The following is a 72,089-nucleotide window of genomic DNA, read 5'->3' on the forward strand; positions in this document are numbered from 1 at the left end:
CACATTTTCAGTTAAAAATGTCTTCTTCTTAACATTTAATCGGCGCTTGATAGTACACAAGTCTTTCAAAAATTTAGCATATGAGGGTACTTGTCTGATTGCATCAAGAAGAGGTATGTTGATCTTTACTTGCTTAAAAAGCTCAAGAATTTTATAATTAGGTTCGAGCTTTTGCAACGGCTTTAACCGTTGTGGAAAAGGTGGAGAAAAATGACATTCAACTTTCTCGGTAGAAGTTAGGACCTCAACTTCTTTGTCCCTTTCATCGGCTTTGGGAGCATCAAAATTAGAAGTGACCTGCGGTCTCAATGGAATGGTCTGATTAATGACTTTTTCATTACGCAAAGTCATGATGCTCTTTGCATGTTCTGTATGCGAACTAGAAGGAGCCGTATTATTACTACCGTGCACTTGTGGGTTAGGTTGGGGTTGAGCTAGAAGCTTATCTTTCTCCTGAGTACTTAGGACGGTAGTCAACATTGATAATTGGTTCTTTATATCTTCAAAATTTCGAGTATTTTGAGCATTGATATTAGCTTGATCTTGTAGAAAAGATTGTATAGATTGCAAGGTATCCTCGATATTCGGCTTTTGAGAGAGTGGTGATGCAAAAGTAGAATGTGCAGGTGGAGGAACTGAATGGTGTGACTATTGAGGATGATCGTTTCTCCACCTAAAATTTGGATGATTCTTCCAACCAGGATTATAGGTATTCGAGTATGGATCGTTATAAGGCTTTTGGTAGGAGTTTATAGCATTTGCTTGATCGTGCAAGACTTCCTTGAATGCCGGTATGGTGGGGCAATCTGTAGTGGGTATGACCAGACATACAACACTCGTTTCTAAGCTCTATAGTCTTGAGAGGCTCAACCTTCCTAAGCTCAATTTCTTCTATCTTCCTAGTGAGGGCTGCCATTTTAGCATGAAAATCATCCTCAGTTCTGAGGTTGTAAAGGCCTCCCTGTACAGAGCTAGTAGGCTTAGGCAAAGACTTATTGTTTCTATCCCCGTTATCCCAAAGTTGGGCAGTCTCAGCAAGGGAATCCAAATACTCCCATGTCCTATTAGGTTGTTTTTCTAAAAATCTACCATTGCACATGATCTCTACAAACTGTTTCAACTGTGGAGATAAACCTTCATAAAAGAAGCTAATAGTTCTCCAAGTTTCAAACCCGTGATGAGGGCATGAGAGAAGAAGGTCTTTAAATCTTTTCCAACTTTCATAAAATGTTTCATTGTCTTTTTGTTGAAAATTGCTGATATGTCTTTTCAAAAAGTTGGTCCTTTGTGCGGGAAAGAACTTCTTCAAAAATTCTCTCTGCATATCTTGCCAAGTTCTTATTGATCTAGGTCGCAAGGAGTTTAGTCATATTTTGGCCTTATCCTTTAGAGAGAAAGGGAACAACGTCAGCTTGAGGACATCCTCGGTGACGTTCGGCACTCTAAATGTAATGCTCAATTCTTCAAAATCCTTTACATGAAGATACGGACTCTTGGACTCTAACCCGTGAAACTTGAGCAGCAATTGGATTACCTCCGGTTTGATGTCAAAATGTCCTACATTATCATGAATAATTATGCATGAAGGTTGACTAGTCCTAGTCGGTTGTAGGTATTGCCTCAGAGTCATAACATGGGATTCACGTTCTCAATCGTGGTGACTCCCCGCATCTTCATTTAAATCAGCCATCTCACAAGGTGTAAAATACTGCGAAGAAATTTTAGGGATGTGCCCTAAGGGATGATCTAAAGTTGTACAACTTAATTGACTGGTGTCGTCCCTATTCCACTTTAGCATGTAAAATATTTCCCTTCCCCTCTCTTTTTTTAATACAAGTACCACCTAAAGATATCTAAAACAACATCCTAATATAGTAAAACAAAAATCTATTCACAATCAAGCATGCATCAAAACATTACACCTCAATTTCTAATGTTTTTCTTAAATTTTTAGACAGGTCCTAACTGGTTTGAAGAGGACACCTAAGCCTCCAATCCGGTCTAGTAACCTAGTCGACCAGGTAAGCTTCCAGATAAGTGGAGGGGTCACGATGCGTTTAGCAAAGATCCTACTTAAAACTCACTTTTCTCGAACAGAGACTGTCTTTCTTAAAAGGACAAAGCTTGCCTAAACATCGACTGGGCCATAGAGCGAAATTGGTGCAACTTTCGGTGATCTTCGTCCTATTGAGCTCGAATGTCCTTAGGGGCCAACGTCTAGTTGATTTTAGTTAAGCTTAGGATATTTATGCACTGGGGTGATTTTTGGGCTAAGGATGAGTGATGAAATTCCGACCTTATCTTTTTTAATGGGTTCAACCCTTAGAATATTTTATGCTGATGCCTTATACTATATGCAACAATCAAAAGATTTTTTTTTTAATATTTTATGACAGGATATTAAATTATATTGAATAGTTGATCAAGCAAATTATTTATTTTTTTTTAAATTTTGAATGATCACCCTTGATCTTTTCTTAAAGTTTTTTTTTATTATCAATTTTTAATTAGGAACAAGGGTTAATGAGATATGATAATAATAAAATTCTGATTCTAAAAAAAAATTTAAACACAGAAAATTCAAAACAGAAAGTAGCAAGGTTTCGTAGTAATCTAATGGTCAATCAGACCATTCAGATTATCGAGATCATCTTGTACCAGCCGACCAAATTTGAGTTCAATCAGACGGTGAATTTTCCTGATATCAGAGTTTGATGCAGACTGTGCAGGAAATAAAAATAGTAGTAAAGATTTAATTTTTTTTCGAAAGAAAAAGACTAACTACTAAGGTACTAATTAAATCTAAAATTATGCTAATAACTCAGCCGTTCACCGGCAACGGCACCAAAAACTTGATGCGCTCGCAAAATTGCTCTCCCAAGTGCAAGAGAATCGCACAAGCAGTAAAACTCGGAAGTCCGAGGTCGAATCCTCAGGGAACGGTATAGGTATTATTAGCGTAATTTCAGATGTAATTTTTAGTTGATTTTTATAAATCAAAAGCAGAGAATAATAGCTAATTAAATAAAGTTCAAGCATATAGAAAAGGCTAGGGACCTAGATTCTCCCTTGACAATGTTATTTTCAACAATTAAATTTTTGCGATTCTTGATTAAGGATTAATTAGATAGAATAGTTATAAACATGGAATATATAATTTGAAAACATGAATTCAACATTCAAGTATTTATCGTGCCGGTTACGTCTACGACAAATCAAAAATCGAAACAATCCATGCATCAATAAATATAAACCATACAAAATCTATCTAATAAAATAAGTATGCAAGAATCAAGAGCATATAATAGATGTAAATCAAAGAGAATAATCGTTCAGAATTTACTTGAAGAAAGCAAACTGTCAAGGATTCTTCCATCACTCTTGATCAAAGGAATTAGCCTCTCATTACAAGCATCACCTCTTCCTTTATATTTTTTTTTCTTTTCAGAAACAGGGCATCCCCTGTTTCTCTCTTCTCCTTTTTTTTTTCCTTCAACCGCAGCAGCCCGGCTCCTCTATTTCCTTTTCTTCCAGAATGAGAGCCCCCTTCCCTTCTCAGCCGACTCCTCTTATACTCAACTCTCCCCCTCTATGGATGTTGGGAATGCACTAGAGATCAATGCATTAGAGGCAAACGGCTGGATCTTGGGCGCATGAGGCTGGGAGGATGAGATCGCGAACGCTGTGGAGGAGGCGGATGGCTGGGCGGTGATGGCGGACGGCTGGACGAGGCTGAGGTGTGGAGGCTTGGCATGAATCCCGATCTTCTTCAGATGGATGCACAGAGACGCTCGAGAGCTGATCGCTAATGCTGGGAGATCATTGCGAGAGGATCGTGGATGCTGATCTCGGGTGAGGACAATGCGGATGGTGATCGGGATGCTGGGAAGGAATTGGTTGAGAGCTGCGGCAGCTGGGGCGCTAATCCACTCTGTGAACGCGGATGGAAGGCTGGGAAGGAGCTGATCGCGGATTCCAAGAGCTAGGAGGCTGATTGCTTGCTAATTCGGAAGCTGATTCGGAAGGGGTGGATGGAGTGGATGCATCGCGGGAGGAGCTGATCAGCTGGAATCGATTGAAGAAGAAGGTTGATGCGGAGATGGAATGGTTGTTGGGATGATCGCGAATCTAGAGTCTGCTGTTGTTCCATGACAGAAAGCTTAGACGCGGGATGCTGGGATCTGTGACACAAAGGGTGAGATGTGGACGCTTGAGACGCGGACGCGGAAGCTGGTTTGGAGGAATGGACGGACGCGTGGGATGCTGGGAGGCGCGGATGGATCGCGATCACGGATCTGCTGCTGTGAACCCCACGGGATATTGGATCCTCTCGAATAATGAAACTAGGCCCTTGGCGAATCCATTATGCGGTGCCTCTGGATGACTGCCAAGTGTTGCTCGAGTGCAAGTATACTTGATCAGATTAATTATGCTCCAGCATGATCAGGTTCGGGGTTATGCATCATTCCAATCTGTACCAAATACGCATCTTAACTCTGATTTAGATCAACTGCATCCAACAAAAATATAATATTAATGTAGCACTTTTATTATTATTTGTTAGCAATAATACCAATTTAAGTGATGTGTAGATCGCACTTTTGTGCTCTCATCAGCTTGTGTAGGGATTCTTTTGCCTTTTAGTGGTGTAGTAGTGTCTTGACCACTTTCATCTTGAGATCCTTTTGAAAGTGAATCCTAAGTTCTTCTTTGTTAAGCATGCTGATTTTTTTTTTTTTTAAAACCATGGCTGAACCTGATCGGATTGCCTACGTACCCCTTCATAAGGGGGATCAAGCCATACGTAGTTCTTTTTAAGTTTTAAAATGCAGCGGAAAAATCGAATCAAATAATTTAATTTATGCATGCTTACAAGATCAAATCTAGAAATCAGCACCTTAAGAACACATAGGATTATGCCGGAATTGTTTAAACAATTATGCTAAAACTTTCATGTATGATTAACTATCAGATCTGAAACTTAAAAACTCTATTTTGATTAATCTCCGAATATCCATCGAATGGATTATGGAGATAACTCCGTGAGGAGCCCCAAAACAGGGTAAAACCTCGGGAATTAGACCTAGACCCTGACTTCAAAATAAAATATTGATGTGGGATTAATCCTTTTATGATGGAAGAAACTTATAGATTTGATCCTTGACTTCGCAGCCACGTACACGAATGGCCTCTATGAGAAGTACACGCAAAGCCCTAGGTAGATCGTCTTCCGCGGGAGTGCTAGCTCGCGCAGGAATGCAGCAATGGCTAAAGCTTTCTCCTTCTAAACACTCAACCTTTGATTGTTCTTCAAGGAGATGGAGGATGGACGTGAGGAAGAGGAGAAGAAGGGATGGAGGCCCTCAGAGAATTTTTTCAGAATTTTTTGAAATCTCTAAATATGGTATATATTGAACCCAAGGCATGGGGGTCTTTTATAGCCAAAAGACCACCCCACGCCTCACACCTATTTTAGCCAACTAATTTGGCTGATAAAATTCCCAAAAAATTTTGGTGATTTGGAAGCTAAGAGGAGATAAACATATCCAAATTTCGTGCATTTTGAATCCCTAAAAGATAGGAATTCATGCGTCCAAAGTTCAGCCGCAGACCACCCTATTTTATGCACCATGCAATCCCTACAAATTAGGAAATTCATCTAAATCTTTCTAGAAAGATTTAAGGTGCCATTTTTACAGAAAATATAGCCCCACGCCTCCTCTCTTCTCATGCCAATTTTTGGCCAAAAATAAAGAAGATAGGCATAGAAAATATTGGGGATAAATTAAGGTGTCATTCTTCTCCAAGAAGATAAGGATAGGTTCCTAAAATTTAGGGATTCTTCTCCTTATCCAATTCTGATTATTTGGACTCATAATCCTCATCAAATAAGGTCTTCTAATTGATTTGGATCAAGCCCAATCCAATTGGGTCAAGTCCCATCAATTAGGTCAAGCTCAATCTACTTGGGTTGAACCCAATCCAATTAGGTCAAACCCTGATGCAGCCCAAATTGAATCCTATTCAATTTGGCTCAACCTAAGCCCAATTACCCAATCAAATTGAGTTCATTAGCAATCTAATTGCTAATTAATCCTTCAATAATTCAATAATTATTTTAATGCAACTTTTGCTTAGGATAATTTGTCAATCGAATTGACCAAATTACCCCTGAATGATTCTTAATCATCAATCAGCCATTTGATCAACCTAGAAACTTCTATGCGTGTGACCTCATAGGTTCGAACCTAAGCCGGTAGTATAGGAACGTCTTCCTATACTAATCGATGTGACCATCTAGCAATGGTACCTGACGTCCGGATAGGCCGAATATATGCGAAGCAAATATTCCGGAACCCTGGACTATGGTTACTGTATAATTCAATCCCTTTGACTCCTAATGCCAGGATGACTTAGAGTTCACTGTCAACCCTATAATTAGTACATCCATTATGTGATTAACTTTAGATATCCCGTGACTCCTCACTGGGATTACCCTGGCCAAGGTTTTGCTAAATTAATCACAAGACATTATCTTCTGTTTCCAGGAGGCGTCAATTCCATCTCGACTCACAACTGACTACGCAAGTACTTGACTGCACCCAGTGACCTTCCGTCACTGAATTAGAAATTCAGGTAGTCCGGTACCAAAGTGCAGTGAGTTACTTGCTAGTCATAGGTTGCGATCTCAGGTCAGAGGGCCAAACTTATACCCATATCCACTCGGAACATCTCTCGACAGTAGAGCATTCCGGAATTGGTCACGTTCAGTAAAATGTACTCCTACACTTCACCTGTATGGCATACCAGTGTCTCCACACTCCTTGGTTAAGAGGACAACCAACGTATATGTCACACAACGACCTAATCTCGATAATGTTGTCCTCCTAGTAACAACATATCATTTGGTCGCGAACAAGTTTAAAGACTCAAAGATAAATCCTCCTTTATCATAACATAAGTCCTAAGGACTTCATCATATAAGAGTTCATTTGAAGATGAAATGATGAATAATGCCAAATAATACTTTATTAATTTTGTCAATTTATTTAATCATCAACATGCTGACGATTGATATTTAGGATACAATTCCCAACAACTCCCACTTAGCCTAAAGCCAATCGGCACAGTATCTAATACCCATCTTCGACTTGTGTTCGTTGAACTCTTTAATACCGAGGACTTTGGTAAATAGGTCAGCCAGATTTTCTTTTGTGTCAATCTTCTGAAGATCAATATCACCTCGTTCTATAATCTCTCGAACCAGGTGATAGCGTCGCAGAATATGCTTGGTCCGCTGATGTGCTTTAGGTTCCTTTGCCTGAGCTATGGCTCCAGTGTTATCACAAAATATAGGAACTGGACCATCAATGGAAGGTGCCACTCCCAGCTCGGTGATGAACTTGCGCAACCATACGGCTTCCTTGGCTGCATCAGATGCTGCGATGTATTCTGCTTCACATGTAGAATCTGCCACTGTATGCTGCTTGGAACTCTTCCAGCATATGGCCCCACCCTTAAGAGTGAAGATATATCCCGACACGCTCTTGCTATCATCTTGATCTGACTGAAAACTTGAATCGGTATATCCCTCAAGTTTTAAGTCAGAATCACCATAGACAAGCCATTGATCTTTAGTATTTCTCAAATACTTAAGGATGGTTTTTACAACCTTCCAGTGGTTGCTACCTGGATCAGACTGGTATCTGCTCACTACTCCTAGTGAGTATGCCACGTCTGGTCTAGTACATGTCATGGCATACATTATAGATCCCACTGCCGAAGCATATGGAATTCTATCTATACTCTCTCTTTCTTGAGAGGTTGTCGGACAATCCCTTTTAGAGAGGTTAATTCCATGGCCCATTGGAAGATAGCCTTTCTTGGAACTAATCATACTGAACCTCTTCAGTATAGTATCAATGTATGTGGTTTGAGATAATCCAAGCAATCTTTTAGATCTATCTCTATAGATCTTCATCCCTAGGATGTAAGATGCTTCTCCCAAATCCTTCATGGCAAATTGAGATGATAGCCAAACCTTTATTCCTTGTAATGCAGGAATGTCATTTCCGATTAAAAGAATGTCATCCACATACAAAACAAGAAATATGATAACTGAACCATTTGTCCATTTATAAATGCAAGGTTCTCTTCATTCTTAATGAAGCCATATGATTTGATCACCTTATCAAATCGTATGTTCCAACTCCGTGAAGCTTGCTTTAATCCATAAATGGACCTTTGTAGCTTGCACACCTTAGACTCATCTGTAGATGTAAAACCTTCAGGTTGTATCATATATACCTCCTCTTCTAAATCTCCATTTAGAAATGCGGTCTTTACATCCATTTGCCAGATTTCATAGTCTAAATATGCTGCTATCGCAAGCACAATCCGAATGGACTTGAGCATTGCCACAGGAGAAAATGTCTCGTCATAGTCAATACCATAACGTTGACGATATCCCTTGGCAACCAGACGGGCTTTATAGGTCTCTACCTTTCCGTCTGCATCCCGTTTCCTTTTGAATATCCCCTTACATCCTATGGGTTTAATCCCTTCGGGTGGGTCAACTAATGTCCATACATCATTGACCTTCATGGATTCCATTTCGGATTGCATGGCTCCAAGTCATTTATCAGAGTCATACCTCTGCATTGCATCCATATATGTGATCGCATCCTCATCGTTTTCATCAAGTTCGATAGGATCCCTGTTCCGGACCAAGAAACCGTAGTATCTATCCGGCTGACATGGTACTCTACCCGATCGCCTTAATGGTGCATCTAATATGGATTCTAGATTTGATCTAATCAAATCCGACTCAACTAGTTCAGTAGATGGTGTCGAATCTTCTACATGTTGAACTTTCCTAAGCTCAACATTAAAGCTTTTAATTCCTTCACTAAGGAATTCTTTCTCTAAGAAAATAGCTCTATTGCTTACGAACAACTTTTGTTCTTTAGCAAAGTAGAAGTAATATCCTTTAGTTTCTTTAGGATAACCAACAAAGAAACATTTGTCAGACTTGGGTTCAAGTTTGTCTGTCTTCAAACGTTTGACGTATGCTGGACACCCCCAAACCCTAAGGTGAGAGAGCATCGGCTTACGTCCAGTCCACATCTCATGTGGTGTTTTATTTACAGACTTACTTGGAACCTTATTTAGAATGTAGCAGGCTGACTCAAGAGCATATCCCCAAAAGGATATGGGCAGATCAGCAAACCCCATCATGGATCGAATCATGTCTAACAGAGTTCGATTTCTTCTTTCTGATACACCGTTATACTGTGGTGTACCAGGAGGAGTCCATTGAGAGAGAATCCCATTTTCTCCTAGATATGTCAAAAACTCACTGGTGAGGTATTCACCTCCTCGATCTGATCAAAGAGTTTTAATACTCTTTCCAATTTGTTTTTCTACTTCATTACGATATAATTTGAACATTTCAAATGATTAAGATTTATGTCTCATTAAATAGACATAACCATACCTAGAAAGGTCGTCTGTAAACGTAATGAAATATGAATACCCACCTCTAGCATTTATGCTCATTGGCCCACATACATCAGAATGTACAAGGGTCAATAAGTCACTGGCTCGTTCACCTTTTTCGGTAAAAGGTGATTTGGTCATTTTACCAAGAAGGCATGATTCACAGGTTGTCAATGATTCATAATCATTAACATCAAGGATTCCCTCTTTACTTAACCTGTTCATCCTGTTCTTGTTAATATGTCCTAGCCTATGATGCCAAAGGTAGACATCCGTGACATTATCTATTCTAGAGCGCTTATTGGACTCGTACATTACATGAACAGGCTGTGACAAAATGTAAATGCCATTACTCAGAGTTCCATTCATTACAGCAGCACCATTCCAAATGATATTGCAATAATCCTGTTTTATTGATATTTCATAACCATTTTTGGCCAAAAGGCCTACAGAAATGACATTCAATAAAAAACTTGGACAATAGTGACAATCACTAAGGACATTTACATGAGAGCTAAATTCAAGTTTAAGAATTCCTAAAGCTAGAACTGGAACTGATCTTCCATCTCCAACATTCAGGAACCTTTCTCCTTCTTCAAACCTCTCACTGACTTGTAGCCCCTGCAACGAATTACAAATATTAAAAGGACTTCCGGTATCCAATACCCAGGTCGAATTATCACAAATAGAAAAATTGCAAGGTGTTATCATATAAGTACCTTGATTGGCAACTGATTGCCCACTTTTCTTAAGCCGGTTCGGATCGAGAGATGCAATGTAAAGAGGACAGTTCCTCTTCCAATGTCCTTGCTTCTTGCAGAAGAAGCACTCTGCCTTGCTCTGATCAGCCTTTTTATTCTTTTTCTGACTAGGCTGAGCATGGTGCACTTGTTTCTTTTGGATTTTATTTTTCTTTTTCTCTTTCTTAAAGGGGCGACCCTTGGATGAACCTCCCACAAAGTTCACCGTCTTCTTAAGAAGTTGGTGATCATTCTCAAACGTCTGTAGTAACCACAACAATTGGTGATAATTCACTACAGGTATCGTCATACGAAAATGAGTGAGAAAAGGACGGTATGATTCAGGCAATGAGTTTAGTATGGCATCCTTCCCCAATTGATCATGAAGGAAAAAACCAAGAGAGCTTAGACGCTCGATCAACTCAATCATGTACAGTACATGATCAGTTACCGAGGTCCCATCTTTCATTCGGACGCTGAAGATGGCACAACTAGTTTTGTGCCTCTCAACGTCGTCAGGAACACCAAATGATTCATTCAACACTTGAATAATATCTTCCGGCTGCGTATTCTCAAAACGCCTACTAAACTCATCACTCATTACTGCGTATTCTCGAACAGTGATCCGGTCATTAAGCCACTTCTGATAAGTGTCTCTGGCCGATCTTGATGCATTAGCAGCGGGCTGCTCGGGTGCTGGATCCGTTATCACATAAAGGATCCTTTCATGCTCTAACACTATTTTCAGTTTCCTATGCCAATTATTAAAATTTGGACCAGTCAACTTGTCATTGTCCAACAATTAGCGAAGTGACAAATTAGTGGCCATTTCTGCATAAAAAGAAAATTTGGCTATTAGTATATGAATTGACTAAACTCAATAGACTTGGACTTTAGTCTAAAAGTACTCTCACTATTTTATACAAATTGGTAGCCTCTACCTTCAATTCGAAAAATTACTCTTAATTCTTTAGTGAGCACTAGAACCCAATAGATCGCATATAGGCCCGAGTGTGGCTCGGCTAACCCATATGCACCTATTGGTAGGTTCTTAACCAATTGCTTCACCAAGCAACTTCTAGTGATAATTTTGCCCTAGGTTCTTCGGCAGGCGTGTGGCGCCTCCACCGAATATCCTAGTCAGGTTCAACCATTAAATGATAGGGTTAAGTTTAATCAACTAATAGATGACCAAGCCCGAGTGTGGCTCGGCTCACCTGACCGCCTATTGAAGGTACACTTAACTCATCATATATTGAATGACAATTCCAATGCTTGATAAGTACCAGGCGTGTCGCGCCTCCAATAATTATCAAAACATTGGATCCATTATCACCCAACTTAATGGGAGGCTATGACCTAGTTATCCCCATAACCATTTCATTTTAAGGACCTAATAATTTTAGAGGATTTCTTAATTAGGATAGATAAGAAGATCCGGTTAGTCTAATTTCTCCCACTGACTTCACCAAATCAGATTAGACTCAAACCAGTTAAGGAGGTACCTAAATCAGTCAAACTGATTTTTCTTATAGGCATGGGCTAACTCGAATCATTAAGTGATCCAATCAAAATGTGATTGACCATGTCGGCCAGGTAAGTGAGATCGGTGGAAGGGATATGCCATTAACTCGACAAAGACGAATCAGTGCGAGTAGCTCCCAATTAAAAACCACCGGTCAAAACTGCCAAACTTACCTTAGACACCGACTGGTTAATCAATTTCGATTTGATTACTCAAATGACTCAGGCTTCACCTCTGAGCCTAAATCAAGTTTCATCTTGGTCTAATCAAAGACATGGACTTGATCCATCTACAACTATTGTAAATTGACCTAGAATTTTCTTGACCTAATCTAGTTACTACTTAATTAGATTTGATCAATTAATTCTATTTGTCCATGTATGATTCTAACCTTAGGTCTAACCCAATCCTAGGAACTTGATTCAAGCTAACCCATATGCCCAAATAATTATGCAATGTCAATTAATTGAGTTATAATTCTATTTCATAACACTTGATTCTCAATTAAGTTTAGACTTATGAAAGTTTTGATCATTGCATATTTCTTTTTAATTACATATTAATGACAACCTTTCAGTTCTTAAAACATATTTTCAGATCTGAGTTTTTGTAATTAATCACATGTAATCAGATTTAATTCATGTTTAAGTCATTATGTTTTATGTTCATGCATCACATATACACAACAACATGAATTAATTCAAACAACATACATCTTATGTATTTATTTTTTCACTTTTATTTTTAGATCTGATTTGTTCATTAAAATCAGAGATCATATAAATCATAAACTTTATTTAGATCTAATCTAAATAATATTATAATTTCAGATTTATTCATGTTACTAATCCTAACACAAACATGCATCATATGCATCCAAAATTTCAGATCTACTTAATCATGCATAATCAGTAATTAAATCAATCATAAAAAATACATTAGATCTAATCTAAATATGTTAATAATTTTAGATTTAATTACAAGAATTAAAACATAAAAGTTTAAACATGAACCTGGCTCTGATACCACTGAAAGTGAATCCTAGGTTCTTCGTAGTTAAGCATGCTGATTTTTTTTTTTTAAAACCATGGCTGAACCTGATCGGGTTGCCTACGTACCCCTTCATAAAGGGGATCAAGCTATACGTAGTTCTTTTTAAGTTTTAAAACGCAGCGGAAAAATTGAATCAAACAATTTAATTCATGCATGCTTACAAGATCAAATCTAGAAATCAGCACCTTAAGAACACATAGGATTATGCCGGAATCGTTTAAACAATTATGCTAAAACTTTCATGCATGATTAACTATCAGATCTGAAACTTAAAAACTATATTCCGATTAATCTCCGAATATCCATCGAATGGATTCTAGAGATAACTCCGTGAGGAGCCCTAAAGGAGGGTAAAACCTCGGGGAATCAGACCTAGACCCTGACTCCAAAATAAAATATTGATGTGGGATTAATACCTTTTATGATGGAAGAAACTTATGGATCTGATCCTTGACTTTGCAGCCACACACATGAATGGCCTCTATAAGAAGTACACGCAAAGCCCTAGGTAGATCGTCTTCCGCGGGAGTGCTAGCTCGCGCAGGAACGCAGCAATGGCTGAAGCTTTCTCCTTCTAAACACTCAACCTTTAATTGTTCTTCAAGGAGATGGAGGATGGATGTGAGGAAGAAGGAGAAGAAGGGATGGAGGCCTTCAGAAAATTTTTTTAGAATTTTTTGAAACCTCTAAATATGGTATATATTGAACCCAAGGCATGGGGGTCTTTTACAGCCAAAAGACCACCCCACGCCTCACACCTATTTTAGCCAACTAATTTGGCTGATAAAATTTCCAAAAAATTCTGGTGGTTTGGTAGCTAAGAGGAGATAAACATATCCAAATTTCGTATATTTTGAATCCCTAAAAGATAGGAATTCATGCATCCAAAGTTCAGCTGCAGACCACCCTATTTCATGCACCATGCAATCCCTACAAATTAGGAAATTCATCTAAATCTTTCTAAAAAGATTTAAGGCGCCATTTTTATAGAAAATATAGCCCCACGCCTCCTCTCTTCTCACACTAATTTTTGGCCAAAAATAAAGAGGATAGGCATAGAAAATATTGGGGATAAATTAAGGTGTCATTCTTCTCCAAGAAGATAAGGATAGGTTCCTAAAATTTAGGGATTCTTCTCCTTATCCAATTCTGATTATTTGGACTCATAATCCTCATCAAATAAGGTCTTCTAATTGATTTGGATCAAGCCCAATCCAATTGGGTCAAGTTCCATCAATTAGGTCAAGCTCAATCTACTTGGGTTGAACCCAATCCAATTAGGTCAAACCCTGATGCAGCCCAAATTGAATCCTATTCAATTTGGCTCAACCTAAGCCCAATTACCCAATCAAATTGAGCTCATTAGCAATCTAATTGCTAATTAATCCTCCAATAATTCAATAATTATTTTAATGCAACTTTTGCTTAGGATAATTTGTCAATCGAATTGACCAAATTATTCCTGAATGATTCTTAATCATCAATCAGTCATTTGATCAACCTAGAAACTTCTATGCGTGTGACCTCATAGGTTCGAACCTAAGCCGGTAGTATAGGAACGTCTTCCTATACTAATCGATGTGACCATCTAGCAATGGTACCCGACGTCCGGATAGGCCGAATATATGCGAAGCAAATATTCTGGAACCCTGGACTATGGTTACTGTATAATTCAATCCCTTTGACTCCTAATGCCAGGATGACTTAGAGCTCACTGTCAACCCTATAATGAGTACATCCATTATGTGATTAACTTTAGATATCCCGTGACTCCTCACTGGGATTATCCTGGCCAAGGTTTTGCTAAATTAATCACAAGACATTATCTTCTGTTTTCAGGAGGCGTCAATTCCATCTTGACTCACAACTGACTACGCAAGTACTTGACTACACCCAGTGACCTTCCGTCACTGAATTAGAAATTCAGGTAGTCCGGTACCAAAGTACAGTGAGTTGCTTGCTAGTCACAAGTTGCGATCTCAGATCAGAGGGCCAAACTTATTCCCATATCCACTCAGAATATCTCTCGACAGTAGAGCATTCCGAAATTGGTCACGTTCAGTGAAATATACTCCTACACTTCACCTGTATGGCATACCAGTGTCTCCACACTCCTTGGTTAAGAGGACAACCAATGTATATGTCACACAACGATCTAATCTCGATAATGTTGTCGTCCTAGTAACAACATATCATTTGGTCGCGAACAAGTTTAAAGACTCAAAGATAAATCCTCCTTTATCATAACATAAGTCCTAAGGACTTCATCATATAAGAGTTCATTTGAAGATGAAATGATGAATAATGCCAAATAATACTTTATTAATTTTGTCAATTCATTTAATCATCAACATGCTGACGATTGATATTTAGGATACAATTCTCAACACCTTTCCCTTTATGAGTCCATTTTCCCTCAAATTTGACAAATCCCATCCTCTTCAGTGATTTTGTCATTGTAAACATCAGAAGATGATAATTTTTTCTTGGTTTCTCCTTCTAGATTTACATTGAAGTTACAAAGGACTTGAGTTAAGACCATACCATAAGGAAGTGAAGCTCCTTTTCTTTGACCTTGAGCTTCCATGTATCTAAGCATCAGGCAGGGTAGGTTCAGTGGGAGTCCTTGGATGGTATGGTGCATTACTAGTATATCCCTTTCTGAAACATGATCCAATTTTTCTGTCTTTGGAAAGAACATCTTGTTGATCATGTGATACAGCAGACGCATCTCTGCATTCAGTTGATTGGTACTGATCTCAGTCCAATCTCCTGTGACTTCTCTATTCAAAATGGTATTATTTCCTTCATTCCTATTTTCTAGATGATCTCTATTTTCTCCATCATTTGGAATCCGAAGGGTATCTCTAAGAATCTCTTCAGTAATTAAAATAGGTACATCTTTTACCTTGGACGAGATCTGTCCTTCTCCATATCTGGCATTGTTGTAGAATTCTCGTACCAGGTCTGGGTAGGTAGGCACATTCAGAGAGCATAGGTATTCCCAACCCATATCCTTAAGATTCTGCCCTAAGGAGAAATTTTCTTTCTCCAGAAATTCAAAATCTACTCTCCTTCCTGTCGATACATTTCTTATGGAGAGAGGTCCTTGTCTGGATACTGAGGACGGAGGTGACAGAGGAGTCGTAACGGGTTGAGGCGGTGGTGTTACTTCCTTCTGTGGATTCTTTGCCCTAGCCTTCATTCTTCTATCTGTGTGTGGAGTGGTATTCTTCCTCTTTGCTCCAGATGTTACTTGCTTGATTCTCATCATTAGAAGATCAATCAAAACCTTGGAAGGATTTTCTAGGGTTTTTGGGAGTTTCTGGTTTGAAGAAGAGTTTGAAGACAAAAAAGGCGCTCTAAGGGTTATAAAATATTTTAGGTTCAACGTTTCAGAGAGAGAGAGAGAAAAAGCCTTTTAGAATTCGTTTCGAATAGTTTTCTCTTTAGTTGACTCATCTAACTCATGAGTCATCTCCGATGAACTAAAAGTCGACTCTTTTAACTTAAGAGTCGTCTCTTATGAGTTAGGGGTCGACTTTTTAAACTTAAGAGTCGTCCCTTACTTCATGAGTCGACTCCTTATTTACATGAGTCATCTCCTCAGACTGTTCAAGAGACAAAATCTTTTTGAATAACATTTAAACTTAATTGCAAACTACGGATCAAATCAACTAAAATTCAACCAATGATAGTCAATCAAAATACACAATTTATCAGTCATAATCAGTCATCAAAATGGATCATAAATGCATAATTCACCTCTAAATTTACAAAATACTTCTTCATTACGAGGTTTAGTGAAAATGTCTGCAATTTGTTTATCAGTATTTATAAATTCCATTTTTATATCTCCATTTTGAGCATAATCTCTTATGAAATGATGTCTGATTTCTATATGTTTATATCTTGAGTGTTGTATGGGATTTTTAGTCAAATTTATGGCACTAGCGTTGTTACACCTTATAGAAATTTTATTTTATTTTATGCCATAATCCTCAAGCTATTGCTTGATCCATAGGATTTGGGCACAGCAACTTTCTGCAGCAATATATTCAGCCTCAGCTGTAGATAGTGCTACGGAGTTTGTTTCTTGCTAAACCAAGAAATTAAGTTTGTTCCAATGAATTAACAAGTTTCACTTGTACTTTTTCTGTCTAATCTACAACCAGCAAAATCAGCATCTGAATATCCAATCAAGTCAATTTTAGATACCTTAGAATACCATAAACCTAGGTGTTGTGTTCCTTTTAAGTATCTTAATATTCTTTTAATAGCAATTAAGTGTGATTCTTTAGGATTTACTTGATATCTTGCACACATACAAACACTATGCATTATATCAGTCTACTTGTTGTAAGATAAAGTAAAGATCCAATCATTCCTCTATACAGCTTTGAATCAAAGAATTTACATTGCTCATCTTTTTCTAATTTACAAGAGAAGCTCATAGGAGTACCTATTGATTTTGAATCTTCCATACCAAACTTCTTTAATATTTTCTTTGTGTATTTGCTTTGGCAGATGAAAATTTCATCTCTTGTTTGCTTGATTTGGAGTCCAAGGAAGAAGTTGAGTTCACCCATCAAACTTATCTCGAACTCACCTTGCATGAGCTTAACAAATTCTTCACATAAACTTTCATTAGTAACTCCAAATATAATATCATCAACATATATTTGAACAATCAGTATATCAGAATTTTTCTTTTTAATAAAAAGAGTTTTATCAACATTTTCTGTTAAAAAATTGCTCTTTATTAAAAAGTTGCTTAGTCTATCATACCAAACTCTAGGAGCTTGCTTCAAGCCATAAAGTGTTTTGTTCAATTTAAAAACATGATCTAGAAGTTTATGATTTTCAAATTCAGGTGGTTGTTCTACATAAACTTTTTCAGTTATGAAACCATTTAGAAATACACTTTTGACATCCATTTGAAATAATTTAAAATCCATGAAGCATGCAAATACAAGTAATAATCTGATAGCTTCAAGTCTAGCTACAGGTGCAAAAGTTTCATCAAAATCAATTCCTTCTTCTTGATTATATCCTTTTTCAACTAATCTAGCCTTATTTCTAATTACAATTCCATCCTTATTTAATTTATTTCTGAAAACCCATTTTGTTCCAATTACAGAAGTATTTTCATATCTTCTAACTAAATTTCAAACGTTATTTCTTTCAAATTGATTCAGTTCTTCTTGCATGTCCATTAACCAATTGTTATCTTTTTCAGCTTCTTCAAAAGATTTTTGTTCTATTTGAGAAACAAATGCAAGATGATTACAAACATCTCTAATGGAGGATCTAGTCCTAATTCCTTGTGAAGGATCACTAATTATTAGTTCTCTAGGATGACTATGTGCATACCTCCATTCTTTTGGTAGACTAGTTTTATCATTAAGCATTTGATCTTCTTCTTTCTGATTTTGATTATGCTATGAATTTTTAGATTCAGACACATCCTTTAGGGTCAATTCTTTGGCTTGCTTATTGAGTTCCTCTGCATCATCATCGAGATCTAAATTCTTCCTTGATGAAGGGTCATTAGATTCATCAAAAATAACATGTATTGACTCTTCAACAACTAAAGTTCTCTTGTTAAATATTCTATATACTTTGCTTGATGAAGAATATCCAAGAAAAATAACTTCATCTGATTTTGAATCAAATTTTCTCAAGTTGTCCTTACCATTATTTAGAACAAAATAGATGCAACCAAAAACATGAAAGTATGAAAGATTTGGTTTCTTATTTTTCATAAGTTCATAAGAAGTTTTTTTTAAAATTGACCTAATAGTAAGTCTATCAAGAACATGACAAGCTGTATTTATGGCTTCAGCCCAAAAATACTTAGGTAAATCACACTCACATAACATTGTCCTAGCCATTTCAGTAAGTGTTCTATTCTTTCTCTCTACAACAACATTTTATTGCGGTATTCTTGGTGCAGAAAAATTTGATCAATACCATTTTCAGTGCAGAAATTTTCAAAATCATGATTTTCAAATTCAGTTCCATGATCACTTCTAATCTTAATAGTTTTCAGTCCATATTCATTTGAAATCTTTTTATACAGTTTAGTGAAAGCTGAAAATGCTTCACTTTTGTGTGCCAAGAATAAAACCCATGTATACCTAAAAAAATCATCCACAATAACAAAGCCATAAAGTTTTTCTCCTAGGCTTGCAGTTCTAGTTTGTCCAAATAAGTCCATATGCAAAAGCTCTAAAGGCCTATTAGTGGAAACAGCATTTTTAGACTTTCTAGAATTAAATTCAATTTCTCAGAGCTTAGGGTGTATTTATCAACTATAGGTTTCAGTTTTTCAACTTTATTAGCTAACTTCTGATTTTCTTCATGCAGTTTCTTCTTATTATCCAGAAGCAGTGTATTTTCTTTTTCTAAAGATTGGTTCTTAGTCTTCAGTTCCTTATTCTTTAAGCTAAGCTTTTTATATTCAATCATAAGCTCAGAAAAAGCATCTTGAAGCTCATCGAAAATGAAATCGTAATCAGTATTCAGATATACCTCATTTTCATGTCCCATTAGACACAGGTTTGCAGCTTCCTGTTGCTGTTCTTCTTCTCCAGAGCTGGATTTATCACTGTCACTCCAAGTAGACATCATAGCTTTCTTCCTTAACCTCTTCGGAGCCTTCTTTAATAGAGGACACTCTGTTCGGAAGGGTCCAGGCTTTTTGCATTCATAACAAATATATTGCTCCTTACTTTCTTTGCTTTGCTCCCCCTTGATCACATGCTTTTTCTTAAAGTTTTCTCTATTTCTTCTAAAGAATTTTCTGAACTTTCTTGTAATCAGGGCCATTTCCAAACTATCATCAGGTTCAGAATCCTCACTTTCATCCTCATGCAGAGTAGATTTAAGAGCGATGGTTCTGCGCTTCTTAGGTTCATCCTCCTCAAGATTCTGTTTCATTGAGAGCTCATGAGTCATTAAGGAACCCAGCAGTTCTTCCAGTGGGAGAGAATTGAGATCTTTGGCTTCTTGAATAGCAGTGACCTTTGCTTCCCATGCTTTAGGAAGAGACCTAAGAATTTTCCGAACAAGATCACTATTAGAGTAATATGTACCAAGGCTTTTCAGGCCGTTTATAATATCAGTGAGTCTAGTAAACATTTCAGTTATAGATTCACTGTTTTCCATTCTAAATAGTTCATACTTATGCACTAGCATACTGATTTTAGATTCTTTGACCTGGTTAGTGCCTTCATGTGTAACTTCCAGCCTATTCCAGATTTCTTTAGCAGTCATGCAAATAGATGTACGATTAAACTCATTTGCACCTAAAGAACAGTAAAGAACATTCATGGCTTTTGCATTCGCTGAGTCATTCTTTTATCATGGTCATCCCATTCAATCTCAGGTTTGAATAAGATAATGCCATCAACAATTTTAGTTGGTGTGTGAGGCCGATTAATAATAACAGTCCATAAGTCATAGTCAAGTGCTTAAATAAAAATTCTCATGCTAGCTTTCCAATAAGTAAAATTTGTGCCATTGAAAAGAGGTGGTCTATTGGTAGATTGCCCTTCAGCAACAGAGGATCCCATAGTGGCTGCCATGACCTTTAACTCTTGATTGTTAGATCAAAATGTTTCTGGAGTACCAGGCTCTGATACCACTTGTTGCCCAGAGGTGCAGCCCCAGAGGAGGGATGAATTGGGTCTCTTAAAAAAAATTATTAACGTTGAAACGTATGGAGAGTATGAGTTACTAATATCTTATAGATTCAGTAGCGGAAATGAGATTGCACAAATATGACAGTAAATAAAAGCTAGGAATGCATCAAGGAATATGCAAAGGAAAGAAAGAGAAGAACCGCAATCACAAACACCAAGGTTTATAGTGGTTCAGTGCACTCCCAGCACCTACGTCCACTCCTCAAGCCTAGCTTAAGATTCTTACTATAATCCGACAGATTACAGCCTAATTATTTTTCGGGCTCACAATCAAAAATCCAGTTGGTTTTCCCAGGCAACCAACCGAAAACCTTTTATTTTTTGGGATCACAAACAACCTAGTTAGTTTTCAGACAAACCAACCAAAAACTTTACACCTTTTGTTTTTTCGGGCTCACAAACAACCCAGTTAGTTTTCAAATGAACCAACCAAAACTTTACACCGTTTGTTTTTCCGGGCTTACAAACAACCTAGTAGGTTTTCAGATGAACCAACCAAAACTAGCACCCTTGCTGAATACACCTGATTTAGCAACTCTCAATCAAGGCTTAGAAGAGCCTTTACAAGTTTCAAATCAATGAAACTGTTACAGCAGCAATTAATCCAACTAAAAGAATGTTGTAACTTGAAAAAAAGCTTTAGAGCATATAAAAAATAAATCAATGAAAGCAAAAAGCTGAAACCGATGAAGTAGTTTGCTGTGGAAGGATGTTCCAATGTCTGAACAGCAACTCTTCACGATGCAGTGAGAAACTTCGACTGATCTCCCCACAAGAGAAAATTTCTGATTACAGTGCTGGTGAGGAAGATGAACTGTTAAGCTTTTCTTCTCTTTTTCTCAGTGAAAACTTTTTGTTTTCAATGGAGTCTTTTCCCTTTCCTTATTATTTCCATTCTGAGGTTCCCTCGTATTTATAGACAAATTCTTCGGCGGAATTTGAATTTCTTTCTTTCCGCTCTGATGAGAATCTTTTTCTGTTACAGAAGAAGACAAAAATCGTTCACAGCTTTCCATTGTGGTCCCAACAGTACAAAGGTCAACTCATGTATCTCAGGGGTCGACTCATGTTCTTTCTGGATCGGCACTTCAATTCGTGGAGAGAGCTTTTGCTGTGTCAACTTCAAACGGTCGACTCTTAATTCTTAAGGGTCGGCTCATCTTCATCAGGAGTCGCCTCTTTAAACACAAAGGTCGGCTCACACTTTAGTTTTTCGGCCGGTGCTGAGACTGAACAGGGGTCGACTCTTCAAACGCAAGGGTCAACTCTTCAATTTCGGGGGTCGACTCATTTTGAACAAGGATCGACTCTTCAAGCTTTTCTCAGGCGATAAAAAACTTTCTATTTACTACACAAGGGTCGACTCATATTTTGCGGGGATCGACTCTTTGACTGTGTTCCTTGAATAAAACTTATCAGAATTAACTTAAACTTGTCCTTTTTGCTTAGAAGTTGACTCAAGTCTTTCAAACAAAAAACTTTAGACTTCTTCTCTGATCTCCATGGACTAGATTAAGATCAATTCCTTTTAGAACATGTCCAATGAGATATTTGCGAAGAACTTAAGATTTTGCAGTGCTTCAATTCTTCTGATTTTTCTTGACTTATAAAACTTCACAATTAAGCTAATGTCATTAGTACACAATATGATCTGAAGTATTTTGTAATCATCAAAATTCATCCTTTAGGGTTGACAGGTTCCATACTTAGCCAACAATAGGTATGGGTGCGAGTTGACCTAACTTGATTAGAACTCTTCTAATCGACTTAGGTCCAAACTGCATGAACCCAAACTTAACAATTAGAATTCTTTCTAACTGATGATCAAATCAAATTCTGTAATTCGATCAAATCTATAAGACAAGATTGACGTCTAGCAACTGAAAGTAAATTCTAAGTTCTTCGATATTAAGCATGTTGAATTTTTTTTTTTTTAAACCATGGCTGAACCTGATCGGGTTGCCTACGTACCCCTTCATAAGGGGGATCAAGCCATACATAGTTTTTTTTAAGTTTTAAAATGTAGCAGAAAAATCGAATCAAACAATTTAATTCATGCATGCTTACAAGATCAAATCTAGAAATCAGCACCTTAAGAACATATAGGATTATGCCGGAATCGTTTAAACAAATATGCTAAAATTTTTATGCATGATTAACTATCAGATCTGAAAGGTAAACACTCTATTTCGATTAATCTCCGAATATCCATCGAATGGATTCTGGAGATAACTCCATGAGGAGCCCCAAAGGAGGGTAAAATCTCGGAGAATCGGACCTAGACCCTGACTCCAAAATAAAAGATTAATATAGAATTAATACCTTTTATGATGGAAGAAACTTATGGATCTAAACTTTGACTTCGCAGCCACGCACACGAATGGCCTCTACGAGAAGTACACGCGAAGTCCTAGGTAAATCATTTTCCGCGGGAGTGCTAGCTCACGCAGGAACACTGCAGTGGCTGAAGCTTTCTCCTTCTAAACACTCAACTTTTAATTATTCTTCAAGAAGATGGAGGATGGATGTGAGGATGAAGGAGAAGAAGGGATGGAGGCCTCAGGGAATTTTTTCAGAATTTTTTGAAACCTCTAAATATTGTATATTTTGAACCCAAGGCATGGGGGTCTTTTATAGCCAAAAGACCCCCCCACGCCTCACACCTAATTTAGCTAATTAATTTGGCTGATAAAATCCCCAAAAAATTTTGGTGGGTTGGAAGCTAAGACAAGATAAATATATCCAAATTTAGTGCATTTTGGATCCCTAAAAGATAAGAATTCATGCGTCCAAAGTTCAGCCGCAGACCATCCTATTTCATGCGCCAATGCAATCCCTACAAATTAGGAAATTCATCTAAATCTTTTTAGGAAGATTTGAGGTGCCATTTTTATAGTAAATATAGCCCCATGCCTCCTCTCTTCTCACGCCAATTTTTGGCCAAAAATAAAGATGATAGGTGTGGAAAATATTGGGCATAAATCAAGGTGTCATTCTTCTCCAAGAAGATAAGGATAGGTTCCTAAAATTTAGGAATTCTTCTCCTTATCTAATTCTGATTATTTGGACTTATAATCCTCATCAAATAAGATCTTCTAATTGATTTGGATTAAGCCCAATCCAATTAGATCAAGTCCCATCAATTGGGTCAAGCTCAATCTACTTGGGTTGAACCCAATCCAATTAGGTCAAACCCTGATGCAGCCCAAATTGAATCCTATTCAATTTGGCTCAATCTAAGCCCAATTACTCAATCAAATTGAGTTCATTAGCAATCTAATTGCTAATTAATCCTTCAATAATTCAATAATTATTTTAATGCAACTTTTGCTTAGAATAATTTGTCAATCGAATTGACCAAATTATCCCTGAATGATTCTTAATCATCAATCAGCCATTTGATCAATCTAGAAACTTCTATGCGTGTGACCTCATAGGTTCGAACCTAAGCCGGTAGTATAGGAACGTCTTCCTATACTAATCGATGTGACCATCTAGCAATGGTACCCGACGTCCGGATAAGCCAAATATATACGAAGCAAATATTCTGGAACCCTGGACTATGGTTACTGTATAATTCAATCCCTTTGACTCCTAATGCCAGGATGACTTGGAGCTCACTATCAATCCTATAATTAGTACATCTATTATGTGATTAACTTTAGATATCCCGTGATTCCTCACTGGAATTATCCTGGTCAAGGTTTTGCTAAATTAATCACAAGACATTATCTCCTGTTTCTAGGAGGGTCAATTCCATCTTGACTCACAACTAACTACGCAAGTACTTGACTGCACCCAGTGACCTTCCGTCACTAAATTAGAAATTTAGGTAGTCCGGTACCAAAGTACAGTGAGTTGCTTGCTAGTCACAGGTTGCGGTCTCAGGTCAGAGGGCCAAACTTATATCCATATCCACTCGGAATATCTCTCGATAGTAGAGCATTCCGAAATTGGTCACGTTCGGTGAAATGTACTCCTACACTTCACCTGTGTGGCATACCAGTGTCTCCACACTCCTTGGTTAAGAGGACAACCAACGTATATGTTACACAACGACCTAATCTCAATAATGTTGTCGTCCTAATAACTGCATATCATTTGGTCGCGAACAAATTTAAGGACTCAAAGATAAATCCTCCTTTATCATAACATAAGTCCTAAGGACTTCATCATATAAGAGTTCATTTGAAGATAAAATGATGAATAATGCCAAATAACACTTTATTAATTTGTCAATTTATTTACAAAATTCAATCATCAATATGCTGACAATTGACATTTAGGATACAATTCCCAATAGCAACGTGTCATGTCTATCCGGAAGATATAAAATTTGGTGGAAATACCAAAATTATCCTTCAGTGGCAAGTTACCGTACAATTCAATCCTTCAATCAAACTGCATCCCGAATATGTATATGAGTATAGATATATATCAAACTCAATTATATATTCATATTTCTCTCAATCTTTTAATGATAATTTGAATAATGAAACATTAGAAACTCTTTCTAATTTTCATTCTACTTTGATCAAAGATTTTCTGAATTATCATATGATTAGAATAAATAGGATGCGGTCTTCTCTTACTAGAAGTGATTGATTTCTTGTCGACCTACTCATAACCTTCATACACAATTCACCATATCTGAAAGACCCCGTGCACAACATATTGTCATGAATAAGAGTAAACTAAAACATGGATTCATGTGCACAAGATACTATGGTGATCTCAGGTCAAAGGATTAGTTGCACAACTCCCACTAAGAGAATCAATTTTAGACATATAAGTAAGACTCCATAAGATATTCTCTTGACAAATTATTTTAGTGAACTCATTCCTCTAATGAGCACCCATATTTATATATTAGTGTCTCCACGCAAGTGATTGTGAGATCAATCACCCTCTGTATCGAGTATACATAAGATGTGCCAGTCTTGCTGGTAGCATTTATCCCCGACTCAATGTACCAATGACTGGGAATACTTAAGATTATGATTTTAGAATTTTAGGCCTCACTTGTATGATCTCATCATAGCCCTAAAACCATTGCCCTAATCTAAGGGGTTCAGCACAAATATAAGAAACAACGTATGATGAAACACAATGCCTTTAAATGTCACATACATGATTTGGAAATCAATGAAAAATCCTTCACAATAAAAATTGTGATTGGCTTTGTAGGCATTTATTCTTTCAGCAGATGGATGGAGGATATCAAAAAGAACAGAACTTGATGGTGCAGGAATCTTCCCCTTGATCCAAGTAATATCGGTGCTAGAGTCACCTTCGAGCAAACTATTTATAGTAAAAATTGTTGCTCTCAACCCTTTCTTTGAGGCACTTAAATCAGTCATAGAAATAGAAATAGCTAAAAATTGTCTAGTTCCACCAAAGATAAAGTGGCCATAATGATCTCGAATGATTTTTGAGGGAGCTATCAAAGTTGATCTTCAAAGTTCTAAGGGATAAGGGATCTAATGAACCTATAAAGGAAAGGAAGAGGAGCCAGCACAGATATCAACAAAACACAGATATCATCTCTTGTGAGGATTCATGCAGATGTATATTTAGTCCTACATCGATTATGCTGGAGAGATCTAGGGTAGTTATATAGGACTAAGAAATCCAAAAAATACCTCCTAGTTTGCCATTTTGGGTAAGGTCCTAGATTCTTATAAATGGTATCGAGCGGACCCAGCTTATAGCTCATGTGAACTAGAGGACACTGCAGTGCAGGCTCATTAAGGCTAACCACAGGCCGATCGTGGTGTTTGTAATTAGATTTGAATAGATTTGGACCTTAGCCTGACGAGAATGTCAGTGCTTAAACAGAAAGAGTATGTGAGGACCCATGCGGGCATATGTTTAGTCTCACATTGATTATTCATCGGAGAGATCTTGAATACTTATACAAGACTAAGAAATCAAAAAATATCTTCCGGTTAGCCATTTTGGGTGAGGTCCTGAGTTGTTGCATCTCTTGGACATATGGGTTTAGTTCAAGTGACAATATCCCTTATTTCAATCTTTGATTCGTAAACTCCTAGTTTCATGAGATCTAGCTCGCTCGAGAGTTAGATGAGATGGGTATAGGTAGCAGATGGATTCAAAGCTCATGAATTGGAAAAAACAAAAAATAATGATAACAACAATATCTTTGATAATAATCAACTTATATAATTAACTATAACAACAACCAAAAAAAGAGAGGCCCAAAAAGTAGTAAATTGAGAGCCTACTAGGTCTGAATATTATGATAAAAAAATTGTAACAACCCAAAATCTCATTCAAAAAAGCTAGTCGGATGGTCTTATTTGGGTTTCTAGACCCAATATAACTATTCAAGATCTATCCAGTGCATAACCGATGTGGGACTAAATATATGTTCGCACGAGTCCTCACATATTCTTCCCATTTAAGTCCTAGCATCCTCGCCAAGCTAAGGGTTCAAATCTATTCAAATCTAATCATAGGCATCATAATCAACCTATGGTTAGCTTTAAGGATCTTGTGTCACAATGTCCCTTAATTCATATGGGCTATGGACCAGATCCGCTCTGATATCATTTGTAATAACACAAGATTATTTGGGTTATTTCGCCTTACATAAGATCTACCTACTGCATAGTTAATGTAAGACTAAATATACACCTACATGTATCCTTATGAAAATAGATTTGCGGTGACCAATGAATGGAAACATAAGAATTTGAGCTACTATCACTGGAAGTGTATGCAATCTAGAAGCAAAAATGAAAGGTTGCATTTAGAAAAATAATTGGACAAATGTACATGATCAAATTTGGCCTGTTTGTATTTGTTCTTGTTGCCGGCCACTGATTATTTTTTGCAGTCTTACCCGTTCCAACAGCACTAGTGTCAAGCATGCCAAGTAACAAGGAAAGAAAACCTATACCTTTCGTGCCACACAACACGGTTTGGTAATAACAAAACATTAATCCGATTACTGAGTTTCAGAAAGCAAGGAATCGATCTTTTCTTCCGTGGTAGCGTATCTTTTAGAAAAGCAAGCCTTGGCGGGTTGTTGTGTGCGGGCTCCGCACACAACCCAGTTGTATGCATGATTATTACTTGGTATAAGTCAGGTTTTTGTGTAAGTCAGTTGTTGCTTTAGTCAAGAGTCCCGGAATTGCTTGAATAAGTCGAAGAGTATTTGTTAGGTTAGGTAATAATGCATGAGTCAAAGGTTGTTTAGGAGTTGTTTGTTAGTTGTGATCATGGGTAAGTAGGCAATGATGAAACAATAATGCAAAATATGTTTCACATGAGAAGAGTTAGTCATCTATAGAAGCCGATGCAATCAGCCAGAAGAAGACCACCACAATTCCTTCGAGGTCAAGCATGTGGTAGGGGAAGAGGTCGTGCTAAGGGTCGAGCCCATTACATGATAGTTCCATTGTGCATCATTACCTCTATTAATCGTATGGATCTCTTGCTGGGGAATACCAAGGCCGAGGAAGATCTGGTAGGGTCAGGTAAGACGGGCCATGCATGAACCCTCTGTAATTGTAAGGGCCCACAGGCTCGATTCATATGAAATGGGAGGGAGACTCTCGAACAGAGTCTTCCCTCCCTTATTTCAACTCCTGCCCGAATCCATCAAAAAAAAAAAAAGAGAGGAACAAGGGGGATTAAATTTTACCTAAATTGAACCAACCTCCATCTATAAAAGACCCCTTTCTCCTCTTCCTAGGGCATCAACCGAGTGCCGTTCAAAAGAAAAAGAAAAGAAAAAAAAAAAGGGATCCGTGAGAAACTTGGGTTGTTCGCAATCGGGCTTGCCGGAAAAGCTTGCCGGAGGCAAGATGAGCACGCTCTCCTCCTTCTCATTTGTCTTTGGGTCATTATTTCTTTGGGAATATGGCCGTAAGCCACCGAATTGAGGAGAACCGAACCTCCTCTTGGTGGCTTGGTTCCTTCTTCCGTTCGGCCGGCCGTCGCCGGCACCGCCACAAGGAGACGACCATGGGGCGTCGCCAGCCGTGGAACGCTTGCTGCCGATCACCCTCCCCCTTTCCGTCGAAAAGAAGGAAGAAGAGAAAAAGAGAAAGGGTGTTTTATTTGGATCTTCCCTTTCCCTTTCTCCTATTATATTTTTCTTTTCTCTCTAGTTGGGTCTCTCTCTCTAAATTTGGATACAGGGAGATCATTGTTTTGAGGGTTCTGAATTGTCATATATTTTGGATAAGTTTTAATGATGATTTGATTCTGTAAGGAAACAACCTGTTGGATGAGAGGATGCTGAGCGGAGTCCTGCGCATTCCGGTTTATAGATCGTCGTGAGGGCGGGTGATTAGTCTGTCTAAGTTCTCAACAAAGGGTAAGGATCCTTGTACGCCAATCCTGCATGATATAAATATCTTGCACCTATTTATGTATGATGTTCTATGATCCAGATAAGTAAGAAGCAAACTAGTTTTATATTAAATTATATTTTGATCATATACGCTTGTGGTTAGTATCATGATAGATGCATGCATGTGCATAATCTACACCTGCATGATTGGATTTATGGATGTGGTGTTATAGACTAACCTTGTTATTATTGGTTGCCCCGTCACGGATTGGAAACGTGACTGTGGTTAATCCAAAGCTAGAAATAAATAAAAAGAAATTGATGTATGGATGTAAACTAGATTGTATGAAAAGGGACTTTGGATTTATCTTGTTATTATGGCAGACCCCATCACAAGCTGGAAATGTGGTACTTTGGTAGGCTAGAAACGTGAAACTATAATGTGCAGGCCCCGCCACAGGCTGAAAATGTGATACTTTAGCAGGCTCCCTCACAGGCTAGAAATGTGAAGCTATCATGTGCAGGCCCCGCCATAGGCTGAAAATGTGATACTTTGGCAGGCTCCCTCACAGGCTAGAAATGTGGAGCTATCATGTACAGGCCCCGCCACAGGCTGAAAATGTGATACTTTGGCAGACCCCCTCACAGGCTAGAAATGTGGAACTATAATGTGCAGGCCCCGCCACAAGCTGAAAATGTGATACTTGGCAGCCCCACGACAGACTGAGAAATGTGACCGAGATTTACCCAAAGTCGTTAAGATAATTGATTTGGATCAAGTTGAAGAAAAGGCATTAAAATCATAATAAAGATTTATGAGTTATCATATACTATATCATTCTTGTGTGGCTGGACTTTTATTGATATTTGACATAATACTTATATTGATTATTTAAGCCTTTTGATAGCCGGTTTATGATTTCATGAATTGTCCATCGATTTGTCGTGGTTTTTAAATTCATATTACTATTATGTTGGTATAAATATGTAGTGGTTCTTACTGGGCTGTAAAGCTCACCCCCCTTCTTCTTTCTCTTTTCAGAGTTGCAGGATGCATAGACATGGATGGGTTGGGCGCGGAGCGCGAGTATCAGAGTTATTAGTTAGTTTGTTTGTTTATCTTTCTTTGATGTCGACAAGTATTTGAAGATCTTGTAATTGAACTAATTTGATTATCTAGACATGTTGGATTTATTTATTCAAATTAAGTGATTAACTATAGAATTGTCGGATTTTTTGTTCGTCTTAGGCCTTGCATAATCTTTAGGGCATTATTCTAGGGCTCATGCGGCCGGTCGCGTATCGGATCCGGGTACTAGGTTCGGGGCGTGACAGTAATAGCCCATTGTAGCTTCCTCATTAGGCTAAAGGTCCAAATTCAATCAAATCCAACCATAAACACCAAAATCAACTTATGGTCTGCCCTAAAAGAGCTCCTGCTGTAGTGCCCCCTTATCTACATGGGCCATGGATCGCATCCATGCTGATACCATTTATACGATCCACAATCTCACTAAAAAGGAATAGCTAGAAGATGTTATTTGGATTCTTTGGTCCTATATAAGTATCTAAGATTTCACATAAACGATGTGAAACTAAATACATGCCAATACGAACTTTCACAATAATATTTTATGACAGTCAAATTCTAAATTACTTTCCAGCAAAATAGGGAGACAAGTAGATGAATTTTAAGTCTCCAAACTAAGGACGTATGAACAATAGATGGAATACAGTTATGAAATGCATGTAGAGATAACTGACTCTTCCATTAAATATATCCATTTTCTAGATTATATTTTATTTTAATATTATTAGTCTTCTAAATTCAGTTATTTTTATCAGTTAAATATTTATTCGAGTCTTGAACGGATATATAATTCAAGCTTGACACAAGATTGAACTTATCCATAGTTGATTAAACATGATCAAGCTAATCATTTAAGCTTGCCTGTGGCTCGATTCTAATTTAAGCTCAATATGAATAAATGAGTAGATAGATTGATCGATTTTAATTATTTATTATATATAAAAATGTAATTTTATATTTTATATTTGTTTAATGATTAATACAATGTATTAAATAGCTTGAGTTCCAGTTAAAAATAAATTACTGGTTCTGGTTTACAGCCTGAGACATGCTAGAGTTATTCCTGGCTCGCTGGGAGCTCGGCCCACCTACACTTCCATTTCCTTATGCCGTTGCTTGATGGGCTGTGTGATTTACCTGCAGGCTGAAATTTTGAAATATAGACATAAAAGGTCCCTGATTTGAAGGATAATTAAGATGGAGTAATGGACTATGTATTCTTTCCTTTTGGTTCATTGCTTCTGGCTGTTACATATATTTCTTTAGATGATGATGACCATGACTTTGTATTCATTAAATCATCTAGAAGACTTGTAGTTTGAAGGATGTGTCACATCCCTATATAACTCATCTTTAGTCCTTTTTGTAAAGAAAGAACGGCATTTCTATAGTCAATAAACGAGAAACAAATACTGAAAAAGTAAACTGAACTTTAAATTGTAGTATTTTTACTAATGGCGCTAACATTTAATATTTTACCTTCGTATCTTTAGTTTTAATCAACTGAAACATCACTCGTAGCAACAGGCCTTATCCTATCCACCGAGGTAGGCTCTAGGAATCCATTTCCCTTTTGTATGCTCCTGTTATAAGCAACATCCACTATTTGATGCAAGCAATTTTTCATCCATTCTCCCAACTTCCATCTACGTCTACAGGGAGGCCAAAAAAATAAAAGAAGTAGACTATTTGGTTAGAACGGAAATGGTGTGGATAATGGTATAATATGTGGCATCACCTCAGGACACTTCAAAATCTAGTTTTCATTTCTAGCAATTACCTAAAAATAGTTTTATTCTAAACTCTTGTGCCATAATGAAAATAAGCCACAGTTTGGGCTGGATCTTGGTTTCACTGAATTACAAACTAAGAACTGAGATAGGTGACTCCTCAGCTGGCTGAGGATAGTATATATCCAGATCTTCTTGCATACTGGACTAGCTAGGATTGTGAGAACTTGCAATCAATTAACTTTTGCTTTTTCTCTCGAAATTTAACCATCGGCCTATGTTTTAGAATTTAACTTCTCAACTTCCTGGACTGGTTGTTCAAACCCTTCTTTTGCCTATTTTTTTGTTATGTTATGATTCTATCATGTACTTTTTTTTTTAATCTTGTACTTTGCGCTTTCTCATTTTCCTAATGAAATGTTAATTAGGTTTCTCTCTGCAAATGAAAGGAGGCTAAAAAAACAACTTCTACACCCGCCAAGGGATGCCATTCGCACACTCTGAAAGCTACAGGCCTATGTCAACTCACAAGTGTGAGTAGACCTCCAGTTTTGTTTTTGGTTGACTCCAGTTGATAAGATCAACTTGGGTTGGATGTCAACTCTCCAACCTATGAAAACAATTTTGGAAGCCTTAATGATAACAATTAATGTTGAAGCAAAGTGCACTTCTATGACAAGCAACTTCTATTATTCAGTAAATTACAGACAAATTGTGAACCAGTTTGTGTCCCACCGGGTCGCAGAATAGTATCCTGCAATATAAAAAGATATCCAAGGTATATAATTTTGTATATGTACCCTTTGTCGTCCTGCCACATTGTCATCAGATCGGGGTGCCAAGGCCTAAAGTTTGAAGTTCCTTCCATTCCTTCCTTTTAGGACTCGTCAGCGCCGTAAATGTCAAGGGACAAAAAAAAAAAGACTTCAAATCGGTTTGGGTCGTCATCAGCATGGTTCTTACGTAGGGCTTTTACCGGGCTTAAATAGGGTGAGTCTAATTAATATCTTGTTTTTTTTTTTGTTTTTTTTATTGCAACATGTATTTGTGAGTACCGTGCTAATTTAGTTTCCATATTAATTATTCGTTGGATAAATTTTGAATATTTACATAAAATCAAAAAATCTAAATAATATCTTTTGGCTAATTTTTTTAGGTGGGCACCTGTCTTGTTACAGTATTACTATAATAAATACCACGAGCCAATCACGATACTTGTGATTAAATTTTAATGGATTTGAACTCGACGAAAACGTCAGAGCTTAAACAAGAATAGTAAGTGAGGACCCATGCGAACGTGTGTTTAGTTTCCATATTGGTTATTCATTGGATAGATTTTAGATACTTATACAGGATCATAAAGCATAAATAATACTTTCAGCCTAGTCTTTTAATGTGAGGTCTTGGCTTGTTACAGTATTACCATGGCAAATAGAATTATTTGCTCGTAAGAAGATTTAGGTTGCCTGTTGCATTTAGCTAATAAAAAATAGGAGTTCTTATGATTGATCCCAAAATATATGAAGGCGGATCTCCTACCTTCTTCTGTAGAAAGGTATCTCCTACTTTTTCGAGAGATATGCCTAAGGGATTTTATGAGATGTTAAAGTAGAAAATAAGTTACTGGTCCACGAGAAAGAGGAGGAAAGTAGAGGTTGAAAGGAAACAGAACCATCCTAATGGCTCTCAAAACAGGGCAACTCCTCGTACGCCAATCTTCTTGGGAAGCAGCTTCACTCCTCCCTTTTTCTCGAACTAGAGAAATCCAGCATTTTAGCATCTGCTTGACTTCGTGAATTGGATCCATCACACTGGTATTAGCACAAAAGGAATCTCCTACTATTTTTTTAGTTCTATTCTTTAGTTCATAAGGTGTTGGTGGTTAGGGGAGGGGATACTTGGATTAATTACCTCTATAGTTGTTTGGATTGCTTGAGATGTTTAAGTAGTTTTTAGTGTTACGTAGGATTTTTCTTTTTCATGGTCATTTTTCTGTAAAGAAGGATGTAACTGAGGGTTTCTCTTGTTATACAATGTTTGTTGATTTCTCGAGTATGTTCAGCTTCGAGCTTTTCTTTTATGGTGGTCTTTGCTTACTGTTGTAGAATGGCCATTGGTGTCCCTTTGGGGTATATGTGAGATAAGTTTTTCTTATTTCTATGTTGTTTCTGCTGAAAGGTGACATTCCCCTAGAAGAGCACATCAGAAAGCAAAATGGAGCATTGTTTATCCAGTCGCTCATTGAAAATTTTAATCTCTCTGAAATTCGAACATAGGAGATGATGTCTGATCTGTGAAATGACCTCTAATGGTGTATAGCGAAAACTTGTCACGTAGGCATTCTTTGACTGTTTCATCTGCCTTGTATTGGGAAACTTTGCAGCCATGCAAAATAGGCAGTGAAATAAAAGAATGATAGCAAAATGATAAGTATGTATCTTTTTTTTTATTTGAATTTTATTGGAGAAAGCTGCCAGCGACTTTTGAAGAGCCTCTTCTGATAGTGTGATGCAATGATCCAAAGTTATTGGCTTCGTTTATTTTGCAGACAATCACGATCAGAGAAGACTTCTCCTGCGACTCCCCTCCAATAATATCAGCGGAAGTCTCGTAACTTGATTAGGAAAATGAGGTGATAACGAATAATGACAGAGAGATGGACAGGTCATATCAGCTGAAATAATCTAAGAATCAAAGTCAACACCTCCCTTCATGTTTGTTTATTAAATTTTCAGAAGATCATTAGGAAACAAGCAAGAAATGTATCCTTTGTTGCATCAATCATTGCTATTTGTATAATATCACGCTTCTCAACTTGTCTGTGGTGCTTGGCATGATCACCATACGTGTCTTTATCTAAATTTGGCTTTGACTTGCTCAAAGGCAACAGAAAGTAAGGCTTATGAGGTCATTGCGTTACATACTTGGATCCATATATAACATTTTCCAGCAGGAGTCTGGAAATTCAAAACATCATTTGATGATGATTTAATGGCCTTCTTTGTGACTGCAGTTGAAATGGGATTGTTGGAGTAGAACTGTGACATCTTATTGGAGATTAAATAAGACTTTATTTTGTTTTGTCTTCTTTGTGTGCATGCAGCTATAACACCGCTAAGGTCTCTGTCAATTTGCAGATCAAACTTTTATTCTCTTCAGCCTTGGACGTGCAACTGAATACCTAGAGGTGCAGCACTTCGATGGGTCATCTTGTTTCTGATGAAGCTGAAAATAAGAAAATGGACATCACCAGCTTTCCTTCGTTGCGCCACCGGACTGAGAATGAGCCATATGTTTCCAGATGACCCTTTACGCCAATACAGGGACCAACCAAGATCGAGAAAGTTCATCCTAGGCCTAGCATACTTGTTTCTAATTTTAGACTGGGAAAGAGGCTACAACTTAGCCAAGTTCTGTTGAAATCTCCACTTGTCCCAAAAGCTTAAGCAAGACCTCTGCTCTGATATCATATTGAAATCTCTATTTATCCCAAAAGCTTAAGCTAATAGGATGAGATAGATTTATATATATATATATATATATATATATATATATATATATATATATATATATTATATTTTCTTGTAAGTTCGAAGGAGACATGATTGCAGAAAATAAATAGTGTTATAATAAATAAATTTATTATACACCATATTATAAGATATAAACCTAAACTAAGTTTGAATCCTCACTGGTTACTAGCGTCCGGTTGAATCAATGACCACAAACTGACGCACCTAAGAACTTGGACTGTTGAATTGGGGCCTCCACTTCAAACCCAAGCTGGAGAGGATTCCGCCTCGGCCAAACGCAACCAAAAAGATCCTCACGAGAATGTCCTGTAAAACGTTATGTCCGTCTCAACTACTGTCCACTATCTCTCGATCTCCATTCCCCACTCCTCCATCGTATCTCTTATATTGTACTCATCGTTCCGGCTTCTGACCAGCTAGGATGGAAGCTGAGTTCAGGTATATACCTTGGGAGATCGTCCTCACGGTTCGGATTGCATCTTTCGCAAAAAAAAACCAGTGACCTTCTTTTGCATCTGTTGGATTGTATTATGTATAAATTTTAAAGCACTTCAAACTCTACATTTAATCGAGGGTTTAGAGCCATCAAATTTTTTTTAAAAAAATAAAAAATTATTTTTTTCAAAATTAGCTTTTTAAAAAAATATTTTGATGATTTTTTTTCCTGCGATCCAAACAAGTCTAAAATTTAGAGCCATAAAAAATGTTTGCCTTGAGATAAATTATTCAGAAAATTTCTCTTTTTAAAGTGACTGAAAATAGAAAAGGCCATAACTTTATGATTTATTTTTTCTCTTGCGAAAGGTACCTTCGTGAGGTCTCCATTCATAAATGATTCTTCTCGACACTTTTATTAATTTCTTTTAAGAACGATGCTAGGATTGACTTTTTCCTATCTCATTGATGTCAGACGAAAAAGTAATACAGAATCAGCTATTTCATTTAATTTATCCCATTAATTGATCTGACATATGTTATCTATTTGAAAATTTTTATTGCTACAATCTAGCAATACATAAATGACAAGTGTAGTAACCGGTAACTATTGGGTCTACGAGATCATGGAATATATTAATCATATGGACAACGAGTTCAAACGATAATTAAAATACTCTTTTCTTCTCAAACTGTAATGCTTTTGTTCTGTTAGATTCTATGTTATTTTATCACGAGAAGTTAAATATTAAGTAATGTGGCTACCATCTTAATACTTAACTGTAAAATTATAGACTCATTGAAGCTTAGGATAGAGACTGGGGTGGAGCTGAAAACAATTTGGACTGATTTGAGTCATGCTCGGTGTATACTGCAAACCAATACCAACCTACTCAACACCACTCTCTGTTTTAGAACATATGGGGCATGGCCAATGACGACATTATTTTTAAGACAAATCGCGTCTATAGAAAATCCAATGAGCGGTGTTCTTTATGGCAAATTACTTCGAAAAGATTCTTTAGACGGATGAGGAAGAGCTGTTCAAGATGTTATGTGACTTGTTATGATGTATTTATATTAGATTTATATAAGTTGTCCATTATAGAAAAAAGAAATCTTAGGGTAGAGCCAAATGGCATCCAACATCTCTTGGAGAATATAAATTTGGGCATGCCCAAGGTGCAAAAAAATAGAATATTTAAATTAATAATTTTTTATTTGGAATATAATGGAGAGAATAATCTAAATTAATTATGGATCATATTATACTTTTTCTCCTTGCAAGGGGCAAAATTCCTTTGGATACAACTCTGAAAACAAAGAATGATTGTAAAATAATTATTGAGCACAATTAGGATTTAAAAAACGTGTCTTAGAAAAAGTTTAAAAAAAATTTTAAAAAAAAGCTATGGCGGCGTCCGGTAGAAGCCGCTTAAAGCCCCCTCTCCCGTAAGAAAAGGGAGAAAACAGACCGTCTAATGGCCTCCGCTCTCTTGCTTCTACTCCCCAGACCACCGCTGTCGCCGCATCCTCTCCGGCGACTCTCCGTCCCCAATTCCCTCGCTTTACTCTCGATCCCCAAAACCTTAGTCCCCAAACCGAGATCTAGGGTTCCGAGAATGCTCTCTCCCCCCAGGGCCTTCGCGTTCCAAGAGCTAGCGGGGCTCCAGGACTCGCTCCTCGATCTCCTCCAGGCCTCGCCCCCAACGTGGAAATCAGCGATCGCCAGCAATCTCCTCATTTTTCTTGTTGGATCCCCGATTCTCGTCTCGGGGCTTTCCCCTTCAGGGATTGGAGCGGCGTTTCTCCTGGGAGTCTTAACGTGGAGGGCCTTCGGGTCGCCCGGATTCCTCCTTGTTGCCGCCTATTTCATTGTTGTAAGTGGGATTTCGCAATGTTTTGCCTTAAATGCTTGTCTCTGGATTCTTTCTTAACTATATTCTGGCATTGAAGGTTGAATTGAGATCTTTATTATTTTTCTCATAATCGAGATGGCAATTGAATTCTTGAATCTTGATCTTTCTTTAGTTAGCAGAATTTTGATATTATTTGGATAGATTGACTAATTGTGAGTCTTCAAGAAGTTCGAAGTATCAGGTATTTCAACTGAATTTCTTGAATCTTTGTCATAAAGAGTTGGAACCTTTAAATATCATCCCAGATTATCATCGCAAATTTCTCTTATCTCTCTTTGCATATGATCATGGTCAGATCACTGTTTTTTCTCACACCAAGAACATCGCCCGAGTCCACTTTTGAACTTTCCTTTCCCATTCAATTTGCATATTATTAAGTTCACTTTAAACCCATGCCGTTATTTATGATCAATTGTTTTTCATTCGTGACTTATCAGTTCATCTAACAGCATGCTGAACCTTTTCAGGAATTCTAGTGCATAAACATAGACATAAACAAGATGCCTTGTCCCATCAGTTTGGTATGTATTTTATGTACCCTAATGATGTGGTGCCACTCTGTCAAAAAGGGATATGATCATTTTGAGGGGACTGCACGTATAATCTAGAGAGAAAACTAAAGAAATTTCATCGATCGATTTAACCACAATTCACTTACAATTTATACATTTGTGGGATGACCTTGAGGCTGAATGCTTTTTTATGTAGACAGTCCAATTTGTTATGGCTTGAACTGTCTTTTCTTGAATGCATGCTTTGTAGATTACTATGTCAAGGCTTTGGAGCTCATAATGTTATTTAAATGTTAGTGCAAGATTAAAATCCCATCGAATAGCAGTCTTGAGTTTGTCCTTTTGTCTTATATTAAATTTCATAATGATGAAGCTTGGCTCACACATGGGTGCTGCATCTGTTTATGCTGCACTTTAAATGTATTAGATGTAGTAGATAGAGATGTTAGAGGCTGACTATCCACGTGGTGATTAAGTGCCATCTAGCTGCAATAAATTGGTGTCAAAAACAATCACATTGAGGTGACACCGATTTCTATTTCTCACCTTAATTTGACAAGCCCTAGATCTAACTCTGGTCAAAATAATAATAATAATAAATTGACTCTAGTGAAGTATGGCAAACTTGCTTTGAGGGAAAAGAAGTCTGTAAAAATATAGAGGTTTATTTTAATTGAAGTTCATATTTTAGAGCTTTTTGTTAGATTGCCTATTTCCTTTCTTTTATGTAGATTTTTAATTTTGATGTTGCAGTTGCGAAACTTATTTACCATATGCTCACCCTTATATATTCTCTTCACCTAAGTCTCCTTAACTTTTTTTTGTGTACTATAGCATATTGACCATATAGAGACATTGTAATTCATAAACGATATCTCCTCATCATCTTTTATGCATTTTAATATGATTACTTTTCTACACTCTCAATGTCTACTAGATTTGCAGGGAACAGTGGCAACAAAGTTGAAGATAACACAGAAAGAAGCTTTAGGAGTGGCTGAGAAAAGGAGAGGAAGAAGAGGGCCGGGCAGCGTGATCGGTTCCAGTGCTGCCGGATGTGTTTGTGCTTTCCTATCAATATGTGGTATTGGTGGAGCTTCATTTGCAGGGCTCTGGAAACTTGGTTTTGTTGCTAGTTTCTGTACTAAGTTGAGTGACACAGTTTCCAGTGAGATAGGCAAGGCATACGGGGAGACTGCGTAAGTATCTTGGTCAAACATACTGTTATACTATTATATAGAATGTTTTCAGCCACTTGTGGTTGAATAAGATGGTAAATCTTGGCCGACTTTGCTAGCATGGGTACTATGGTGTGGCAGGCGGTGGCATGCAGCTGTGCCACATGCCAAATCAGCACTGGACAGTATGTGCTGAGCGGCATTGAATGACAGGACCAGCACTTAGGTCATGTTTTTAGTTTCTTATGCTTATTTTCTTGTTCTCACACATTTATTAACTAGCTCATGTACACCACAAATGTTCATGCTACTGTCCCATTAGTTTCTCTTGTGCAAAGATTATTTTCTACTCTTATTTAACATATTTTCTTCTAAAAGTTGATGATATATTGCTGTATACATATGTATGTATAGTTATGGTGTGATGGGGCTATCTATTGTTAGTGTATGTTTTGGCTTCTGAACCCTTTAGTGTATGTTTTTGCATTACCATATGATGAGGTCAAGGAAGGTTGGGCTCCGGCCCGCGTGTCCAGCGCTACGGAGGGATTTTCCGCCCTCCGACCTCACCATCGATGAGGTCAAGGGAGGTCGGGCTCCGGCCCGCGCATCCAGAGCTACGGGGGAATTTTCCGCCCTCCGACCTCACCATCGATGAGGTTAAGGGAGGTCAGGCTCCGACCCACGCATCCAGTGCTACGGGAAGATTTTCCGCCCTCTGATCTCGTCCCCACCGTGCTGAAACAGCGAAGGCGACTGCTTCTCCTCAGAGGTATTGTCCGCTTTGGGAGGGATTTCATAGTTTCTTCCCCCCTCACAGTTTTGCCCCACAAAATCCGCCTCTGAAGAGAAAGGGGTTTCCCCCCTCCACTTAAGGAACAGACCTCTCCGCTATTTATTCGATGTGGGACTAAGTCCATGCCGCTTTATTTCCAAGCACCATTGATGAGGTCAAGGAAGGTCGGGCTCCGGCCAGCGCGTCCAGCGTTATGTTGGGATTTTCCGCCCTCCGACCTCACCATTGATGAGGTCAAGGAAGGTTGGGCTCCAGCCCGTACGTCCAGCGCTACGGGAGGATTTTCCGCCCTCCGACCTCGTCCCCACCGGGCTGAAACAGCAGAGGCGACTGGTTCTCCTCAGAGGTATTGTCTGTTTTGGGAGGGATTTCATAGTCTCTTCCCTCCTCACGGTTTTGCCCCACAAAAGGCGTCTCTGAAGAGAAAGGGGTTGCCCCCCTCCACTTAAGGAACAAACTTCTTCGCTATTTATTCGATGTGGGACTAAGTCCAGACCCCTTTATTCCCACAACACCATACATCCTCTAATAGTTTCTCCTTAGTCCAGACTTCCAATAAAGATCTAACTCTAAAGACTCATGTTTAGAGGGTGATAATCCACTTATTATGAATAAAATTAACAAGTGCCATCAGATATATTATGATACAAGAAGTGTTATATATGTTTGGAGTCTTCAATACTTGGCTTACTGAATAATACACGGTCTGTTGTGCCGGCATCGGACACCGTACCGGTTGTCTAGCGGCACGAGTCGGTACGGGCTCGCGCCGTGTCGTGTTGGGCCTGTACCGACACAGGAGAGGGCGAATGCAAACTGTGGGAGAGAAGGAAAAGAGAGAGAGAGAGAGAGAGAGAAGAGGGAGGGAGGGAGGGAGAGAAAAGGAGGCCGACAGAGGGTGGCAAAGGCTGTTGGAGGCTGGTGTCACGACCCGGTTCCGGACATGATTTACCACGCCCCTGATACGGCCCGTGCCACGGCCGTGCTACCATAAGCTATTGCCCATAATAACACGAAGCCACATAACAAGTCATGATAAGTATAGAATTTATTCGTAAAATGTTTTCCAAAGACATCTGTACATAGCTTCTAAAATCATCCAAAATATCCAAAGCACATCACCCCTAAAAATCCTAGTCTTTGGGCTCCAGCTCCTATCATCCTTACTGATCTGTGAAAGAAATCATATGGCATTTATGAGTTTTATAACTCAGTAAGTAACCAAATACCATCTTATTGGATCAAGCATAATTTTTCTCATACCAATGCATCATTTGAAGAATATAATAGTTATAGCAAAATAAAGTATTTCATAGATGATATACTCAAAACCAGTCATAAAACAATGTATACTGCAGCCTTGCAAGTTCATAAACATGATAATGTAAGTCTTATAAAAAAAATGTTGCCATCCATGCTTTATAAATCATGCTCTCAGACGGATGTGCTGCTATGACTACTATAACTTCGTGACAGGGCCGTATTCGTAGTCGACGAGTTTTATAACTCATTCATATTCGTTACCAACTTTAACCCGTTGGCAGATGGCCGTATTCGTTGGATGCTAGCTCCAGAGTGTTGAGTGGCCTCTATTTCTAGAGGCGGGCATAGCTATCTGAGAGTTCATAAATCATTATTTTTTTTCATAAATCATACCTTCATAAATAGATTGAAAAATGATAAATTGCATCGTATAGTTTAAAAAAATGCATAATCATGCCACAAATATCATTTCCATGCAATCTATCATAATCATAATTCATATCCAATCACATATTCATGAAGAAGTGCTATTTAATCAAATTCATTAATCATATGCAATCATATGCTTGGTGCTAATTTTGAGAAAATATATCATATCAAATACAATTTTGTAATTTCATACAATTAAATAGTGATTAGAAATCAATAAGATTTGTGCCCGAGTTACTTACCTTGATTCGCTTCGGTGACTCAACGGTGGTTCCGAAGAGCTCTGCCGCCACTGAAAGAAGGAAGAAGAGAGGCAGTGAGGAGGAAGAAGGTGTCTCTATGAAGGGACCCATCGAGCTTTTATAGCCCTCTCCGGGGGAAGGAGGGGAGGAAATGGCCACAACCGTGGCTGTTAGGCGGTTATAACCGCCTCAACAACTGGCGATCGCAGGGCTCCTCCTTTCCGAAGGAGACCAAGGTGGCCTCCAGATGGGCTACCTTATGCCAGGGCACGGTGGCCCTTGGGCTGGCTACGTTGGGTTGGCCCACTGGCCCAGTTGTGTGCGGTTCGGTCAATGGACCGAGCCCTCACAGTCGGCGCCCGGGCAGGAGGCGGATGCCACAGCCAGGTCCCCTGCCCAGGCGCCAGCCTTCGACGGCCTCCGCCACCCTCTGCCGGCCTCCCTCCCTCTCCCTCTTCCTCCCCCGCTCGCTCTCTCTTTTCTTCTTTTTCCTTCTCCTCCTCCGGTGACGGCATCTCAATTTCATTGCCAGAACTGTTCCGGTCCACCGCTGGTACGGCTAGAGACGCCCTGAATCGGGCGGTTCGGGATGGTTCTGCCGATCCTGAAATAATGGTTGTAAGATTGTTTTATTACATTATGTGCATATAATGAATCACATTACTCAGCTTACTAGATGATGGTTGTGAGATGATGTTATAATGTTGTGTACATCTTTTGTAAATTGTTAAACGTGGTATCCTCACTTGCCATTGATTAACTGCACCTTCAACAAACTTTTTTCTTTTTTCTGTTAATAACAGTTTATTACTATCAACAATGAGGTGGAAAAAATTGCTTCTGAACTTTTATTCGGTGCGTGTAGTTTAAGGTAATCAGCATATTTGAGGAAATAAGAGCATGCATAGTGTTGATTCACAATAGGTATCCTTCTAGTAAAGCCACGATTGCCTGCTCCTAGGAATGGTTTCTGTGCTAGTGAGACTCCGCCACTTCTCAATCAATAATTTTTCCCTTATGGATATACACTTCATGACTGTTTCACTCTGATGCTTCTGGAACAGGTATCTTGTTACAACGTTCAAGGTAGTCCCAAGAGGTACCGAAGGGGCTGTAAGTGTGGAGGGGACCATTGCTGGACTTTTAGCTTCAATTCTTCTTGCTAGCATTGGTTATTTTCTGGGAGAGGTATTTTTCCTATTAATTAGATCATTTTATCTAAATTGTTATTCTTAATGTATAGTTTTCACATTTGAAACAGAAGATGTTAAAGCTGATATTTTATGGATATTCTTACTGAAAGTATCAGTTGGTGAATTCAGTTTTCTTTTTTATTGACTACAAATAAGTTATATAAACTCACAAGTCCTGTTTATGTCAAAATAGTGTATGGTGTGGCTATCATTCCATCTGCTACTAAATTCTTTGTGAGCTGGAATCAATGTAAAAGTTATCCTTGCCTTATTATGTATGAAGAGATAATACAGTAATGAATCATTGTAAGTAATATAAAAATATCTGTAGAGTCAAAATGTGAGTGTTAGTTTTTGAATTTAGAAATTTAAAAGTTGATGAGGCACAATTGCATAAAGTTGGAAAAGCATTCATGAAAACAGAGCCAGGGCTGCACAGACGGAGTATTGATGCTCCAATATAGCTAAAAATATGCAACTGCATCAGTCACCAAAAACAAAGAGCTTTTAACTTGCACACGACATCCATCTGTTTAAAATAGGCTTATTTTGTAGGTTAGCGATGCTATCTGACCCTACTTATTATTTTGTAGGTAGCTTGGCTTGTTTTAAAAATATTTTTAATCTTTTGTTGGAATGATTTAATTTTATAAAAATTAATATGTTCGGTCCTATATTTGTTCGATTACCAATAATGTAACCAATGTACATGGTTGGCTAGATGTTGTTGTCAGAATTGTAACTTGGCATCTTTCATAACAGGAGCTTGTAAATGAATATGTTGGTTCATTGTCTTGCCAAAGACCTTTTTTATTCATATTTGTTTCCTCACTTTCCAAACCTTTCACTACCTTTTCCTACGAAGAATGCTTGTCCCTTTTTCCCAAACCTTGCAGCTGAGATGACTTATTAATCTTTCCCGTTTCAGGTGATTCTCAGCAGGCCAACAATTCCCCACCTATTCGGATTTTTATGTTGTCCCTGCTGTGCAAGTGCTGCTAATAACAGCGATCTGTATATGTTAGTTAAATTTTTATTCACATCATGACTTTGTGATGCAGATAGATGTACCACAAGCTGCTATATGTGTTCTAGCATCCCAGATTGCAAATTTTGGTGAGAGCCTAATTGGTGCTGCGCTACAAGATAAAGAAGGTTTTAGATGGGTGAGTTGCCATTCCAATGACCAGCTCAATTCTTCTAAGTTATGAGTTATATGGTGAATGTGCTCCTTACCTATTGGTTCTTTCTTCATTGACAAGAAAAAAAAGGGAGTAAAATATTTGCACAACATGATGCTTGTTAGATGTGTCGTTTAAGTAGAACAAGTGCATCTATTAATATAATGGAGAGATTAAGATTGACAATTTCCAACAGAATTTCATCTGGGTGGAGACTTAGGGATGTGATTTAGGAGACTCATGTATAGGGCACATGCAGATGATTTATAGGAAGATATTTCACATAATGACAAAGAAGCTAGTGCTTTTGTATAATGCAAAAAAGTCAGGCAATAGTGGGAACCCCGGCATGACTTGTATGCTGCAAAAGTGAGACACCGAGGTGTCTATGGTTCTTTGCTAGGAAAAATGAAATTAAAAAATTGCATGTTAGAGAAAACAACCATCTGCATCAAGTGGAGGACCAACTGTGATGTCACTCTATAGGCAAGCAACAAAAGACCAATATCTTTCAAGAAAAAGAAAAGGGCTCAGATTGTGTGGAAGCCTGGAAAGTTAAAGTCTATAAAGTATGAAAGCCTTTTGAAGTGAAAAGAATTTAAAGTGAATTGCATCAAAAATGGCTGCAGCTGCACTTTAGTAGGAACTAGTATTGATATAAAAGATGGAAGAACCATCAGAATTTCGAACATGAAATCAGAAAAGAAGATCCTCTATGGTGTCATGGACAAATACTGAGAAGGTATGTCCAAATTCATAATAGGTCACATTGTTTAAAATTAAGGATGCAGTTCTATGTTCAACAATTATTTAACTAATTCAAAATGGAGTTATATTACTACTGATATACATAAGCAGATTTTTAACCATCTACTTGACTTTATCTATCCTTCATTCAAAAAGGAAATAAAAAGGTTTTCTCCCATATTTCTTTAGGTGGACTGCCTAGCATCCAGCAGGGACCTATACAAGATCATCGATATGATTACAATTTACAGGCACTATAGTGCACAAGTTCTAGCTTCTACTTGTACCGCGGAATTTCATATGGATTTTACTGTACTATATTTATTCACTGGTCATTGATTTTATTGTAGTTATGCTGTTTATTAGGATTTTTTTGGGTTTCTGATCTGCAAGGTTAACATTAGCTGCCACTTCTTTTGTTGTACAGTTGAACAATGATGCTGTCAATGTAATCAACATCTCCATCGGCAGCATTTTGGCCGTTCTGATGCAGCACCTCATGCTACAGAGCTACCTTCAGTAAATAATAGCCATAGCATCAATACCTGTTGCATGCATATCACATGGAACTAACAAATGAAATGATCGAGTTCATCAACACAAGAAGGTAACACTAAGATTACTGAAACAAATTATGGTTTTTTATAACAACAAAAGATACTGAAATTCTGAAAAGGATTGATTTCTCGTGCAGGTAAGGCCTGAAATTTTTCAGAGGATCACTTTGTGTTCTTGAAAACTGCATGGAATGAAAAGTTAAGAGGCATTTAATTAACAATTCAACCTTCCTTCACATGTTTGCCGTGTTCTTTGAACAGAAGATGATAGCCTGATCCATGTGACTCCAAATTAGCGCAACATATTGTGTAAATGTCAGTTATTACATGATGAAATTTTCAGAATTGTTCTTTTCAGTTGCTGGTTGCCTTATGTTATCATTTCCAATGAGTGGTGCAATTTGTTGCAAAATAAGTGACTTGATCATCAAATGTTTGTTGGTGTAATGATTCATTTTAGATAATTTACTCCATTAGTAGCAAGAAACTTGAAAAAGAAAATTATTTCCCATTATTCAAAAACTCTCCATGTCTGAACATATGATCTGGACATTTTTTCTTCTTCTTCAGTTTGTGTCAAATATCCTCAACTTATTTCTCCATGGCTTTGTATGTAATTTCTTCTGAAGAAGCTTTTGTCATTAGATTACCTATTGGAAAATTTTAATTGAGCAGCTTGCAGCTTGCTTTGTTCCAAGCCCAGAGTCAGCACTTGTCTGTATTAAGTTCAGGTTGTATCGGATGTCATTTCTGGGTTGAATTCATTTAAGTGTGCCATGCAACACCATTGGAAGGTCCCCACCTTTCCCATTTTGATATGGAACCTTGTTGATTGTTAGGTATGTACAAATGTGCTGATCCACTGTCTTTTTATGGGGAATCCATGGTCCAACATTGTTCTTCGGAAACAGGAGCCTCTTATTTCTCTTAGATTTTGGAAATTTAAGCTTTTGGAAATGATGTCTGCCCACTGTCAGGTTTTGTTTGGACTTTAAAGATTGGCACCAGGCGCGTTATTACTATATATTCTTGGATATAATCCTACTCCAGAACCACTTGGTGGGATAGAAGCCTGCCTACAGGTCCGCGTCTTGCCCTAAGATTTCTCTGGCGGAAGACCAAAAGAGTGGAGTTCGGCACGAGGGGCACGTATGCATTGAGATATCTGTATGTGCCGGTAAACGTGTATGCATGTAGTTAAATGAGATAGAGAAACTGCTCTTTTTAAAGGGGTATGGAATGCCCTTTTATATGTGAAACACCTCCCGTTAGCTCATGGCATGTCTTTGTTGTGCCCTGAAACGTTCTTGCAGCAAGTGCTTTCGGTGTGAGATTCTTCAGTCTCCGGCATACGCCGCTTTCCAACCTTTTGATGTGTGGCTTACGGGTTCGAATAAGCGAATATGTAAATGGATGTGTGGGGGACGCCGCCGGTATGGAAAATTTCCGTATCCGCTGCAATTGTGTGTCTGCTTGTTGAGTTCTTGGATGTGCTGCTGCTGTCGTTACGCCTTAAGTATGATCTCTCTCTCTCTCTCTCTCTCTCTCTCTCTCTCTCTCTCTTTTTCCCCTTTTCTTTTGAGAAAATGTCTTAAATTTTTGATGGTGGTGGCCCATATGTTCTAGTTAGCGACAGCTGCTGGTCTCTGTTGTTTGATGTCATGCTATATAGCGAGTATATTTGTTTGATGCGGTGCTATTGTTGATGTCAATGGTCAAATATGATGTCATTATGCTATATTTGAATTATCTAGTAATTTTATAGCGTTATATTTATAAGCGACTTAAAACCTTTAGATTGTAGTTTCAAAAATTAAAGTTATGGCTGTTTTAATAGTAAAATTCCAGGCTGTGATGCATGTAGTCCACGAATGATGCTTCGGACTGGCTTGAACAGAAATTTTAGTACGACTATTCGGTGCACCCTCAAGCTCATTTTATCAAATGAGTGCGAGGCTGCGGCCTTAGGCTTTGTACCGTGATCTGCTATGCAGAAATTTTGAAAAAGTAGAGGAGAAGAGTCTATGAGAGAGTCACCAAAATTAATGGTGGTTCGTACCCAAAAAAAAAACAAAGTGGTACAAAAATATTAAATAAAGAAATAACTATTGTTTTTTTTTGGTACAAGAAATAACTATTGTTAGCCATTAAAAAAATAAAAAAAGAGTGGACTTTATTTAAACTTTAAAAACCATTCCCGGCCCCCAACCCGGAAATCTCTCAGTTCAATATCTCCCGAGTCCTGAGGCTACATGGATTATTTGGCCTTTCAAATAAAAACATCAGGACCCCACCAACCTATCATATCAATCACATCAGAGCCCATTCTATCTCCAAGGCAATTCCTCTTTCTCCGTCCGGCTCCCTATTCCGCAGCCAGCTTCATGAGAAGTGAGAACCCAACCAAGTACGGTAGGAGAAGAGGAGACCTCTCAAACTCTTCTCCCTTTCCCTGCTTAGTTTCGCTCGTTACCAAATCCCAGCATGACAATGTCTCCTGCCCTTCTCTCCCTCCCCCAGATCCTGGTCGCGCTTCCTGTTCTCCTTTCACTTGCTTGTTTTACTGTCTCCACCCAACCCCGGGGGACCAACAGTCATAGCCAAGCCGAAATGCTTCAATCCATGAGCATGGCCTCTCTTGAGAAGGAGACGCTCTTCCATGTGATGGAGACCATGTCCTCTGATAGGGACTGGAGGTCCTCCTACCCAGACCCATGCATTCCGGGCTCCTCATGGCCTGGTATTGAATGCAAACCAGGCAGTGACAACCACCTCCATGTCACAAGGCTGGACTTTGGAGTCGCACCCAACCCTACTTGCAAGAACACTGCCACCTTCCCATCCGAGGTCTTTGACCTCCCTCATCTCCAATCTCTTTTCTTCTTCAACTGCTTTAAGACCACCAAAACCAGCCTCTCCATGCCACCACCAGCCCGCAAGCCGGCAGCTTATGCTTCTCTCCAACAACTTAGCCTTAAATCAAATCCATCATTGATAGGTCCCGTACCACCCCATATCTCCTCCCTCTTCTCGCTCCAGGTCCTCACACTCTCTCAAAACCACCTCCATGGAAAGATCCCTGAGGGCATCTCTGGCCTGACCTCCCTCATCCACCTGGACCTCAGCTACAACTCCCTCGCAGGCAGCATACCAGCCCAGTTGGGTAGTCTAAGCAGCCTGACAGGCCTTGACCTCAGCTACAACTCCCTCACAGGATCCATCCCACCATCAATTGGGCAGCTAAGTCTTCTCCAGAAACTTGATTTGAGCTCTAATTCACTGTCTGGAAGCGTCCCGGAGAGCTTGGAGAATCTCAGCTTCCTGGCTTTCTTAGCCCTCAGCAACAACAAGCTAAGCGGGCAGCTACCAAAGGGCCTGCCAAAGCTCCAGAACCTCCAGTACTTCATAATGGATGACAACCCCATGTTCGTCCCACTGCCGTCCCAGCTTGGGAGGTTGTCGAAGCTGCAGGAGCTCCGGCTAGCCAATTCGGGCTACTCGGGTTCGATCCCCGGGAGCTTTGCCTGGTTGGCCAATCTCACCACTCTGTCTCTGGAGAACAACAGGCTCACCGGTGAGATTCCAGGAGTTTTAAGCGGCCTCAGCAGGATGTACCATCTGAATTTGAGCAGGAACATGCTAGCTGGTGTGGTTCCTTTCAGTGCTGGCTTCATTAAAAGGCTCGGGAGGAACCTGGACTTGAGTGGGAATCCAGGCTTGTGTCTCAATGGATCCGAGAGCTCTGTGAGCATCAGTGTTGGGGTTGAAGTTTGTGCAGGTAATAGAAGCGCCTCCTCCATGCAACAGCCATTGAGGAGCTCAGCTAGAGCTCCATCACCTCTGTTCTCTAACTTCCCTCTGTTACCGGGTTGTTTGGCTCTCTGGTCTGTTACTGTGTTTTAAATCTACACTTCTTGATCATCTAATCATCTATAACTTTCTAGCTCCCCTCTTTCATCGACTCTTTTGTTCGAGTTGTACGCGATACCATCGCTAAAAGGAAAAGCTAATGTTTTTTGAAACCACTTTGGGACTTCATGGAAGTCTTGGGGGAAGTTCTCACTTACTAATCCAAGCCAAAGCTGGTCATCTGCAGCCATTAGCAAGTCCGGCCCGTGTGTTTTCTAATATGGTTTCAGCTTGGAGGACTGCATGTGGCGTAGCGGTCTACAGATTTGGGCCGACTCTTCGGTAGGAACCACCATATATAGCTGGTGTTGGTTGCCTTCTGTATCTGGATTTGGCTTTTTTCCAAAGCTTGGTGCTAATGTTATGGGGAGAACACATGTACTGTTATGATTGGGGATGAGTTTTGGGTTATATTTAAGAAGTTAGTGTGGATATAGAGCTCGCATCTTTGTCTCTGTCTTACCTGTTTGAGGAGTCCTGGCGAACTTAGTATTAAAGTATTCTCAATCGGGGAAGGAGAGAAAAATCACCCCCACCTCCCCAAAACAGGGGAAACCGTGTGCGAAATAGAAGCAGAAATTCTTTATTTTATGAGATGGTACTCTAAGGCCATTTCGGGGCAGTATCACCTTGTAGACAAAGGACACCACAATAGTAGTTGGTAAATTGGAGAAAGCGGAAGATGTCGCTGAGGTAGATATATAGATTTTTGCCTCTTTGTGTTGTTGGTGCCAAAGTCCATCCTTGCATCACATCCTATGTCCTAGCGTGCACTGTTAGAATGGAGACTTGGGGGGGCAAAAGGGAATCTTTTAATTTATAACCTTTTACACTCCCAAAGGAAAATTAAACTTGATAGCCACGCAATCGGTGGTTTATCAGGTGCAGCTTTGTCGCTCACTTGCCCACAGGAAGCTCGTTTAGAGAGAGAAAATTGGTGTTGAAAGTACCAAATGAGCTTATGTTTAGTCTCATATTAACTTAAATAATATCTTTTGACTAGTTTTTTTTTTTTGAGATTTTTGATTATTCTAAATAATATTAGAGCAAACTTGACCTATAGTCTATATGGATTAAAGAACACTACAACACTAGTCCAAATTGAATTTATAGTATTTATGATTGTATTTGAATAGATTTAGACCTTTAGCTTATTGAGAACGTCAGGACTTAAATGGAAGGAGTATGTGAGGACCGTATGGATGTGTATTTAGTCCTATATTTGGCCATGCAATGAGTAGATCCTGAGTACTTATATAGGACCAAGAAATCTAAATAATAACCTTCAGTTAGCTTTTTGGATAAAGCTCTGGATCTTTACACAAACTCGTTTAATGCCTATGTAAGAATATGGCAGGTGGATTGGGATTTTTGGAAGTTATAATATAGCATAGCTCTCATGGATGCTAGCATGCAATAAGCAAAAGTCACAATAGACTTTGTGCCCTCTTATACCAAATGCTGCTAATACCGAGAGTTCTAACTAGCTTACTTGGTAAAGTCACTAGCATTGGATATCAGTAACCTTGGTTCAAGTATTATATAGATTTTAGCCGGAGTGCCTAGAGTAAATTTGAGGAAAAAGAGAGTTTCAAATATTGGGATCCCGTCAAGTTGTGGCCCATATTGACAAACGGCGGAGAATGTTGGATTCTGTTTAATTAAACGGGATCCAACATCAAACACTAGCCTTTTGTTTCTTAAAATGTCCAGAGCTTAGGGAGGTGCGTTTAATAATGTCAATGGAGCAGTCCAAGGCCTCAGGTCACAACGATGGAGCCCACTCACCACAACGTTCCAGTGGGGATTGGCCATAGCAATTTCAAGAGCAGAACTGCCCATGAGGATTAATAGGTATACCGTGTTAGCTTCATTAGTTCACTCGTTCAATCATGATGCAGTACTTATTGCTAATGACACAAAGCTGGAGAACTTATTTAGTCCGTAGAAAAAAAAAATTTATTACAATATTTTTTCTAAAATGTTGATACTTGGATAGATAATGCCTGTAAAAGTGGATTTTACTTTTTTAGTTGATTATAAAAGAGCAGCATTTTATAGAATGGTTTATATTTGGTTGAATATCTATTTTATAAAAAATTATATAAAATATTTATTATAAAAAAAATTCCTAATTTTATTTAAAAATTTAAAAGGATACTTTTTTTAAAAAATAAGCCTAATTTTCAACAGGTACAAATTAGTCTTTTTCATGTTTTATATGATTTTTTTTAAAATACAAGAATCTTATTTTTATAAAAAAATAATTTTTCTTCTCGTTTTTTTAAAAATTTTAATCAAATATTTTTTTCTTTTTTTTTTTTTTTTTTTTTTCTTTTGGACAGAGAGGCTGGAGTTGATCATAGAGCGGACCAGACACACGCTTGCATATGGTACGGAGGAAGGAACAGGGAACACGAGCGAAAGATAATTGAAGTCGACGTGTCTCTTGCGAGGTGATGGTTGGCTGGCTGAATGCTGTCAAGCTCCGTCAGTTCCAGGTGCAGGGCCGATAACACAGAACATGACTTTTCCCCAACCAGCTGATACCACCTAAGCCAGGTCAAATGAAGTCTTGTCCCTTTTCAAACTGATGGGAATAGTACCACTTGACTATCAATTTTATTTTTATCTTTCTCTAAATAAACTATCATTGTCAAAACTCAAATTATCTGCTGATTTTTATTTATAAATAAGTATATGATTTAAAATATAATTTTTTATTTGATGAAAAATGAATGAAAAAAATACCATTAATTCTTGTTGTAGCAATACTAATAACAATTTTATTTTAATACAAAAGATTTGAATACGAGATCATAATTTTTTAGATAAAATATAACAAATATAATAGTCAAGGATATGTTATAATAGCATAATTTATTTTCAAAATACTGCCATCATTCAAACTCAAAATTGAGACCTCTTCTAATGGTGCCAACCAATTGACCCAAATTTTGTTAACAACTAAGGTTTATATTGCATCAATTTTCTTTGTGGAATTGAATAAGGAGCAAAATACCCAACGTTCAATAAATAGGTTTTCAAATGTAACATCAGTAGGTTGGTTGCTTAATGAGGTTTCACACAAGCCCTGGCTTCGGACATGGCTCATATCGAATCCTTCAGATGGAACAAATATGAAAGCAATCTGAAAAGAAGATTCCGATGCCTGACAAGTAGCCTTTTTTTTTTAGAAGCCATCCAATCCACTGGGTTGTGACATTATATCAGGCCTTGATGGAAAAAAATGCCCCATCTTTTACCATGAATGCGAAACTTTATTGAAAAATAATAACTACATTAACAGGAAAGAAAAAAGAAAAAGAATAATGAGTATTATATCCCACAAGGGTTGGAAGTGGGCCGATGGGATGAGTCGTACCGTCGCAAATACATATTTTCAACAAAGTCAAGTCAACATCCTACATCAATAGGGACACTTAAACATGAATTTGACAGGTCTTGCCAAAGCGGCACACACCTCGAGGCGATAGGTAGATTTTTTTCTCCATTTGTTAAGAGGTATAAATATATAAAAATAATAATAATAATAATATATCTTAAAATTCCATCGATATACGTGTGAGGTTGGCCTAAAGCATATAATTCGAATAATAAGTTACGGAAGAGATGACCCAGTTTGCAACTCATTTATCTCATAGTAGATATGTTTTGCAGCCCATCTTGCTCCAAATATCCTGCAACAGAAGATGCATACCCACCTCCCTGGCCTGCTTCTAAATTCAAGTAATTATTATAGCTGTGTCGTCCTCAACGAGAACGAAGTCAGCTCTCAGACTACGTCGAGCATAGTTGATACCTGCCCATGCAGCCCTCAGCTCTACTTATGGGATCGATGTGTCAAAAATTAAATTCCCACCAGCTACTATGAGTTTGGAGTCCGGTGCTCTAATCATAAATCCTGTTGTACCCCTGCTTCCACCATCCAGTATACAGTCATCAAAGTTAACTTAGAGAATACTCGAGGATGGAAGCTCTCGAAAAATGAATACCATTTGAAGCGCTGCAAGAGCTAAGAATGTGTTTCACATGTCCCAAGCTATTAAAGTTCTCCTGGTAACAAATGTGTGGGTGATCTTAGCTGCCCGTGCTAAAGCCTCCTCCATTATAAATCTCGGCGATTGATCGATCTCCAATATAAATCTCACAGCTACGGATGGATGTTTCAGACACGTAGCTTAAACAACATCCAGCACAATCTATATACGATAGCGGAGAGAGGACATGTTTTGGTTTGGTTGGAGGATTAAACAAATAAAAAAAAATATAATTTTATCCTGTCGACTTTATCCAAGTTACAAGGCAGCCTTTTGACTTTAAAAGTTTCTAAATAGTTTTCTGAAATTACATTCTGAGTATGATGTAATTCTTTCATCCATCTTCCATATGATAGATGACCATCAGCAAATGGTGAAAATGACCATCCACATCTCTCATCGTTGCCCTCGCAGCAGCCGCTGGTGCTTCCACCAGTGATGTTATCCATGAAATGGTCGAGGAAGAGGCGCGAGGCTAATCATAAGGTTGCAAGCATTAGCCAACCTCCTGCCGTGACAAAGTAAAACCTGCTGTTTGGATTCTCGGTCAATGCCATGCAGCACAAATCCTGTCTTTGGAACGTAACTAGCATCCTTCTTTTTAATGTCATACAGCATGAATAGATTGCTTCAAGAACACTGCGTGCAGCAAAAATAGCAGCAAACTTGTGTCCATCAAGCCTCAGTCCCTCTCGCTTAAATTCGGCGAAAAGATCATTTGCATCCTTTGTAAGACCATCATTATTAATCAGCTGGTAAGCACCAGCCATCGAATTACACTTGGAATACATATCCAAGATTTTGTTATGAGCCCGAACTTCAACGTTATTCATTGTTCGTTCTTTATGATTATGGACAAATTTTGCTGCTTCTAAAGACCTTGCCTCCCCCCATGCTTGCATCAACAACAGATATCCATGCAGGTCGACAACCACACCATTTTTCTCCATAGCTTCTTCCACCTTCCCTTCTTGGAAGAATTCATCCAGCACCACTGGCTGGATGAGAACAATCAGTTATACTACGAAAAAAAGTAGAGTTCGCTGGGGATTTATAGGGCTCATTGCTTGATACTCTTTTGGGCTATGCTAAAAATATGTATCTTTTTGAATAACATCCATTTGTAACTATTGACAGTATTTTGGTTTTGCAGGAAAGCTTCTCAAGCACCTTCAATACACATTAGGGTTTTGATAATATTCTTCCCCCATAAAATCCACCAGGATTCGTCCCATTCACGCCTTCAAAAATCCCCTAATAATGCCCATCAAGTTTTGAGTAGCATTTACCAAGGACTACATGTACCCTTGTTCTCATTAGAATTCATACGGAAGACCTCTGCCCCCTGATTTCCCTATCAAACCCATTGGAATTCTCCCATATCCGTCACCAAGATTCCACCTTTGATACCCATCGGGGTTTGGGAATTAGGTTTCCTCCATGAACACTATCAACTCTTTGTTGATAAGAGAGGAGAAGGATGGGATTGGATTGGATAGAGGTCCCGAGCCACCTTTAATCCTAACATACAAGAGTATTTTAGTCATACAACAGATTTAAGTTATCATATGATGCAATTTTCTAATACGTAGTTAAATAAAGATGGACGGAAGGATCGCATTGCATTCAAACAAATCAAGGGGGGCACTATGCCACTTGTTATTTTTCCTGAAATAAATCTAAACAAGATAAACGTATCATTTTCATTTTATACTCATTTATAATGCCAAACTCTTGGCGTTTTGATGCAGAACAGAGGAAATTGCCAGAGGGCTAATTTTATAATTATTAAATTTTTTTACTGATTCTATCAACATCCAACTATATATTATATATTTTTATTTTTAGTAATTTATTTCCGAACCAAATGCAGTCTTGGACATCACCTAAAATCACTTCAGAATCGCCACCACGCAACCAACCTAACCAAGCATTTTTCAAGGCAAATTGCTGACCTCGATGGACCACCAACTACCAACTACCGAAAATTTTTACATTTTTATTTAAACAAATCCATGGTTTGAGAGAGAGAGAATCCCATCTCCTTCCTCTTTCCAATAAACAACAACATAACCTTCCAACAACGAGCCAACAACAACAAAAAAATAGACCCTGTGATTCTCACCTGGGCAGAGCCCCCATTTCTTGCAACCCCACGCGCAGCAAGATGCCCATCTACGAGCATTACGGCAACAAAACAGCAAAGAAAACCTTGCCCGCGTTGCAGCAGTCGGAACTCGGAAGCGTGCAAGGTGTGAGCGAGCAGCGGCAAAAAGGAGCGCTTCTGTCAGGCATTAATACAAACACGTAAAGGGCTAAAGAGAAAAGAGTGGTTGCACGGGTGACCGCGGTGCTGGCTCACGTGGGCGACGCAGCAGCAGTCACTTGCTCCTGACCTCCGGCCGGCAGAGAGAGGGGGGCCAACGGCCACCGGGGCTTGCGCCTTTTACTGCTCTCCGCTCTCTCTCTGACACCAGGGTGGAGGAGAGAACGTGCGCTCGTGCTTTCGAGAGAGGGCTGTGGAAAGAAAGCGACCGGTCTTGGCTCTGGATGCGACCGATGCCTGCTAAATTGATAGCAGTACTGTTAACCTTATGATTCTACAAGCGTCATCGTGGTCGTGGAAGCATCATTAGGTTTAACAAAGTTCATGGCCAAAAACTGATTCTTTGTTTCTAAATCGCAAGTATATAGTTTTGTCAAAAAACTTTTGTAAGATCTCCTTCCTCGCCAATGGAATTATTGTTTGTAAGGAGACACTTTAGATTTGATAGGGGCAAGATATGGCTTTGTGGCTGTGTTTGTTAAAATGTTTGCCGTGGTAGCAATGTGGTTGTGACCAATTATTACCCTGGTCAAGAAACATTTGATTGCTGTATAGCCTATGTGGAGTTGTGATCTAGCTATTTTGCATAGCCTATGTGTGATCTCTTTGATGTGATGTTTCTTGGCATGTTAAGGTGAATTAGAGTGAGCATTTAGCTGAGAAGCATGATTAACTTCTACGAAACAGAGTTAATGCTTTAGTAATCACCAAAAAAAAAAAAAAAAAGACAAGAGACCCATCTATATACTTGAGAGGCAATGGGCAACATCTTTAGTAATCTCGACGCAAGTAAACATGAGAACATTGTTTGGCTTTGGTGGCATGAGTTATATTTTCGAATATTCAAACCAGACGTACCAAGGGAAAATTGCATTCTTTTCTCTGAAATAAAATTGTCTGAGCAACTTTTTGAGTGGTATTTGGTCGAACAGTTCCTCTAATCCGCCACTTAACCAACATCCAAACACAGCTTATGGCGCGAACAGAGGTTTATCATAAAATTTGTTGGAGGACTGAGATCAATCCATCTAATCGGGCGCTTCATCTTATACTCTAGAATGTGATTGGGTCCTAGAAGGACCATCCGATGTAGGGGTGTAAATGGGTTGGGTCGGATCGGATTATGGGTGATCTCGATTCAACCTGATTTCTTATTCAGGTCATAATGTTGGATCCAGACTCAATCCAATAGAAGATTAGATCGGATCAGGTCAAATCTATTGCTAAAATTTCTGATCCAACGAGTCATTTGGATCGGGTTGGGTCTATGTATAACTTGATCCCAACTCAAAAAAATTGGGCCTGGGTCAGGTCCATGTATAACTCGGTCCTAACCCCAAAAAAAAAAGGTCTGAGTTGAGTACGAGTAGGGTTCAAATGAATCTAAAAGAGTATAACTGTGTGTGTGAAGCAGAAAGCAATCTCAATGATTTTTCTTTTGGATATTGAAGGACAAAAAACTACAAACCATGCTTAGCCTTTTTCGAGGCCTAGTTGTTATTTTGTTGCTATAAATGCTCATTATTCTTTAATAAGCTTTCAAAACCAAGCAATAAAATTGCATGAATTATTCTATATTTTGAATTGGAGTTATAAACTCAAGATGCAAAATACTGCTCGTATATAGAATATAAACATTAATCATAAGACATAACTTAGAGAACAACATGGGTTCGGAATTTTTTGAAACCCAATAGTTTGCCGGATTTAGTTTGCGTCGAGTCGGATTGTAGGATTGGCAAAATTGCCCAAAATTCAAATATGTCTGGTCGGGTTTGAATTCAGTAAATCCGACCCGATCCAAAAAATGGAATGGATCCAATTTTAGAATTCGACCAGATCTCTAGGGTTTTCCAAAATAGGTTGTGATAGGGGGGAAAATGGATCGTCCAGCCCACAACTAAAAGGCCGCCCAGTTTCGGCCCAGTAAACATTGAAGACCATCAGTTGAATCTTCACTTCGGCCCAGAGTCAGCTCGACTTCAGGACTTCGTCAAAAGCTCCACCATTTCAGATATTTACCAACTCCTCCGACCAAGCTCGGGGTACCTCTAGACATTCGCCGACCCGCCCCAATCAAGCTCGAGGCGCCTACCCCAGCAGTATACCCCGACATTTGAGCTCAGGGTGCTCCACCGAGCACGTTTTGGAACTCAGGAAGCCAAGCTACTCCCAGCAACCGCCAAGTCGACCTTGTCAAATGCATGACGCAACTACTTAACGAGCTCGGCCTCACCAACGACCGCACCCATGTGCGGGCCTACGCCCACCAACGTAGTCATACTTTACAACACTACCGTGTTATGTCTCTATAACCGGACTACAGCAGTCAGACGACACCTTGACTACTCCGGCCATACCCTGCCGTGACTGTCAACGCCTTGCCATTCTCAAAAACGGGCAGTACTGCACGCCACCAGCAAGCCTAAGCAGCGCGCCATTCGACTCAGAGCCACGCCCCCTCATGATGAGGGCTGACAGTATCTCTGCCACTTTAGCCACTCCACCAAGATTATAAATAGCTCGGACAGATAACTTCTAAGGGACTTTTGGCTGGATCAAATTTACCCCTCTAACTTGATCGTCGGAGGGCCCTCACTGGAAACACCGGTGATGCTTTGTGCAGGTCCGCAGCCGTTGCGCAGGAGGTGGCTTTCGTCTTCTTCTTCCAACCACCGGCGGCTCCTTCGACTCCACCGGCGTGGTCACTCTCAGGCCAAATTTGAACCACAACAGATTGGATCGTGTTTAAGTGGGTTGGGTTGGGTCATGAGTCAACTCGACCTATTTGCGGCTTTAATTACTGAGGATGTAGGAACAAACACCAAACATAATATAGATTTGGGAGGAGAAATAATATGAAACAAAAATTTTGGAAAGACAATAGAATAGATCTATATTGAAATTTACTAGGGACAAAATAAGGAAGCTGCGACGCACGACTTCCCGTGCCTTCCCGCAAGACACGTCACGTCCACAATCTCACAAAAGACACCCCACCAAGCTTTTAATGCAGCGTAAAAAACTCTGCCTTTCCAAGATTGCCGTCCATTCCCCAAGGATCATAAGAACAAACACCAAGGACAAAATAGATTTTTGAGGCGAATGAAATTGGAGAGAATAAAATTGGACTGGAAAAAGACAATGCACACATGGACCCCAACAACGTACATAATTTGTGGTCAGCTACTTCACAGGTTGATTGATGATTAAAACTAAGCATTTGAATACCATGTAGATCGGAGACAGGGAGCTGCCTCGTATACTCCAAGATATTCTATTTTATAATTTTATTGGATATATTCATACTCGTCAGATATGAATCGCCCATCCTAGAATAAATTAAAAAAAACAAGCATTGGATCCTTATATGACATGAATTCCTTTTTTCTTTATTATTTTTTTTGCTGAAAGTGGAGGAATCATATATAACGTATACGGATACAATCCAGAAAATCAAAAAAAGTACATCATAGAGTGCACTGGGCAACTCCACCTCTCAAACCCAGAGATGGTCTTCCGAGTGGTTGGCAACAAAAGAGGTCACCCAATCTGCAGCACCATTAGTCTCTCTAAACACGTGTTTTGCCTGGAGCACTATCCCACCACAAACTATAGTGCGAATATCTCTCAACAGCGGGTGGTAATCACTGACCCTCCGGACCCCTGCAGGATCCATCCAATGACCATCGCAGAGTCACCCTCCAGAAGGACTTCTCTCTCCTGCAGAGCATGCCAAACATAACATAATCCCGCTCAGGCTGCTCTCAGTTCCGCCTCTAGTACCGAAATATCAAATAAGTGGCAACCTCCAGCAACAATCATCCTGGAGTTTGGGCTCCTGACAATAAAGTTCGTCCCACTCCTCCTACCTCCCTCTAGGATATATTTATCGAAATTGATTCTGAGAAAACTCGGAGATGAGGACATTTAGATAAAAAATACTAAATGAGATGCTCGATGAATAGATGAAAAATCCTAGATATTTCGAGCCGTTAAGTGCCTATCCGACTGGATCGTTTTATAGGACACGAATTTCTGTTCAAAGTTAAAATGCAAAACATGATCTTAGAAAGGTCGAGAGAAGTTGCACTCTTTGATCAAGCAGCGCTAGCAAAAACCAAGCAATAATGGGACTGATTCATATCTGACATGCCATCTAATCGGTAGGCAGCAGCAAAGTTTACTTTGCCCGGCCCTCGGTTTGATTGCCATTCAATCATTGTGTTTCATTTGTCTTTTAGTATTATGCCATTATACGTATATGCCTATCATGTGCAAAAATATTTTCATATTATATATATATATATATATATATATATATATATATATATATATATATATATATATTATTTTATATACATTTACACCTTGTTTTGTATATATGCCAGCAACTAAGGGCTCATTTAGTTTGAGTATTCCGGATTATATAATTTACTGATTTTTAAAAAATATTTATTTGAAAAAAATGATTGTGGGAAAAAATAAATTTTACCATATTTGGATGGTGAAAATTTACTTTAAAAAAAATACTATTTTCGGTTGAAGGTAATTTTACACAAAAATATTATCAAATTTAAAATAATTTTTTAAATAAATAATTTAAGTAATAATATTTTTTAGGCTATTTGTTAGGCATTTATGGACTACTTACAAAAATATTGTCAAAATTGGCTATTTCAAATATTGAAATATATTTACATGGGTTATACATATAATTACATAAATACTATTTAATTTAAATATTTTAAAATAATTAAATATTAGAAAATATATTTCTTCTTATAAATAAATTTTAGCATGTTTTTGGTATATAAATGAATATTTTAATTATTAATAAATCGAATATTAGATTTATTGACAATAAAAAATATTTGTTAGTTAATAATTAGTATTTATTAACAATATATTAAAATATTTATAACACATTAATATAATATTGATATAATTAATATTAATTATATCATATAGTTAATATAATATTAATATAATATAAATGTAGGTATTTTTGTTAAAAATAATATTTTCAGATAACCTCTATTTCGTAATCCATCAAGGAATTTTTTTTAGAAAAATAGATATGGATCCCATCATTCATTTTATTATCTCTTTTATTTATTTTTCATACTAAACATCCGAGTACACTTTATTTATAGTATTTTATTTTTTATAGAATAAATAAAAAATATATATGTATGAAATTTATTTTTTTGTACCAAATTATCTCTAATCAAATAATATAAACGATAAAGATGGCCATCAAAACGAAGAACCGAGAAAAACAAGTGGAAGACAGTCAGACCAAGGGTCAAAAAGTGATTTTCTCGTAGCAGTTCTTGTGGGCCCAAATGGTGCCATCTGCATGAAAACGTGTCAACACATCAGCTTTCCCATAATTTTGTCTCATTGAGCTCTCCTTAATCAAATTCTGGACTTAATGCTCTTTCACCGCAGCAAATGCCGGAGATAGATTAGACCCAAGCTCGTCAATGTAATCATCCATTTTCAACCTTAATATTCTTTATTGGCCATGGTAATTTGAAAGAAAACACTCTAAAAGCATGTGCATCTTGCACCATTCATTGTCCAAGTTGACCATTGGCTGGCCCAACAGTGAACTGTTGTAATGCCCATGCAAGTAAGCCAGGCCACAGTAGCAATACGGCTTTAAAGAATCTGTGATGAGGCTGAGAAACAGTAGTGGGGCCTTACCAGATACTGAAACCAGCATTTGTTCACTGTTTCATCTCACCTTCTCTCCTTTGTGACAGCTTTGTTGTCTCTTTTCCTTACGGTCTGGTCACAACTCATTTAATGGCAGTGCAAGAAGGTCAAAACAGGAGGATGTCGTCAAATGGACCGGGGGTGGGCTCTTCTTGCGCCAAAACCCTGTGACAGCATGGGAGAACCCTTCAGCTTTTCTTGGTCGACAGGATGGGAATGCAAGGATGATGTCTAGGGTCCGCTGTACGAGTCCAAGTAACAACTCTGTATAGACTCAAAATATAAAGCCTGATGTGCTATGACTGTATTTTGATCATCATGTGTACAATGAAAGCCTATAAAGATCCCTATGATTGGATGAAAGTAGTTGCATGGAGGCAACCTGGATCAGGTCAGGAATATGTTGTAGTGGTGTAGAAGAATTTGATGAGGCTTGATTTAATTCTAAGAGTTCGAGTGTTGTAGGAGGGGTTTCATTACATGATAGGATAAGATCTAGTGGTGGTTGTTATTTTATAATCTATGCATGTGAAGTGGGATTTAGTTTTGTTAGCAAACAAAGCGACTCTAATTCAGATTGATGCGATTCACGAAATATTTTGAAATCAGCAGTTTTGTCTGGTCTTGAGTTTCGAAGATTGTCTCTCCATTTTCTTAAAAGAAACATATAAATTGAATTATACGAAACATATTTTAACTGAAAGAAAGTTTGTGCTATAGAAGTGGTGGACGGAGTCTAAACGTGTATGTTAATGTCCTCAAGAAAACGTTTGCTTTAATTATTGTTTTATAAAAACTGTTCCTGATAAATAAAACTTGAGGCTTATCAAGGACTGGGTGTACATTATTTTCAGCTAGGTTGCAGGCTTGCTAGGACCTGACTTTGTTTGTGTTCAGGCTAAGATGGGCAGCTTTTTTCCATAACCGAACCTGCTAACCTGGTTGGTTGATCTCCAATTCCCAAATGAGATATCAGATTTTTTTAATTGAGAAGAAATGAAATTCAACAATTTAATGCTCTAATAATAAAAAAGATCTCCATAAATGCCTTAGTCATTTGTACGAACAGGAAATAGTTTCTAGCCAGTAAGAGAAAATATAAACAAAAGAATTGAACGAACAATATCTGACTCAGCAAATAATCATGATGAATAAGATATGATTTAGGATGGGGGGAAAAACAATATACACTTGCACAGGTACTAGTTGCTAATATGATAGAGATTTTTTGTACATTCAGGTACATAGTTCAAAAAGATCAGAAGCTCACTGTTCGCACAATTTCTGGTCACGATCTTGATGGCTGACGACATACTAGAATTGTCGCATCCGAGCTCGGATGTCTTGATAAAAGATTTTCTTGGTTTAAGCCTGTGCGAATAGGGGCACTGCCTTACGTTTTCAAGCCTCAAAAGTCTAATCAAAAATTAACAGCACGCATCAATTGAAAACTTCTAATCTAACAGAAGCCAAAATATTAACAAAACCCAGAGGAAAGCCCTATGATAAATAACAATGATATCCAGGAATGTACAGTAGAAACAAAAGAACAAATTGCTAGCTCGGAAAGAATGCACCATGGGATGGTGAACATGGAGAAAAACAAGTAATATCAGATTCAGTAGTTTAATAAGGAATACTTTACACGTACAACAATCCTCCCCTTCTCGACCCCTAACTTTGCTCCGGTAACTAACCAGTGGCCCGGTGTATCTTCTGGTCCCTTTGACATCTCCGTCATGTCAACTATCTTCGCAAGTTTACTGATCTGACTAGACCTGTCGCTTGAAAAAGATGTATCATCTGGACATGGCGCTAGAGTCTTGAATGGACTGTGATCCCACACTGATCTCCTTATGGTACACCCCGGAACCCTGGAGAATAATAGTTTGAGGTGTAAGACACTCTTGGCACCAAAATCCCACACCCCCAACTGCGCCCCCGTCACAATGTAGACACCAGAAAGGTCCCCAATATTAGTTTCGGTGCTCTCTATTGGTGCAGTGCTGACATGGGCAAAGTTCTTCCACTTAATTGGTTCGAACCAACGGCTGTCCTGTTCTTCAGGGCCTTGCCACTTTGGTGGACCAATTGCCACATGAGAGTCCCAGCGCGGCACAAGAATCTTTGGAAGGGAAGCAAGGTGCTGTAAATGGATGGCTAGTCGATTTTGCTTGCTTCCTTCTAGACACAACCTGAGGCCAGTGACTGGTTTCCGACCAACAGAAACCTGCATCCAATGGACAACTAAAGTTAGCAGCTAGGCATGTACTTCCAACTTAAACGGGCTTGACAAGTCCTCCAAAATAAACAAATGGAGATAAAATTCCGACAGAACGTCAACCACGTCAAGCTTTCCATGATTTCCAATCCACTGGTACACAACATGTCAAGCATGGTAAACTTTGGAAGTGCTTGTGTGCATTGGATATTTCTATTCCATATCTGAATACTGAATATGAAAATTTTGCACGATAGATTCTTAAACAGGTGGAAGTATTACCAGCATGCTGGTCCTATTTGAGACAGCAACTCAGCAGTCTCCTTCAAGACAAAATATAACTTCATGAGCTGAGGTGTCAACCCTCCATTGGCAAGTATTGTCTGATCCAAAGGCCACATCTGACAGGACCATGTCTCTTCTACTCCGATTTTATAACCCATCTCATATGACTTGAGGACCACAATGGACAAGCCAAAGGGACTTCTGCATATCAGCTCATAAAGATGTAGCCTGTCTGAAAGAGACAGCCGAGATGCCAAGGGTTATTCTTATAGACGTCAACGGTGTCCTCAATGATTGTACACTAAGGATTCATAAAGTCGATTCCAAATAGTTAAAAGGTGGTGCAGAAACTAATGGGGTTTTTTTGCCGAATGGGCCTCCTTACAAAGTAGCCCTGGAGAACCTAACAGTGATTGAATGGAAAAGATTTGTTAAAGAAATACAAGTGAAGACATACATTAGGAAAGCAATTAGCTTCAATTCTATTTCCTCTTTAAAGAGGTTGTCATATCAAGAAAGAATGTTTTATGGTTGTAGATTCATCATTATTAAAGGCAAACTTGTTTTCCTTCTAGTATGGCTATTCGACTGCTGAGTCAGCATTGAAAGAATAATTTCCAAATTGTGAATAGAAGCAAGATTTGAAGAACCAATTCTTGCTAATCGCAATAATCATGAGTAAGCGATGACAAATTGAATTAAGAAGGAAACCATTTGATTGAGAAATTGATCTGCATTTTTTACCTCTTCAAAATTAAGTAGGCTAGGATACTCATGGTTTGGAAGAATTTTGGTTGAGAGCCTCCTTTAATTGAAGCTTGTAAATACAAGTCCATTAACTGCTAGTGAGGGGCTAAACAAAAATACCGACAAGAAAATTCATCTTGGGCCCTTCAGCCTTCTAAAGCAAAAAATATATGATGAACCAATTGCCCAAACACATACAAGGATGGGCATGCTTTTTACACTATCTATTAATCATTAATTTGGAACTGATGTGAGGAACATTACTAACTGGGCACGTAGATGTTAGACATTTATGGAATTATTTAATTTTAAAGATCTAGTCATGCAAACAATGACATAACTCTTAATTCATATCTGGTTTAGAGCTGATGATTTGCCAGATAATAGAACAGAAAATTGATTAGAATGAGTTATTCGTTGTGTTTTATATATGGTGAATTTGAATTTCTTCTTAGTCATTGTAGAAGAAGCTGACATTTGGTACCCCTATCTAGCATAAATATTCTCTTTGCCAAAAGACAACTCTGTGAAACTAGCTGTTTTTATATGCTGAATTGTCAGGTATACAGAAGCAGACCTAGGAAGGATGATGGAGGACAATCCAAAGCTACAAGAAGACTCTTGTTGGAATTAGCTACAAGTATGGCAACTCTATGCAAATGATACAGATGAACTACGTAGAATCTGTTATTACGGAATTTCACAGTGAGAAAACTTCATACCTGCTCTAAGCTGATATAGAGCCTGGGGCCCATTAAGCTAAACTGAAGCGAAGGACATACAGGTTCCTTTCTCTGGTGACCAGGAATAGTTGAAGGCAATGGAGCCCAAATTCGTTGCATTTGAAACTCCAAGAAATACCGCAGCTCCTCTACAGGAGGCTTGTCTGAAGAAATGGAAACACAAGAATAGAAAAACAAAGGTGTCATGCCACACATGCTCCAACCACCGATGTGAAAGCGAACAGGTTTGCATAGGTTAAAAGCATAAACATATAGATCAGCCAGCAATGATTAAAAAGAACATGTCAATGAGCAATCCGAGATTATAATAACTCTTACATTCCAAATATAGATCAACTGAGCGAGCCAAATACTGGAGTCCAGGAAGTTCATTCAAAAGAAAAACAATGGGTAAAAATGTCATGTTAATAACATCTGGTGCAGAAGGAACAGTGTTCTTCCACTCTGCATGATTTTGAACAAGATCATCACCACCTCTTCTTCTAAAGATTATTGTAACATCCTGCAGAGTAAGAAAAAACACTTAAGCAAAGCAAACATGAAAAAGAATCATCATCGAAGAATTTGGACATTCATGACATCATTTGCAAAACTATTTCTCAAATAGCTAGAGAAGATCGCCACATGCCTGTTTGAACAATCATGAGAAAACAAAGTACATGCCCAAATATGGGCAGACAGGCCTGTAAACTGGTCAGGTTTGGTCAGATCAGGGTCAAACCAAATGCAACCTGAAATTTTTAAACAGCCAACTCGATCCAATCCAGCAATCTGTTGGTTCAGCAAAAAGCCATCCTCAACCCGACTGGGTGGGTATCAGATATCCGTAGCACCGCAAACAAGCCAAGCTGGGCTTTAAGTTGCTGAGGCCTCCCTTGGCTTGTCATATGAGACAGGTGTTTAAACTCATGCCAAGCTTGACCTTGGCAAATATTCAAGCTATTTGAATATTTGAACAAGCTTGACTGCGCCTCTTATTGAGCCACACTGGAGCTTCTACTCATTTTTTCAGCACTGGAGTCTTCTTGCCTGGCCCATCTACAAACTGAGTTAACTGAAGTTTGAGTTTGCTTGTTTTCTAATTGAACGAGCTCAAACAAGCTTATTATAGAGCTTGCTGTAAGCAGTTCATGTATACTCTCATTTGTTTGGAGCTCTAGATGTGTGACACAATAACCCAACTGAATTCATTTGAATAAGTCACAACAACTACAGAGGGGGGGAGGGAGTGAGCCCGCAAGCAAGAGAGCGAGAGCGAGAGCAAGGGAGAGAGAGAGAAAGAGAGAGAAATGTGTCATAAAATTTAGCTCTAAGTGGACCTAGATACTCAAGGTCTACCATTCATTCTCCTAGTGGAAGTACCTAGATCCATGGATCAAGTTTTCATAAAATAACATACATACATACATATATATATATATATATATATATATATATATTCTCAAGGTCTACCATTCATTCTCCTAATGGAAGTACCTAGATCCGTGGATCGAGTTTTCATAAAAATACACACAAGATTTTCAAATCACCAACTGAACTAAAGAACAAGGACCACCAAAGTCGTAGGAAATTAGAACATCTCAGTTACAAATCCCTAGACTACACAGACTGATAGATTGCTTAAATCTGAGCAACTGATAAACTGATGTTTCAGTCATCTAATGTACTTCTGGTCTACATAGATTTACAAAATCACAAGATTCCCAACAAATAAAAGCCAAATTGACAAGACATCACAACAGAGGAATAGAACATAGAACTAATCACAATTATAAACCCTAGATTAGGATAGTGTAATCAATGTTTCATTTCTCTAGCACCAACAAAATCATACAGATCATAAAGAAATTGAAGGAATAAACAACCCTAGATGAGTGGACTGAGTCCAATCTCTCTCTCTCTCTCTCTCTCTCTCTCTCTCTCTCTCTCTCTCTCTCTCGCTCTCTCTCTCTCTCTCTTTCTCACACACACAGAAAAAAAAGAAGAAAAACCTTAGATGATGCAGATTTAAGTCAATTCAAACTTCTAAAGCAAAAATAGGATGGATGGAAAAAATGGCTTCATGATCTGAATAGGAAGAGAGAGAGAGAGAGAGAGAGAGAGAGAGGTTGGGGGTTCCATATATGGGATTAACACAAAGGAAGTAGAGCATGTGCTGGTTACGAATGACTCATGATCATTAGCAGTGAACTGGGAGGAAGCAAAGCAGAGCCACAAAGGCAACCACTAAGGGTTTCAGCCTCTGGAGAGAGAGAGAGGAGTAGGAGTCTAGCCCCTATCTTATATCTTAATATCTCCACCCTAAATTGTTAGATCAAGATCTAAGCCCAACTCATAAATCTTTGACACAAATTACTCCAGGGCAAGTCAGGTAGAATTGACATAAAGATTAACAAGGGGAAAAATGAAGAGGAAGAAAAGGATATCAGCACAAGGAAAGATATAATGGACTCACACCAAAGACATAGGAATCACACCGCACCCAAGAGTAGGTTTTGCCATAGATGACAAGAAATGCGTTTCCCACTCCAAAAGCAGTGTCTCAAAAAATCGAACTTAGAAATAAGCGCCAAGCCTGTCTTAAGAAATGCAGAATTTGCATTCTCAAAATTGGATGAGAAAAGAATGAGTGCTCTCATGCACTTGCTCTCCCCATGCTTCATATTAAGGTCGGAGAAACCAGTATTGGGCACCATATTGGTTCTCTGATGGCACGACTCAGTACGGGACGGGACGGGCCGGGCCGGGCCGGGCCTGCACCGACAGAGGGCACGGTACATGGGAGAGAAGAAAAGAGAGAAAGAAAAAAGGGGGAGAGAGGGAGGGAGGCCGGAGGAGGGTAGCGGACGCCAGCGGAGGGCCGATGGAGGCTAGCCGAGTCCGCGAAAAGCGAGGCCGCAGCCGCTTCCCCTATTTCATTTCCTCCGCCGACGTCCCAACCTCTCCCTCTCCCTCCCTCCCTCCCCCACTCGCTCTCTTTCCTTCTCCTTCTCCAGCTCCGGCAACGGGTCTCGTTTCAGTTGCCGAACATACCGATGAGCCACTAGTATAGCTCAAAACGGCCAGAACCGCCTAGTTCGGGACGGTTCCGCCAACCTTGCTTCATATACTCTCTTCCACATGTGATTCTATTCCCACTCCACAGAATGAAAAAAAAAAGCCCGATAGATATGAGTTATCTTTCCATAAAAGACTCTTCCTCAAGTTTCCTTCTTCGAGTACGCATCTTACAAATCCAAAATTATTTTTAATTAAATAACTGTTATCTACTAGAATATATGTGGAATCACAATATAGATCCCAGACCCCCATAAAAAAAGAAGAAAAAAAAATTTACCCCTTCTGCATTTTTTAAAAGATATATAGGGAATGAGTGGTTAAAGAGACTTTTTATCTATCAATTTATTGAAGTCTTTAAACAAGTTTGGGTAAGGAGGCTGTTGATTAGGATAAAAATTTTAAAAATTTGTTAATTTTGTTAAGATATATTTTTTATGTCTTGTACAAAGTATATGAATAATTTTATATTTATATAAGTATTTCCTGTTTCCTGAATTGCAGAATTTTTTATCAATTTTTTTCATGCTCCTATTTCTCATATTGTTTCTCGAACTCGTTTCCTAAGCTAGCAACTATGGGTTTTACACTAACTTCATGGCTCACATAGGGAATAACCTTGACATAAAACAATTTCTTCAAAACTTCATCCTTTCCATCATCAAAAACACATCCTTCACACCCAGACATGATAAATAGAAAAATCCTAATTTAGCTTTATTTTGAATCCCCAAGAAAAAAACACCACCTCCCCCATGTAATATGAACAGAACCCATGAACAGTATACTACAATATGGCTCGTATGAAACTTGAGGATCTTCAAAACTGTAATAGGCTAACTTGATCTCAGCCTAAAAACTAAAACATAAAATTCTGAAAACTGAAAATAAATCCGATTTATCTGATCAAACACTTTGAGATCTAACCCCTCCTTTCAATCATTCCTTCCATTTTCTTCTTTGTTATTTTCTCAATCACCCTGGCTGCTGTCCATATGTTGATTAAGAGAATTTTTCCTGCATTAAATGTCTTCCTTCTTAGCAGTTCAAAAGCCAAATGTCACTAACTGAACACACCAAAGTCCAAAGATATTAGCATATTGTTGACTGATGAAATAATCAGCTCAATCAACAATAGATTAGGGGTAATGATGAAACCAAATTTACCATGGCATGAAAGCCAACAAAGAAATCATTAAGTAGGAAAAAAAGTGAATTGTCTGTGGTGCAGCAACAAACAAACTATCATATGCACGATGAAAAATGTTAGCCTATGAAACCGTGAAATAAAAAAAATGCCAAAGCTCATGATTAAACTGAAACTCAAGTCCATAACATCAAACTGATGTGATGGGACAGAGGCTCAAGAATAATTGGGCATAAAAGCAGTATGAGATAATATAAATTATATCAACAATATATTTAAAATTGAATAGGAAGACCTAAAAAGCAACAGTAGTGGTTAAGGTCTTTTTGTATCCTAAAATGTGTATACAAATAAATTATAAGATCAAAGGGAATCAGATACACTTTTGTCCCAAATAAAATGACGGAGCATATAACTATCACAAACTAAAGTCCATGGTAAACACTTTTGGCCAATACATGGCTGACGATAATTAAATTATTTGTAATTTTCTGAATCATCTACAGATGAATAAAGTAATCATAAATATTAACCTAATTCAGTGGCGATATATTAGCTACTGTAGAAAACCATATGACAAAGTAAAATGAAGTGGAACATAGTTAACTCCTTTCTAATTAGATGTGGAACACTTCATAGGTAGGAGCGCATGTCACAGTCGTTAAGCAGAGAAGGATCCGCAATCCGTGCATTTGAACAGATACTAAAAATGTATGACAAAAATATTTCTCACATAATACATTATGATCTATGCATCTAAAGTCGCAAAAGGCACTAACCTTGTCCTTGTAATTGTAGGGAGCAGCATCGGACTGGTTACCCAAGTTTAGAAATCTCTGGTCCCCAATGTCTTTCACATACTTTTCAATGTCAGATGCTGATAACTGAGATGAATGGTGCTGTTTGATATACACTTCATCTTTACCTCCGACAGTCACAGATGTAATAATATGGGTACCGAAATTCTCAATAAAGCTGAAGAAAGAACAGGAAAGAGTCACTTGATAATCAAGAGCATCTAGAGAGAGAGAGAGAGCACTAACAAAGAAAAGAAACAACTGATAGATTCAATGCCTTCGCCTTGGAGATAAAAGCAGAGGTTTTTCCATGACTACAAGGTTGTGACAAGTAGCACAGACCAGTAAAAAAATCTAGAAATGTCCCTAGTCCAGAGATTGTAATTTCAAGACAAAACTATGCTGACAATACCTAAACACAGTGAACAAGTTTATTACCTACTAACCTAGCCAAGGATGATGGATCCCAGTTCTGTGGAACAGCACGCCTGACATCTTCTCGCAACACCAATTCAGCATTCATAAGAACAACTTTGTATAGAGGAATAAAATAACCATCCACCGCAAGGGCTTTTGTTGCTGCAGCATCAATTTTCCAAGAGCCAGTAAAACTGAACATAGAATCGAAACTGCCAAGAGGTACATTTTCTGATAAACCTGACTTCTCATTAAAATATTCAGCCATCTGAGGATAATATAGAATCCCATGGTACTTAGTATTTGAATATCATAGAAAATATCGCAGGCAAAATAGATAAATGAGATGCAGAGACTGATCAGGCATGATAACTGTATTCAGTATAATGCAGAAATTTATTTTTCAATAGATAGTGATATCATATGTAACTACATTCCGTGAATGCTAAAGGAACTTGGGTAGTATATGAGACAAATATTAGTTTGTCATGCTGAACCACAAAGGTCAACAGGCAAAAGTAAACATTATGGATAATCATATTTATGGTGCTTATAATCAAATGCAAAGAAAACGGTCGATACACGAATTCCTTCTCGCCTATATTGGTTTCATTAAAGAAGACCAAACTTACCAGTTTATTCACGACATTTTCTGGTATCTTCAAGGAGTGTTACTTAAAAGGTTTGCAGAGATTAACATTCTAAAATGCCTATCAATTTCATTATTTAACAACAACTCTTTCTGCTGGAATTTCTGCCAAATAGAGGCACTATCAATTAAGTAATCCTCATAGTTCCTGTCACTTTCGCTATCTAACATGAACCATCTGTTAAGCAAAAATTTGGCTCAGCGCCTCTGATTTTTTTTAAAATAATTGAAATGCTGATAGGTAATAACTTTGTTATCCTAAAGTCTGGTCAAATGGGCTTCTAGTTAGAAATTTCAGTATTATGTTGACTAAAATATTGTTGATCTTGAATAAATGAATCAAAAGGTACAATTTG

General features: G+C 38.3%; 3 protein-coding genes and 1 non-coding gene across 8 annotated transcripts in view; 3 read left to right on the forward strand and 1 right to left on the reverse strand.

Moving 5' to 3' along the window:
- The first annotated feature begins 1,169 nt into the window (after nt 1-1,169).
- Nucleotides 1,170-1,278, forward strand: LOC113461391. Its single transcript, XR_003383633.1, has one exon. It is a non-coding gene; the product is annotated as a small nucleolar RNA R71 (small nucleolar RNA).
- Nucleotides 1,279-37,082: 35,804 nt separating this feature from the next.
- Nucleotides 37,083-46,172, forward strand: LOC103723412 (protein VTE6, chloroplastic). Of its 5 annotated transcripts, none has more exons than XM_008814320.4 (6): nt 37,083-37,513; nt 39,010-39,263; nt 43,037-43,160; nt 44,094-44,331; nt 45,521-45,700; nt 45,788-46,172. In XM_008814320.4, exons 1-4 carry the CDS (start codon nt 37,115-37,117, stop codon nt 44,211-44,213), a joined length of 897 nt encoding a protein of 298 aa, XP_008812542.1. In that variant the 5' UTR covers nt 37,083-37,114; the 3' UTR covers nt 44,214-44,331; nt 45,521-45,700; nt 45,788-46,172. The 5 variants fall into 5 exon arrangements, with proteins under 5 accessions (XP_008812542.1, XP_008812543.1, XP_026655878.1 ...); XM_008814321.4 differs by having other exon boundaries at nt 45,912-46,172; XM_008814317.4 differs by having other exon boundaries at nt 37,086-37,513; nt 44,227-44,331.
- A 1,793-nt stretch (nt 46,173-47,965) lies between these two features.
- LOC103723416 (receptor like protein 29) lies at nt 47,966-49,950 on the forward strand. The gene has a single exon (XM_008814325.3). The coding sequence runs from the start codon at nt 48,135-48,137 to the stop codon at nt 49,551-49,553; it is 1,419 nt and encodes a 472-aa protein (XP_008812547.3). The 5' UTR covers nt 47,966-48,134; the 3' UTR covers nt 49,554-49,950.
- A 13,197-nt stretch (nt 49,951-63,147) lies between these two features.
- The window catches only part of LOC103723415 (MACPF domain-containing protein CAD1-like), an 11,900-nt gene continuing 2,958 nt past the window's right edge, over nt 63,148-72,089 (reverse strand). The window contains exons 2-6 of the mRNA XM_039125409.1: nt 71,114-71,352; nt 70,650-70,845; nt 65,985-66,168; nt 65,646-65,809; nt 63,148-63,900 (exon numbers count right to left, since the gene is read on the reverse strand). Coding sequence (XP_038981337.1) covers nt 63,289-63,900; nt 65,646-65,809; nt 65,985-66,168; nt 70,650-70,845; nt 71,114-71,352 — 1,395 coding nt within the window. The 3' untranslated portion in view covers nt 63,148-63,288. The remainder of the gene's footprint in view (nt 63,901-65,645; nt 65,810-65,984; nt 66,169-70,649; nt 70,846-71,113; nt 71,353-72,089) is intronic.

Source organism: Phoenix dactylifera, chromosome 4, assembly GCF_009389715.1.
Source record: "Phoenix dactylifera cultivar Barhee BC4 chromosome 4, palm_55x_up_171113_PBpolish2nd_filt_p, whole genome shotgun sequence".
NCBI lineage: Eukaryota > Viridiplantae > Streptophyta > Magnoliopsida > Arecales > Arecaceae > Phoenix > Phoenix dactylifera.

Coding starts and splice junctions, on each gene's coding strand:
- LOC103723412 (XM_008814317.4), top strand. CDS start 37,115: ATGGCCTCCGCTCTCTTGCTTCTACTCCCCAGACCACCGCTGTCGCCG. Junction 39,264..43,036: donor AAGGCATACGGGGAGACTGC/GTAAGTATCTTG, acceptor CTTCTGGAACAG/GTATCTTGTTACAACGTTCA. Junction 43,161..44,226: donor TTGGTTATTTTCTGGGAGAG/GTATTTTTCCTA, acceptor TTTGTGATGCAG/ATAGATGTACCACAAGCTGC.
- LOC103723416 (XM_008814325.3), top strand. CDS start 48,135: ATGACAATGTCTCCTGCCCTTCTCTCCCTCCCCCAGATCCTGGTCGCG.